The sequence below is a fragment of the Catharus ustulatus genome, chromosome 2 (assembly GCF_009819885.2).
Source record: "Catharus ustulatus isolate bCatUst1 chromosome 2, bCatUst1.pri.v2, whole genome shotgun sequence".
Classification (NCBI taxonomy): Eukaryota; Metazoa; Chordata; class Aves; order Passeriformes; family Turdidae; genus Catharus; species Catharus ustulatus.
This window is the reverse complement of record NC_046222.1, coordinates 107,469,204-107,540,870: the sequence shown is the minus strand read 5'-3', so window position 1 is coordinate 107,540,870 and position 71,667 is coordinate 107,469,204. Positions and strand designations below refer to the sequence as shown.

General features: G+C 40.6%; 2 protein-coding genes across 7 annotated transcripts; one reads left to right on the top strand and one right to left on the bottom strand.

Annotated features, from left to right (window-relative positions):
* The first annotated feature begins 21,408 nt into the window (after positions 1-21,408).
* AP1S2 (adaptor related protein complex 1 subunit sigma 2) lies at positions 21,409-51,955 on the top strand. 6 transcript variants are annotated; one of them, XR_004417034.1, is made up of 7 exons: positions 21,409-21,541; positions 22,519-22,697; positions 29,880-29,988; positions 30,883-31,020; positions 38,422-38,515; positions 49,153-49,161; positions 50,004-50,086. XR_004417034.1 is itself a non-coding variant. In XM_033051923.2 (6 exons), exons 2-5 carry the CDS (start codon positions 22,519-22,521, stop codon positions 38,464-38,466), a joined length of 471 nt encoding a protein of 156 aa, XP_032907814.1. In that variant the 5' UTR covers positions 21,409-21,541; the 3' UTR covers positions 38,467-38,515; positions 39,017-43,867. The 6 variants fall into 6 exon arrangements, 5 of the variants coding, with proteins under 5 accessions (XP_032907814.1, XP_032907813.1, XP_032907816.1 ...); XM_033051923.2 differs by lacking the exons at positions 49,153-49,161; positions 50,004-50,086 and adding an exon at positions 39,017-43,867; XM_033051921.1 differs by lacking the exon at positions 38,422-38,515 and having other exon boundaries at positions 21,411-21,541; positions 50,004-51,955.
* Positions 51,956-52,017: 62 nt separating this feature from the next.
* Positions 52,018-70,836, bottom strand: ZRSR2 (zinc finger CCCH-type, RNA binding motif and serine/arginine rich 2). The gene is made up of 11 exons (XM_042779022.1): positions 70,758-70,836; positions 68,877-68,956; positions 68,635-68,731; positions 68,236-68,344; positions 67,837-67,923; positions 65,586-65,624; positions 63,378-63,493; positions 60,296-60,509; positions 57,972-58,027; positions 57,684-57,793; positions 52,018-57,069 (listed from the first exon to the last, which is right to left on the bottom strand). The coding sequence occupies exons 1-11, from the start codon at positions 70,802-70,804 to the stop codon at positions 56,582-56,584; spliced, it is 1,443 nt and encodes a 480-aa protein (XP_042634956.1). The 5' UTR covers positions 70,805-70,836; the 3' UTR covers positions 52,018-56,581.
* Between the last annotated feature and the right edge of the window lie 831 nt (positions 70,837-71,667).

Here is a 71,667-nt window from a genome sequence, read left to right as displayed (position 1 = left end):
TGCTAGAAGCTTCTTAAGTCACTTAATAGGGCTCATGCAAGTTTTCATATGTCATAGAATCACGGAATGGTTTGGGCTGGAAGGGACCTTTAGAGGTCATCTAATGCAACCCTCCTGCCCTTTGTAGGGACAACTTTCACTAGATCAGGTTGCTCCAAGCTCCATCCAGCATGGCCTTGAACACTCCATAGCTTTTCTGGGCAGCTTTTTCTAGTGCTTTACCACCTTCACAGTTAGGAATTTCTTCCTAATATCAATGTGTAAGTGTGAACTCATCATCAGTGACAGGACATTGGGATTCAGAGAAGCAGAAATTCAAACTTCAGCAGAAACATCTGAGGGGCTTAACCTGTTAGAGACCAGCAGGGACCAAGGCCTGCACTCTCAGCTCTGCATGATCAGCCAAGGAAGGACGGAAGATGTCACAGCATGAGAAGAACTCCAGGCCCAGCCTGGGGACAGCCACCCCGCTACAAGGAGAGTCTGTCTTTGGACAGACTTTGCACCCACTCTGTTGGTGATATGTCCATGTATCTGTGTCAACTGAGGGAACAGACTGCTTCTCACAAAAAGCAGTGAGTTGGAAAAGGGCTTGGTGAGGGATGAAAAATCATCATAGAAAGAAACGTCAGGCTAGGGGTGGAAGGTTATATTGGCTCTGTATGTGGCAATTTTAAGGCTGCTGCTAGAATAGTGTGCTGCTGAGGAGGATATTGGAGAGGGGAGATTCAAAGAAAGGACACAAAAAAAGGATCCAGAATGAGGAAAGGATTCTACAACTGAGTTATTCAGCTTGTTTGAGAAAGGGTAAGAGATCTTACAGTCCATTCAGATAGATATTTACTCGTAAAAAAGTGCTGGTTTGGGGGTTAATTTGACAGGCATGAATTAATGAAAAGGGACAAGGGAAACTTTAATAGGGTTGCAATCTACTATCAGCACTATCTGGGACTGCCCATCTGCTGTATTTAGTGATACAGGAGCAACATCCACACATTTCCCCTTCCTCACTGGGAAAATGGCACTGCTCCTCCAGCCTGGCAGACAGCAGGTTAGCAGGACTCAGTAGCTAGAAGCTGAACTCTGACAGATAAACTCAGACTTGAAATAGGACAGAATTTCCCTGAAATAAAGTAATTAAGAAGTGGAATGATTTGTCAGAGGAAATGTACAGGCTCCTAAAATGAAATTAAGTGTCCTTCAAAACAGGCTGTAATCCAGTTGGAGAGAACAGCTTTATGCTCTGTTTATGCAGAAGACCAAAGTGAAAAAATGCAGGGCTTCCTTTCACCTCTACAGTCTATGAAAAAATACACCTGATCTTTACAGACACTTCAGTTCCTGATCATGCTGACTTTGCAGTAGTGCAAAGTGCTCCCGAGCTGACTCGAGGCAGGATGTGGTGCTGCTCTATTTGCCACTTGTCAAATTTGACAGTTTTAGGGAGGAGGGGAATGGATTACTTGCAAAAACCTAAAAATGCATTTTCTTCACTTCTATTTTCTAATACCAATCAATGTAGCAGCTAGTTAAATGGAAAAAAAAAAAAAAAAAAAGAGCAGAGAGGAAAAAAAACAACATCCAGTACAAAATTTCATGTCTGTTTGGTAAAAGTTTCAGAATAAATGTGTGAATGTAGAGAAATTCTACAGAAGAAAGAGGTCAGTCAGATCTCAGTAACCCAGCTCTGGCATTTGCATTTCTTTTGGTTCCATCCCTTTCCATGTGGCATGTCTCAGCAAAGCCCAGAGTGCCGGTGGCTGTGCCTTGGCTGACATTGGTGAGGATGCACACAGGAGAAATGGAACTGCCATCGTGTCCTCCACTTTCTTCTCTGATCCTGATGCCTGCTGGCTATGAAATGGTGCTGTAGCACTTCTGTTTTACACATACACTGGCCAAGCCTTAATGTGCATTCAGAGCAAGCTGTTTTCCTTGGTCATGCCAGCTGCAATGCAGAGTAAAAGGAAAGGCAAACAGGCACTTAAATGGGCTTTGAAGCCCTCATTGCAATGCAGTGAGAATAAAAGCCTCTTTGCTGCCAAAAAAAAAAAAAAAATCAATTTGCAGCAGTATAGAGGCTCTTTCTTCACTGTATTCTCAGCTTACACTCACACTTTTACTTGTTATGTTCCTCCACAAATTGACACCATTTAAGATGTGGCAGCACGTGTTGTCTGGCGCTATTACATGGCTGGCCTGGGAGAGCATCCCACTCCTCCATTCTAACTCACCTTTATCGCTCACCTTCCAGCATGGTGGAGGTGGATATGGCATGAGAGTGGCAAGACCTTCCTGCATCCCTCTGCTCAGCAGGGGCATGAGGCCAGGTGCTGATTGGGTCAGGGGCACAAGCAGGAGCTGGCTGCAGGTTCCACTTTGTACGGGTGGGTTTTGGTCACAGCACTGCCAAAGGCTGTCTCGGCAGCTTTGGCCAGGCATTTCCATCCCTAAGCCTTTGCTTTTATCCACTCATCCTGCAAGCTTCTCAGGTCTAGGGTTTTTTTCCTGTGCAATGCACAGAATTACACCAAATAACAAATAAACAGTCTATAACAATCCATGTTGCTTTATTCTTCCCCTGGCTGCACACATAGCTTCCCTACTACTTGATGTTTATGCACCTAGTCAATCCAAGCAGGTTCCTGAGCACAGGACCACAGATGTCTACTCCAGTCTGTCCCAGCTCCCACTGTGGCTCACCAGAGCTGCTTCCAGGCACAGTCTGGCAGTGAAGGCAGCAGGGTGGCCCTGGCTAGCAAGCAGCGTGCCTACAGCCACCTCCATCTGCCAGCCAGATGGTGAACTGGCACAGACATGGGCTGTCCCACAGCAGGCAGTCCTGACTCCCAGAGAAGTTTCTGGGCATGCTTCAGTTTTGAGTAGAGACACATGTCCATGGTCAGCATGTCCCTCAGTCCATTTAGCCCCAGCACAGGCAGTGTCTGTCTGCAGACTGTGTGCAGCTGTACCCTGAGGGCAGGTCCAAAAGATGTAAATGCATTCTAGAACCAAGCTGGACTGAACTCGTAGTCCAAAAGGAGTGGGAGGTACAGCAGCATCATATCCATGTTATTGCTTTCATTCCTCGGCTGTTCCAGAGACTGGAGTTGTTTCTGACATAATTAGGGCTCTACTGCTCTGCCTACAGAGCTCGTGGTACAGTCCTTGTGAAGAAACCTTGATAGCAGTTATCCTCAATTGCTAGAGGATTTCTGCAATCATACCCTTGGCTTTTCCTTCATGTGTTGAAGAGGATGGAATAAGGATCTTTATATATCAGAGCACTGGGAGTAGCATCTCAAAAGCAATAGATTTTAACTTTATGAGCTATATTTGAATAACAAACTGGACAAAAATCTGTATTTAAGTAAGTGTTCCCAAAATGTATAAATTTCATATGCCAGGCAGACTTTGCTTTTTGGTATTCTTATTAGTCAGCTTTGTACCTGAGGTTGAAAAGCTAGGTGGAAAATAGGAGGTAGTCCTAATTGTTATTTATATCTTTCTAAATTATGGAAAACATAAGTTATCTCTTGAATAATGCTTGCACCACCTTTTTCCAAGCAGCTGCACAAAATCATTACACTTTCCAAAATTAATATGTTTGGTCAACTTTGGAAAAAAATAATTTACCCACATCTGCATTTTGTTTCAGTAACTTAAAAATTATTATCTCCAAATGTCCAATTCGACATGATAATTAATAGCAGTCATTTTTACCTCTAATTTTTACTGTAAAAGTCTGTAGGTCTCAGTGTAGGACTTGAGCTCATAATGAAATAAAAAAATGCAGGTTTACTTATTTTGCATTCTCAAGCTGTCAAGACAGTTGAGCTAGTTTATCAGAAAAGCAAGCTCAGGTTTGGGAGATGAAAATCCAACCACAAGATGGCATCTCGTTCTCACAGGAACACCCAGCAATGGGCAGGAATATTGCTGAAAACAAAATGAAGCAGTGACAGGCATTTCAGTAAAACCATTTTAGACAGGACATTTGCTCATAGTGTTGCCCAGAATAGAGCATGAGGATGAAGTAAAATGTGGAGCAACGAGCATATCTTCCTCTCACCCCACCCAAACTGTGGTTGTGATCTAATGTTTTTAATTGTTGCAACTGAAATAGAAAAAAAAGTCTGAATCCACCACGAACATAATGCAGGCACTTTGGGGCTGTTAAAGGGAAGATGGATCACTAAAGCTGGTCTGAGAACCTTTTGAATGTGAATTACTCCAGGAGACAGTCTGTGGCTGATGTTCTCAACGGGAAAATACTTCGTCACTCTCACGATGAGACAGCCCTTTCCTATAATTCTTCATTTCCAGTACACGCATAATATCTGTGGTATGTTTCCAGTTATCAAAGAGTGATGAGACACAAAATAAAACTATGGGGGTTCTGCTGAGAGTCACTTTAGTAATATTATCACAGGGAAAATGTGACTGGCTCTGGAATTGATACAGTATGAAAGCTAAATTTAAAAATACACACATTTTAGTTGACTCTGCAGTTTAAAACAGAAGGCTCTAGAACATAAATGTCTTTTATTTCTTATGTGTCCTATTAAGTAGAACCTTTGCAGTCTCCAAGCACTGTATTAATTTAGGACATCAGTGTGGATCCTTTCTGGCCTCAGACATTTGTTTTTCCCTGGGCAACACTACACTCCTCTGCACCAGAAGCAGTACCCCAGGGACCCCAGTGCAAGGTTCCCTCCAGACAGCCCTTTGCTTCATGGCAGCAGCAGCAGGACATTCACCACCATTTGGTTTCAGCTAGGGTTAAACAGGAGCCATGGGATGAGGGGCATGGTAGGGAAGAAGCAGTTTCGTGCTTAGCCAGAAGCTTCCTGAAATCTTCCTCTTGGCCTGGGTCATGCCTCTGTGTGCTGGTGGTTGGATGAGGTTACAGGCAGCCTCAAGAGCAGGGGAGTGGAGCCAAGCAGACAGAAAGCAGATGAGCTGAAAGGCAGATAGAGTGGTCTGTGATGTCCCCAAAAAGAGCAGCCTGTTTGGGCAGGAGAGTGTCATGTAAATCATGGTCCTTCCAAAGGCTGCTCCTCTAAGGGCGCACGTATACGAGACCTTGCTCAGGCACACTGCCCTACTCGCTGCTGCTGTTCTGCTTGCTCTGAAGTGAAATACCTTGTAAATGTCCTGTAAATCATCATCTAAGACAATACTGCATCTGGCTGAAACTACAGTAAGAATTTCAAGAGTCAGGCTGCTGCCATCTGTATTGGCTGGACAGTACTTCTTCACAAAATTTTACAGGGCCCTCTAATGACCATGAGAGGTCACGAACCCCCCACAATGGCTCATCAGGCAGACAGCACCATGCTCCCCAGTAAAATACTGAGACTTCAGCTCATCTGCTCAACCGTGAATATTGACTGCTGAAGCACCTTTGTCCTACTGAAGGTTTTCACTAATGTATTGGACAAGTATCCTGCTGCAATTAGCATCTGAAATCTAAGAAACAAAAGTGCAGCTCTCTTCAGCTGTGGCTTGGAGAAATGCCTTATCAAAGTTCTCCCAAGCTCTGCCCCTTTTGTAGCTGTGTAAGAGACAAAACACCAAGTGAATGATTGTGTATTATTCCCGTGTTTATTAATGGGAGGAAACACTTTCCAAAACTTTGCTTGCTCTTGAATAGAAAGAACCATGCAATAAAAGTAAAAAAAGAAAAGAAAACAAAACAATTATGACAAGAGTTCAGGAAATATCAGGGAAAATATAATTTAAATTGTCCTTTTTCCCCACATTGAATTCTGTGTCATTTTTATCCAGCCTGTTTAAAAATGGATCTGTTCTGTTTGCAGTGGGAAAACAATAGCGTAGACAATTTACTCAGAACAATCACTTATTTGAGATCTGTTACAGTCAGAGAGTTCCAACAAAACCTGTGTCATCACGGAAGCTCATGAATGCTATTACACATCTGCACACACAGAATGTGACATTCCTGACACTCCACAGCCATCTGAATGGAGAAAAAGATACTTTGGGACACACTTCAGAGCTGAGAGCATCTTGCAAGAGCTTCCGCAATTTAAAACCCTGAATTGAAGGGGTTTTTTTTAATTAATTATGAAAATTGCACTCAGAACTATTCATATTTTTGTTTCTAGTACTGTGGCTGAATTTCAGCTTTCTCCTTAGCACTGCTTTCACCCAGGAGAGCAGTGTTCTGTCTTACGCTGCACCAAACCCCTGACACTTGGAGAAAAGCCCACACTGAATGCCACTATGCTGGCAGAACTCCCCAGACCTGACTCTAGCTCAGCTAGACATAAATGCTTTGCCTACATACCATGAGTCTGAGCCTCCTTCCCAAGCCAGAAAGGAAGCAAAAATGAGCCAGATTTGAGATCTTTGCCATGGTCTTGCCAGCAGCTCCTCCATTTACTAACACTTGAGAGCTGGGATTTCACAATAAAACTGTTTAGCCCTGATGATAACCCCGGCTCCCACTTCTATTACCAGATCTGGGAGCACACTGGAGTTCTGGTGCCTGAACCAGAGCAAGCACCAACGATGAATTGGTGTCTCTCCTCCACTCTGGTTCCCACAGACAGAATGTTCCAATGAGAGCTGCAATGTACCTGCAGGTAAATACAGGTGCCACTTCAGCTTAAATAGCTTACATGGAATGTTTTCCCAAAGGTTCAGTAATATGAACCCATGTTCTAAAAGACATATCACATACATAGAATGCAGTACATGCAGGCTTCTCAGATTCCAAAATGAGTGGATCTTCGCTATGGTCATCCAAACAATTTAAAGAGATGGATTAAATAACAAATGCAACATTCCCTCACTTAGTATGTCTTCAAGTTTAAACTGGATCATCTAAGATATTCATACAAGTCCCATAGCTCCCTTTCTGACCATTATGCTTCTTTTGCCATTGAACATCAGCCTTCCTGACATGGTGAGTTCTGTGGTTAAAAGATTCAAAGTAACTCCTGCCAAAAGAGCCCTCCTGACTCTCCCTTTATCGCCAAACTCCTCATGTGGCTCCACATGCTGCAATCTTCTATAGAGCTGTGATGAACACTCAATCAACACTATGTACAATGGGAAGGGAAGGGAAGGGAAGGGAAGGGAAGGGAAGGGAAGGGAAGGGAAGGGAAGGGAAGGGAAGGGAAGGGAAGGGAAGGGAAGGGAAGGGAAGGGAAGGGAAGGGAAGGGAAGGGAAGGGAAGGGAAGGGAAGGGAAGGGAAGGGAAGGGAAGGGAAGGGAAGGGAAGGGAAGGGAAGGGAAGGGAAGGGAAGGGAAGGGAAGGGAAGGGAAAGGAAGGGAAGGGAAGGGAAGGGAAGGGAAGGGAAGGGAAGGGAAGGGAAGGGAAGGGAAGCCATGCAATGCACAGCACACCCTTGGTAATTCTGCCTTTGTAACTCCACATTTCATACTGGTATCACATCTGTACTGTTACATATTATAGTGAAAATCTCAGAAGCCACAGACCAGAAGGTCACCTTTCCTGCTCATGGCAGTAGCCTGTCAACATATACTTATTTAATGGGGCTTCAGCTTCTCACCTAAAAAGCCACCCTCCAGATATATTTTCCCTTATAGATGTTTTGTTCAGACACTTCTTCCTAGAGAGAGCTTGTATTTTTCCCTTCCTTATGCATCTGTTCATTTGTGGCACAAGACTTGAAAGATTTTAATATTTGTTCTGTTTTTACATGGTCCATAAGCACATTATTGTGACACAGAGTAAGTGTTTCAGTTCCAAATGTGTACAGCCTGGGGACAGATCATGGACACAGATGCATCTCAGAAATATACTAGAGACTGGCAACATTTACTGTGTGGTTAGCAAGAAAATTTTCTACTTACAGAAGATCCTTCCGAACTTGGCTGCAAAATTTATTAGAAGAATAGGATTTAGGAGATGGTACAAATGCTATTGTTATGATTAAAGAATGTCTTTAAGCCTTGAGGGGTTTGAGGATTGCTCTGGTTCCACAATGAGTGGATCTAATCAATTAGTAAAATCAGTAACATCTCTTCAAAAGGATGTAAGGAACCCTAATCAAATGAGTATTGGTGGTACTACAGATCAGTTGGCCTATAATCTTCTCTCTTCCCTATGGAACAGGAAAGGGAATACCACACTGCCAATAGCAGAAATATTAATCCAATGCTGAGACTGCTTTGCCATGTCCACACCACACAGTTAAGGAGAGAAAATTATGTCAAAAGACCACTGTAGATAGAACAGAAGAGAGCTTCTCTCTGTTCCACTTCCAGCTGCCACTCCTATGACTTCATTTCAGTTCAGAATGCAGTTTGCAATCCAAGGTGCAAGTGTTGCACCAAAGTGGTGGTGAGGATGTCCTGTATGATGCCCAAGGGATGGAAGCATGGACAGCTAACCATGTGCAGACTTCTGCATTCACAAAACCAGCCTGGGCCTGCCAAACACTACTGGATACAAAGGAAGAAGGAGACCGTGAAGCCCAGTGCTCTCATATCTGAAAGCAAAGTATGAATAAAACCCTTGTTTAGCCTGTAAAATTCCAGGTTGTATTTGCACGGTGCCTAACACACTAGGTTTTGGAAGGTCTAGGGACCAGAAAATAACACTACATTTTTCCTAAGTAGGATTTAAATAAATCCTTTAGCAAATATATTTATTCATTTATTTGTTTATTTACTCAGCATTAATGTGCTGGGTAGTTTCCTTGACTAAATTAAAATGACCTAATAAAAAAATCCAAATGTTTCAGATGACTCTGTGGGCCTTAAAAGAGGATTATCATGTGACCGTATTATTTAAGCATTTTTCAGGCACAATTAAGAAAACAGTGATTGGAAAAGTATCCCAATTGGAACAGATAATATTTATATGGTATGTGGGCTGATGGGAGATTTAAAAGTGCTATTTGTTACGCTACAGACAGTTATGAAACAAATGATCTGGCTATAACATAAACTGTTAAACTGAAAACATGCCAGGGGAAGACAGCTGCCAGTACATTAAAAAGTCATTTTCTCAGACAACAAAGACTTAAAGCAATCATTTTATAAACATATTTCTTTGTCCAACCAGATTTTGGTAATTCTAATGTTTTTTTTCTACTGCATGATGAAATAAAGTAAGCTTTTGCTCATATGATTTGTCAGGAATTTCCAATTTGGAAGAACAGATGGTGCTAAAAACTGAACAGGGATAACAGAATTATCAGGCTTTCAAGTACAAAATCCATTCTTTCTACACACATTTAAAATGGAAGTAATGCGTATCACAAACCTCTGACCGCAGCAAACCCACAATTTGCATTTACATGATAACAGTTCCCAGTGTTGAGAATCAAAGTTTGGAGTAATTTTCTCCAGATTTGTGACAAGGATTTTGGATTATAAATTAAAGACATAGTCTAACTTACTGTTGGTGCAAATTTGGACATCCCTATTAAATTGCAGGATGTAGTGATTTACACAACTTAAAGACTCAAAGCCACACTTTCCAAACAATCTATGCCATATTTCATGCTGACCCAAGTGACTGCTTGGACAAGTGTTAGGGAATTTGGGCATCCAGGTAAAGGTCAGAGCACTGTTTTTTCCCCAAAATTATTTAGTACTTTCATAGCATCACCCAAACAATTATTTCTGGATCCCACTTCAGATATCAGACAGTTAGGGAAACCAGAGACACCAAGTAAAGGTAGGACTTGACTGTAAAAATCTGAATTCCCAGCTCTCATTTCAGGAACCGCCCCCCCCCCCCCAAAAAAAAAAAACTCAACACCAAGGTGACCCATTACCTAGACTACTGTGAGGCCCAAGAATCATGAGCACTGAGAGGACAAGAAATCTCAGGTTCACTAATTCAAACCATGGAACTAATGAGGAGGAAATGTGGTGGCTCTACAACCCTGTTAATGTCAATAATTTGCTTGATAACATATATATATTCATATAATATATATTCATATATTTACCTTTCACATTTGTTCAGTGAGACACATTCTCACAGAACTACAGTCTCTGATTTTATGAGAAACTTATTATATCACGTACTTTTCTAAAAGGTACAGTTCCTGGCATTTTTCTACAGAAATTATTTTTCTTTTCTTATTTTTCTTGCTCGCTATTCTTCCCTTTCTCCCTTCCCTTCTCAACTTCTTACCTTCTCATCTTCTTCCCCTTCTTCCATCCTTTTTAAATTTTTTCGATCCTTTCTTCCCTCTTCTCCCCTTCCTTCCCTTCTTCCTGTAACCAAAATCTTAGCCTTAATGTGGAAAGAAAAACAAAAAATTGCCTATATGGATTATAAAGACCCAGAAGCCAAACCATAAGGCAAATCTCTTTTGTATTTATTTCTAAATTCCATAATTTGGGTCCAGGTTTCTGTGGGCTTTGAAAACATGGAACTGATAACAAGGTCACCACTAGGATTTAAACCCAGAGCTCTCTTTACAGCACGGTACTGAGAGTGGCAGGTGGCAGCCATGCACAGACTCAATCTATTAAAGCAATAGTAATGATCGCCACTTGGCATTCCTCTCTCTCCGGAAGTGGCAACCCTAGTGAAAATGTAATCTGATGTATTTTAAATACATCATTACCAGAAACTCCTAAGAAAGTCTAACAGCACAGGCTGCATCCACCAGCAGCAAGGCTCACAGCTACTTCTTCTTCCCAAGAAATGGCAAGGCACTGGCTCCACTCTGCAGCAAAGGGAGAAAAGGGCAACCACGTAAGTCTCCCATCCAGGAACCAAGAGTATCCCAAACCCCAAAATTCACCCTGAACCTCAGAGCTCACCCTGAGCCCCAGCCAGAGACAGCCCCTCAGCACAGCAGCATCCCTGGCATCCCTGCCCTGGCCAGGTGCTGCTCATCCCAGCTGAGCAGGATGATTCAGCACTCCACTTCAGAAGGTATGCAGAGATGCTGCCAAAGTCTCCAAAGCCTCGATGTCTACACTGGAGAGTTGTTCAGGGCTCCCAGCCAGTTTCCAGCCTGCACACATCCATCATCCCCTCCTCAGTCTGGCAATTTCAGTCTGGAGCTGCTTTAAGACCCAAAGCTATCGTGGTGCATGTCTGCTTCTAGGACTGGGTGGATCTGCAGTGAGGGTTCAGGCAAGTCAGTAGTCCTGCATCCCTGACCCCCAGCCCTGTCATTCCCAGGCACGCCAGGGCTCCCATGGGTGGCACAATGGCAGGTCCTGGCACACAGAGAGCTACTGGCTCAATGCTCCAGCACACACAAATGGGTACAGCAATAACGAGTCAATGGGAGCATCAGTCACGCTGTGACATGGAAATGTTCCCACGTTGGGCTAATGTGTAAGCTCAGAGCTCCTCAGCTCCGAGGGGGGCCTCAGCAAAGTGTACAGTGGGCAAGCATTGGATCTAAATATGCACCTCTTGGTCTTAAATGAAACTTGCTGTGGAATGTGCCAAGTGACACAGGAATGATCTTTTAAAGCACATCACTCCTAATTTAGGAGATTTTCTCATAAGTTTGTTTTCTCATAAAAGTTGTTCATATAAATAAAAGAAAATGAAAAAAACCCCTTTTATTCTCAGCATTTTATTAATTTCAGTCTAATCAACTAAATCAGCATAAACTACAACTATTTCTAGTTCAGATTCCATGTGGTTTGTATGAGGTTGCACATTGTCACTGCAGATAGAATCTCCCCAGGAAGGAGCAAGTGAGTGCAAATGTACAGTCAATAACACTTTCTCAGACACCGATGTGTGTGCACACTTTGAGCTCTTGCTGAGCATGGGTTCCTGACACCAGGCAGCCCCTGAGGCCAAGTCAGACAGTGAAATGATGGTGGTACACTCTACTCTGAGCCATCTGCAGCGACATTCTCCTTAACCAGCAACTACCCTTTTCCTTACCACTTTCTAGAAAAGAAACAGGAAAGTCAGCTTCACAATAGATGTTTACAAAGCAAGCAATCCTGTTTCCATTTTTAAAACACTGTTTACTCATACTGCCCATCCTTTTTATGGTGATAAAATTGATGTTTTCTTCTATCTACACTGGCATCACAAAGAGTTTCACTCAGCTGCCTATGAAGAGATAATCTCCTATAAATTAGGTACCTAAGAGAGAGTAGCCCAGCTCTCTGTTTCATTAGGAGGTATGGAAAACTGTATATTCTATATGATAACTCTAAATGCAATATGCAATACTCCTAGGTGTGAGGCCTTCTTGGGGGGAAATTAAGCTGAGACCCTCATTTTTCTCTCTTCAGACAGTATTTTTTAACCAATATATATTATAGAAACCCATTTGAGTCACCGCCTTCACCTGTCAGCCATCACCTCATCCAAGCTACCTTGGCTGTTGCATGAAAATAAGGGTAATGTGGGGAATGAGCAGACTAACTTAGCTCATCTGATAAATGTGCTCTCTTAAAAAGAAAGTGGTGGGGTAAATTATACCTAACTAGCACCTCAGGTAGTGTCTGCATCTGTAGTCTCTACAAGCCATAATAACCCAGGTGACACTGAGCACATAGGAGAGTGAGAAATCTGAAAACTGTTGTGCACAGAAGTATCTCTCAAAGCAGGCATCTGTGATGGGGAAACCACTGATCTCTAGCTTTGGACAACCATGCTGCTTTCCTGGTTTTGCACGATTTCCTTTTTCAGCTACTTAGCTGTGATGAATTGTAATGGGAGTCATTCTGGGTAAGGAAAGTGAGAGTGGGCTAAAGCAGGCGAGCTGCTACATAAATTGCGCTGTTTGTTACAGCTTTTAAGTTGCTTAAACAGCCACACTGATGAAATGTTGGTAACCATCTGCCACAAGCATTTGTAAATAAATATACACCAACTTAAATATTTCCTGGTTTGTTGCTCTGTTTCAGGCATAGGTCTCTTGTCTAAAGAATTTTTTTTAATTTACCTGCAGTTTATGCACAGGCTTAATTTTTTCAGACTGTTTAACTACCTGGGGTGATTTCACTACACTGTTTTTTTCATACCCTTCATGCAACTTACCCATGACTGAATGGAGAGGGAAGATGCATAATTCTGAAGCTGATGGTGATGATGATTATTATTGATATTATTTACTAGTGTCAAAGCAAACTTAAACTTTGAACTCTTCAAGGAAAACTGGTTAGAGAGATTAATTTAAAGCTTTTTTTACATCAATTTATTCTGCAAATCTGAGTAAGTGGGACAAACTTGATCTTCTTACAGAAGGAAGAGATTTAAAAGCATTTAGGAGCCCTATCCAAAGCTCAGCTGTGTTTGGCTCTACAGAAATAAGAAATGGAATTTTGAAAGTCTGAATCTTCAGTTTTGGCATTATGTCAGGGTCGACTGTTATACACAGCACTCCTCAATTCAATGCATCCTATTCAATGCTTCCTCTCTGGCTTGTGATCATATAATATCCCCTTTGTTTCCATAACAGATGCTTAATGGGAAAAATATTATTATGAAAACAGTACTAGAAATCAGCTAATGGATACTTCTTCAAGCATCTACCACAATAAATGTTACTTGTTGACTGCCACTATCATTTTGCACCAGACTGCCCCAAGGAAACAAATGCTGCTCACTCTCAGATCCATTTTCCTTTCTGACACCTTTGTCTCTGCAACAAAAACTGCCTCCAAGCTAAAAGTGCTTTAAGCAAAACCCACAACATGGGGAGAGTGTTTAAAATATTGTGATGAAAGGACTTCCTGAAAGCTAGATTTTCCTGTTAGAGTGTTACTTTCTGGCAAGGGGTAGTTAAGGTTTACAACATGATTTTACAACTCCTCCAACACACCAAGGACTGTGATCATTTAGACATCTTTTCTGTTTTATTGATGATCTACATTGAGTTATCTCTTATGTGAACAAGACTTTGAAATCAACTGCAATGTAGTAGAAATGTCTTTTAGTTAAAAAAAAAAGTTCAATTATTCTTTTTCCACTAGAAAACTAGATCAAATCTGAGCATAGCTGTATTATTTTGCACAAACCAGTGATCTTTTTATTTCTTTTCTTGCTTCCACATGATTGCAATGCTTCTGAAAGCTGCCAGGATGCATTAAAATCATTCATGAATTTGTAATAAGGGTCTTGGGTTCCACACGGCAAGTATTTTGCAGTAGAAAGGATACATTGCCAAAGGATTCATCCTTGTTAATAGCATGCTCTGTAGCTGTGGAACACTGGCCTTTCAGACTTGAGCAAATAATTGAATGTCCTTTTGGCTCTGTTCCACTAATGACCCTCTGGAATAGCACAGAATCCTGAAGTCAGAGAGTAAATGGGGTCCCTTCTTACTGGGACAGTCTTCTATTTGAAGTGTATTTGATATCCTGCTGTATTAAACAAATCCTGATTAAATAAAAAGTGAGGCTTGCACTTGAACAAAGTGTTCAGGGAGGTAGGAGGAGCTACTTGTTTCTTTTATAGTGATTTGAAAAAAAACATTAAGATTGCCATTAACTGAGTGAGAGTGTCTCTGTGTGTGTGTGAAAGTACCAGAAGAAGCAGTTAGATGTGCTAAAAAGTTGTGTAGACTTGAGAGGAAGAACACACTGACCTAAAGATAAGGTATCTTACAAGACCAAGGCCAAAAAATACGCACAGGCAACACAAATTAATGAAATTCATTGGTTTGTGAAGAGTGAAATAAAATAGTGAGATGAAGTATCCCAAACAACAATCTCTCCTAGAGGATATAAAAAGCAAGTTCAAGGTCAGTCCCCTTGCCAACCAAGATACCCAGAGACACAATGAGGAATTATAGACAGCCTCCTTATTCTCTGTGTGATCATACACATGATCTTGGCCAGACCAATTAAGCACACACATTTTTGTTATTTCCCAGTATGTGGGTGTAAAGGCATAAAAAGAAACAGTCAACAGTTTACAGAGATTTTGTTTATAAAATCACATTCCTATTCCATGAGACACTATGCTGAGTTTTATCACACTCATTCCATATGCACTCTAGTGCTTCAAAATCTGTCAAAACCTCAGGTTCCCAGGTAGATGATGCACAAATCCCCCTGGCAGAGGTGTTTGCTGTCATTGCTGTTCTGCAGCTCTGTGGAAGGCTGACGGTTGTACTGCAAAGGTTGGCTTCCCAAAGCCATGGCAATGAGATGGTCTAGACAGCTTGAACAAGAATTCACATGGATAAAACAAGTGGACACAGCCAGCACAATATCTATGCATTATTTAAATTCGTTGCGAGCCTTTAAAACTAGACAGTAAACAGATTACAGGCCTTGACTGCCCCAGTTTCATCATCTTAAAACACTGCAGCCAAAGAAAAAAGCAGCAGTAAATGAAGACCTTACAGATTGTGTGATCTGTTTATGGTAGCAGCAGAACACACAAAATATTTTCTTTAAAACAACAGAGGAAGTTATAGAGTCTTCCAGAATTATTTGAAAAGAAAGCTTAGCGCAATACTGTAGAATCACTGTGAAAGTTTGGAGATTTATGAGTTTGATTATCAAATGAAAAATTCTGGTTTCAGGTTGCCACCTCAGAGTCAGAGCAGTTTTCAAGTTTTCATGAAAAGTTTCTACTTACTATGAAAAGTTTCTGAAAATTAAGACACTTGCTTTGGAAGTCTGTACCTCCTGGCTACACAAAGCAATGTGCCAATCCAGGAAAGTCAGAAGTTGGAAACTGGATTATCTCCTTGGTGCAAAAGGCAATACCTCCTACAGTATGTTCGTTCAGTCTCCACACACAGATCAAGAGGCCTTAAGGATGACCAGTTTGGTCTGTCTCAAAGCAAGGACAGAAGTGGACATAGATGCCTAAATGAGGACTTCAGGGGATTCAGGATGACCAAACTGTGTACCAGAAAACCTGTTGCAGTAACTTCCGCTGAATGTGTCTGACTTCCCAGGTGTCCTACCCAAAGTCAAGCCCGGTATATTAAAGAAATTTCTTCATCCTGGGAAATATTGAATAGTTCTGCACAAGCCTGTCCAGATAGTCCTTCATATGAGGGGATGGACACAGCAAGCACATTAACCTGCAGCATCAGCCACTTCAGAAACCGCAGTGGCAGCAGCTGCTTTCTTAAGATTGCCAAAGGATGAGAAAGACATACGTGAGATGTGGTATTGAACAACTCTTTAAAGTATTGATGCAATCTCAGAAATCCAAGCCTCGTCTCCTTTCCTCTCTCCATTCCTCCCAGCCACTTCCTTGTGAGGCTAAAAATTCAGGTTTCCTCACACGCTTCCTTCAGAAACGGTTCAGTTCTTTGCTGCACTATGGCAAAGCTTGTAGCAGTGCAACAGGAAGAAGCATTAGCAGTCATAACAACTTCTTCATGAATGTCTGCAGTGCAGTTATTTTCTTCACTTCTCAGTGCCTCCGAGCACTACTCCAATATAAACATGGACAAGCAAAAGATAAGAACATGACCTAAGTAAGAGAGAAATCTGCTGCTCACTAGCCCAACACAGCCAATGCTGCCAGCTGGTTTGTGTGTGTCCTACTGAAATGGCTGCTGTGACTTGCACCTGGATGAGGCTAATAAATATGGCAGCTGAGAGGAAGCCCTCTCACTGACTGGCATCTACCATACTCCCTTGCCTCATTCCTACATATACAGATACTTTCAAAAGCATGTTTTTATTTTCCAAAGCAAAACATGTAGGGCATGGTTTAGACTGTAATTCTCATAACCAGGCTGCACACTTCAGCTTCAAACTATTTCTTCAGCTCTGAAAATTCAGCTTCAGGGATAAATCTCCATGATGATCGTTTTGGAGCTGTGCCCATCACACATGTGACCTGACATCTGTGTTCCTGAGAGCCATATGTGTCTGTTGAAAACCAACTGTGTTTAAGAGAAGACAGGCAAACCTGTGACCCCTACAAAGAAAAGAGAGAAGTAAGGACACCAGCCATGATCTGATGATTTAATAGCACCTAGCAATCAGGCTACTAGATTGCACTTAATAGTATTTAATCAAGAGGGATTGCTCCATGTAAAAAAAAAAAAAAAAAAAAAAAAAAAAAAAAAAAAAAAGCATGGCAATGAAAACTGTCATTTCTGTTCTCATTTATACTTCCATTGGTTCCACAGGGATTAGTGTTCTGTATGAATCATAATGGGACACTGATAGCTTGGCCAATGCTCAGACAGCACATCAGGGAAGGGAACTGCATACAGTAACGTCATGTCCTGATTGGAGGCTTAAGAGGCAAAAACCCAGCAGTAATCACTTCCAAGGGTAGTAACTCAGCTCTTATTGCCTTCATAATGACTTCACAGTTATTCAGTCAATGCAAATGTGGCCTGCTATTGAGCATCAAGAAGATAAATTAACAGTAAAATGAGTTGCACTTACACATCCATGTCCTACTTCAGCAGAGGACTGCAAAAACACAGCATGTACCCTAAAGTATGTTGCCCTCCCCTGTAGGGTGCTGAGATGGCTGAAAAGGAGGCAGGAGCAAACCCTTTCTTTACTAAATACTGTGTGAAGAAAAAAAGAAAAATGTTAAAATTTAGTAAGCAAATTTTCCGTTGGAATTAATGAATAGTTCATGTTATAAAGTTCATGTTACCTATCATTTTGGCTGAGAGTGAAAACACAACAAAATTATTTTATGAGCTTCAGATTTGGCAATAACAACATGCATGAAGTGCCAAATTCCAGGAGGATGGCCTTATTAGTTTTTGTATAAGACCTACTGTTCCAGACAAAACAACTATAGTCCAATTAACTAAAAGCAAGCAAACAAATAAACAAACCTATCAAAATTGGCATAAACCATAGCAGACAAACCCAAGCAAATCTAATCCTGCTTGATGTAAGCTTCCTTCCTGCCTCTCTCCCCAGCTCCAGGCAGTTCTCTTCTGTGTCTCAAGTCATGCTGGAAATAACTTACAAAGAAAACTCTTGGTTGAGGACCCCAAATGTCTTATGGTCAATGAACATATCCCCCGAAGACTTGCCTTATATCTAAAATGGAACACAAAGGATTCTACAACAATAGCAGCTAAAAAAATCCATCCAAAATAAATCAGGGGATTATCAAGCTGGATATAAGACAATGAACAAAAGCTAATGAACAGAAGACTCACTGTGTCATGTCTAAAATTAGACTGCATTGACATTTGCACTGCCACGGGTCTGTGGAATACTCAAAGACGTATTATTGTTGTAAGCATCATACATATCTTTATCAAATTGATAATTAGAGCTAGTTCAGTACATTGCTAGTTCAATGGGTGCCATGATAATTTCATAGGGGAACAAATGATGGAGTCATTATTAAGGCGGACAATTAGTGCAAATTCTAACACTGAAAAAAAAAATGTGAACAGCAAGTCCTCTGAAGTTCCTTTCAGGAGAAAGAAACAGCACGACCAGAAGGGACAGCATTACCTCTGTCACTGTCCCCTGACACAGGTACTCAGTCCTGAATCCAACTTCCTCAGTCCCTTGTACAGCCAAAACCAGCCTTGTTGGCAATACAAGACACAGCAAAGTGCCAGCACAGGGAAAGAGACAGGAACATAGGGGTGGGAATGGAAGGAGAGGGTGGGACAAGTTGGTGTTTCAAATAATCTGAAACTGACATGGAATCACGCCTTTAACTGCTTAAAATAAGCAGGGTCATTTTGAGAGAAATGAGTTAAGGAATCAACAAGTGGCAATCCCAGCAGGCTTGAGAACATTGCAGCCTCTGTCTGAAATAGGGATGAGGCGGCAGGACAGGGAGACAGAAAGCTTCTGCCAAGCTGGACCTGGCTAGAGTTTCCACCAATGCTTCCACTGGTCTCACAGTGCTATCACAAGCCTTATCACAGCACCTGAAACTGCATATAGCAGAGTGATTCTGCCCAGGAGATGTAATGAAGAAACCCCAGGTTACAGTCGGAAGAAATCCAGCCAAGTGAGAAGGGAGAAAAGTAGTGGAAAGTGGTGCCCTTGTATCACTGCATGAAATTATACACTGTAAAGGAGCAGTAAAATCTGCCAAAAAAAAAAAAAAAAAAAAAGTACAGGATTGAAAAAAGAAGACAAGAATCTGAAGCTGAAGCTTCGGGACGTTATGCCACCAAAACACAGACATTTCTTGAACCATCTGGGTAGTTTGATTTCAATCAACTGTGTGTTTGCAAAATGTGTTTGATCCATATGCAGAAATATTCACTGAGCTGGGAAGTGATAAATCATAACACAGGTCTGGTGTAACTCCTCCAGAAATTCATTTTGGAGCTCCCATTACCATAACGATGCTAATAAACTGGAGGTTGCACAGATGAAGAGAAATTAAAGTTAGTTGCTAGCTTAAATTACGGTTTAGAAGCTCTCAGAGAAGTGTGCATGCACTCAGAGAATCACCAAACACATGATGCTGAATTCAAAGATGAGCGAAGAAAGGATTAGGAAAGAAATTGTTTATAAAAGCTTCCTGAAAAACGGAGTATTTTAGACCATGGAATAATCTCACAGGAAAGAAGCAGAACTGCAAAGCCTGGCAACAGCTGAGGGCAAAGTAACACCCTGGTGTAAGGGCAGACTCGGAGGTAACAGATCCTGAACGCACACCCGTTCCTGTGCTTGATGAAAGGCCAGTTAACATAAGAACAGGACAGCTGCTCACCGAACATTAAATGTGACAGGAACAAGCCCCTACATCAGCAGGTCTCATTTTCAACACGACCTCTAATACTGCAATTGCCTGATCCATTCAGCTTGGTTTCACATACACCTCCTTGTCCTCATGCCATTTCACTCTTACAATTATAACCTCTTCTATAAAATCAGGAATATATCTGCAGTTTTCCTCAAGTACAATTGACTATAGCATTCCTTGAAACGCCAGAAAATTGGCTTTCCTTTCAGACCGGGCACATTTTTACACAAAAGCATTTCCAGCCCCAGTTTCTGCTGCCATAGCCGTTTCGCAGCCAGAAGATTGGGCACTTATTTAAAGTGTCAATAATAGAAAGCAATACGAGCGTGACACATCCCGAGGCGCTGTGAGCTGCTCCTGCCGGAGCTGCTTTGGGAGCACGACCCTTGGCCGGGTTCTGTCGGTCACTGTCACACCATTATCGGATCAGCCCGGTCAGGGCAGCTCTGCTGCTCATTTAGTGCTGCGGGTGGTGGTGAGCAGCCACGACGCTGAGAGCTTTAGGTGTTTGAAATTTTTTTGACAATAAGGTTCTCCGCGTTCGGCTTGCGGAGACACCGCTCTGTTTCTTTCAATTAACTAATGTGTTTTTAGCCCGCCTCCATTAGAATTTTAACACCAGACCAATCCACAACAAAACCAAAACTAGCCGACGAATCAAATCCCCGAACTGCGCTGTTTCAGCACGCAAAGCCCCTGCAGATACACATGAATGATGATTTTAAAACCAAGCAATAATGAAACACAACACCGCTAAGTCCGTGGCGGCGGCTGGTCCTGCCAATCTAACTGCAGCTCGCAATCAAGGTGACTTTATGGGAAAAAACTTCCCCTTGCAGGGAAAATCCCCTCACAGGGTCGGTCCCCTCAGCACAATCCCCTCACAGACTCAGTCCCCTCAGCACAATCCCCTCACAGACTCAGTCCCCTCAGCACAATCCCCTCACAGGGTCAGTCCCCTCAGCACAATCCCCTCACAGACTAAGTCCCCTCAGCACAATCCCCTCACAGACTCGGTCCCCTCAGCACAATCCCCTCACAGACTCAGGCCCCTCAGAAGGACAATTCCCTCACAGGGTCGGTACCCACAGAAGGACAATCCCCTCACAGGGTCGGGCCCTCAGAAGGGCAACCCCCTCACTGCCTCAGACCCCTCACAGGCAGCCCCGCCCCTCCCGCCGGGCGCGCGCCCCCTCAGCCTCCGCCCCCCTCCCTCCCCGCCTCCCGGGCGCGCACGTGCTGGAAGCAAACACGGCACGGCGCATGCGCGGCTCGGCCGCCCCTCCCTTACTCCCCCCGCTGGGGGCTGGCGGGGCCGGGGGCGGAGCCTCAGTCTCCGGGCGTCTGATTGACTGATGTCATTTCCCCGGCTCCGTGCCACGCCCGCCAATTGGCTGCTCGCGGACCGCTATCTGCACCGCGCCGCCTGATTGGCTGTTGCCGCGCCGGCCGCTGCCCTATCGCAATTCGGGCCACGCGGATTAAGGCACCTAAACCCCGCCTCTTGCTCCAGCCCCTCCTGCCGCCAACACCAGCTCCGCCTTCCCCGCCTTTTCCTGTCTCCCATTGGTCCAGAACAGCGTCGCTCCTCCCCCCCGCAGGCGCGCTGAGCTCTCCGATTGGCTGACGGCCGAGCTCGCTGCGGTCCCCCTCAGCCGCAGCTGATAAAGTTTTGTTCGGAGGCGCTCGGACCACGCCCCCTCATCCCGGCCCCGCCCCCCGGGTCCCGGCCCCGCCCCTGACCTGCCCGAGGGGGGCGGCCGTTGAGGCGCGCGCGCGCTCGCGGCGGCGGCACCTCCCGGCACCTCCCGTCCCCTCCCTCAGTCCCGCTCGGCGGCCGCGGCGGCAACACCGGGGGTGCTGGTCTGGGCAGAGGTGCCTCCTTCTCCGCTTCAGCTCCGCTATCCCCCGGGCACGGTGAGCACAGCTGCGCGGAGCCGGGCTCGCCTCCCGCTCCGCACCGGGGAAGCCGGGGCGGTGCTGGGGCCGGGGGGAGGCGAGGCGGGATGTTGGGAGGCTGCGGGGGCTGCGGGGCTCTGCCCCCGCCCTGGCACCGCGGAGCCGCTGCGGACGCGGCCGCCGCTCGGCGCGGCTGGCGCTGGTCACGCTTGTCACCCGGGACCAGGCTGGGCTTTAGCATCGTATTTCACGTCTGTCGTATTGCCTGGGAAACTTCCCCAGCCCGATACAACTTGGAGCAAAAAAGCAAAAGAAAGAAGCCCGAGCCAATTTCATTTAACGTTACAGCTGCTGGAAAACACAGCCCGGCAAGTTCCTCTTAAAATATAATTGCAACATCACTCCTTTAGAGGAAGCGAGACCTGGAACATAGGACCGCAGGGAGAGCACTTAATCTCTCCTTTTGTGTAACGTGGGTAAAGACTGGGCTTTTCTGTGCCGTCGGACTCTCCGCTGGGAGGTTTGATGTCTTTTAAAGTATTCCGATGTTTTGCTGAAAGATTTTAAGTGCAAATTGCTCCTGTAGGGCTCTAATCCGGTGAATTGGAAATGAGGTTGGGTATTGGAAGAGTCTGCTGTGCTGTTTTTCTGTCGTTTTGGGTAGAAAACGCAGATGAAACCGCACAGGTGCTGTACGTGGCTGGTCCGAAATTGGGGTATGTTCGCTCACCAGCCCGTGGTTCTGACACCCCTTTCTGAAACTTGTGTGCGCTTTCTTCTGCCTTTGGCTCGGCTGACCTTGCTCAGCAGAATCCTTTGTATCGTTGCTATTTCCAAATCTTGTGTGACATCTGCCAGTGCTATAGAAATACTTAATGTAGTTAGGGTTTTGGATGTCCGTCTTGCTTCCGTTTGGTTTTTCTCAGAGAGATCTTTTTGAAAATCGAAGACTGAGATTAATGTTTTTCTTTTTTCCCCTCCTTCCAATTCAACAGATGCAGTTTATGTTGCTTTTTAGTCGCCAGGGGAAACTGAGACTCCAGAAGTGGTATGTCCCATTATCTGACAAAGAAAAGAAGAAAATCACAAGGGAACTTGTTCAAACAGTATTAGCCCGCAAACCGAAAATGTGCAGCTTCCTGGAATGGAGAGACCTGAAGATTGTCTACAAAAGGTGGTTCTGTCTCACTAACCTCGTAATTGCCATGCCTTACAAACTCTGTGTTAAGTAGCAAGAAAATAATGAAGGTTGTTTCTGTTTTGTTGTTTTTTTGTTTTTTTTCCTTCCCTCTGCTGGTTGCAGAGAAGACTGACTTCTCCCTTGAATCTAATTTGATAACCAAGCAGGAGCCATTCATGTGTGGAAAATCACTCATGCATTTAGAAATGTACTGAAGAGATGAGCTTTCTTCCTACTTTCATAAGGAGTGGCAATTATTCTTGGTACTCTGTTTAGGTTCACACAATACATGCATGCTTCGTATTTGTAGGCATTTCAGATCTAATAAGTGATAAAAATTTTATAAATACTTACCTCAATTAGTGGCTTCGTAAATCATCTGAATATGTAATTTGCTTTTAACGGCTCACAGAAATAATTTTTCAAAGTACTTGGTTTGGGTTTTTTGTAGTTTTTTTGTCTGTGGTTTTTTGTTTTCTTTGTTTTGTGCTTGTTTGGTTTTTTTTTCTTGTAAGTACAAAAAGGGATTTTTCAGAATTGAAAAAATCATGGCTAGCTTTCTTTTGGTGGAAGTATTGTGTAATTTTCTTCACAATAATTTCATTTTTCAGTTGTTCCCTAACCTTTTTAGGAGTGTTAGTGAGCATTTTTTAGCTTTGTGCTGATGTTTTGAATGTATCACAGTGTAGTGGAATGACCATAATTCTTCTTTAGAAAGAGCAGTAATCCTCCTCCTGATGTATAGGCTGCATCTCTTCTAGCTAAAGGTGGTGCTACAAAGCCTTGAGTTGTTTCTGTTCTCTAGTTAGTTTTAAACTTGAGAAGGTTTATGCATTCCTATTTACTCTTGGAGATGGTAGATAGTTTGTGCCCCACAGTAAATATTGTGGTATTCCCTGTAGATAGGACAGAAAGGACTGGACCAGAAATGAGGAGTTTGTTACTCTTTTGCAGGATAACACATGGGTAGTATCAAATATGTTCAGATGTTTTTAGTGCTGCTCTCATACATACCTTGGTTTGTGTAAAGACATGCATGTGAGTATTGCTGGTCTGCCTAATCATGTAGTTCCTCAGCATGAGGAGGAAAGAGGATAAACAATGTGTGAAGCTGTGCTGATAGCTGATCCACAGTTTCTTCTGCCTCTTGATTTCCTCACAAAGCTCCTTGAACATGTCTGTAGACAAGCATGCTCAAACACTTGCTGTGCTTCCTTCTGTATTAATGCCTGCAAGTGCCTTTTCAGCTGGGCATTCATGGGACTAAATCAGAAAAAGGAAGCATTAGTAGGCCAGTCTGTTTCTTTCCTTACAAAATCTTGAGCAGCAGTAGCTGTTCTGGGGATGATGCCACACAGCTGCTTCCCCCCTGTTTGTTGCTGTCAACAACTACTTGCCATGTCCTTTTGTGTCTAGGGAGCTGGTGGAAAATTAGGGTAGGACTGTTTGAGTTGCCGAATGTTGTGGTGTTTTTGCATCACAGTGATGTGTTGTGGGTCCTGTGGTCAAGGAGAATGAAGAAATTTTGTGGGAGAGGTCTATGTCTGGCTAAAAATGGTCTAAGCTGCAGTCTGTCTGCTGGACTGCTGGTGTGCACAGCTGACTGCAGTAGCTTATTTCACTCTCTGCAGACCAGTCTGGCACAGAGAGCCTATGAAACTGCTAAAGATGAGCTTGTACCAAGCTAATGAACATCTCATTGGTTTTTTGGACTGAAACATCACCAGAAGGATAGGTATAAGAGGTGATAGTTTAAATGTCTGTATCTGGAAACACTAACAGCTGTTAGGTTTGTGGGACTTTTTCCCATCATTGCACCATAATTAAAGATGATGAGCACCAACTAGTATGATTTCTTTGTAAAGGGTGACTTTTTTGTAGCTGAAAAGGTCTGGCTAATAGAAGAATGCACCAGAAGGAACTCTGGCTTGTGAAATTGCAAAAGGTGCTCCCAGTTCCTCTTGACTATGTCTAGAGAATCTCTGCTCAGATTTGTTCTTGTCTGATCTGTTGCTGGGAAGAATCTGAACCTACTGGTGCAATTGTTTTTCAATATAAGTTATAAAAGTATGTGCCTATTGCTATTTTGAGTCTTCAATTATTGAAATTTCAGTGCTGTTTTTGTTTTTAGAGTGTGTTTTTTGTTCACATGTGGGAGAATTGAACATAGATATTGCAGCTCAAAGAGTGATTGGCAGTATCAAATTACATTCAAGGATCTCATCATACCTTTTTGCAGGAACAAAATGAGCTCAAACGCAGTAGTTGGCAAGACAGTAGCTTTAGTTTCTTTATGACACCTAACATTTATTAAGACTGCTGGACTGCTATGATTAGCTGCCTTAGCTCTGTAGCACTTCATCTTTATAGGATGTTTTCTGAATCTTCAAGGAAATCTTAAAATTCATCTAAATGTACATGATGTACCTTTTATTTCCCTCTGATTTCATACATGTAGCATTTATAATGGTTGCAACATAGGTTCAGTCATTGCCTCCTTAAGATTTTTTCCTTCACCACTACAAAACACAGACAGAAAGGTGCCCAGCTTTTGTCATGGTGCATGAATTTGCTTATATGTATTCTGTAGCTGGTTTGGAAGATAGTTTTTCAGGCTGATAGACACCAGAAGATTAAAAAGAGGATGTGAGCTTCTAACTTCAAGAAGCGTAGAGATTTGAAGTGACTTGCTGGGAAAATAAAAAATTAAATATGGGAAGCCAGCAACAATTATGCTTTATGAAAATAGAGGGGGAGTCATCTGCAGACAGCTGATTAGAAACTTAACAAACACAGCTGATATGTTTGCTCTTCACATTTTTGTCATTTAAAAAGTAACAGTGCTTTTGGAGCATATAGGGTAGAAGTTCATGCAGCTTTCTCCCTGTGGCAGAAAAAATGTGTTAAATGTTAAAATTTCTAATTTTGCTAAAGAAGGAACTTAGGATGTGATTTTTTTTTTTTCTTTGAAGACTTCTTCTGTTCACCGTTTTAGCTTCTGGCAATGTGAGTTATTTTCATTGTGTAGTATACTACAGTCAAAATCAGAGCTTGGAGAAAAACATATAATTTTATTTTGTTAGCATTTGGTTAACTGCATTCATGGGACTTAGTTATTGTTGATTAGTTATTTGATTAGGGATTGTGGTTTTGCTTTTATGTGTCAGTTTGGAGCTGTATTTGGAATATGATATTATGAAACTACCATAGCTTTTGCTGCTCTTGATGTGGTAGTTGTCTTTTACTTTTGCACAACATAACTGTAATCAGAGGTTACATTAAAGCCTTACATCAGAATAAGTTTTAAAACTTAACTTGCTACCCTCCCTTCACTGAAAGAAGCAATGAAAGAGCCCATTGTGCAGGTATTGTGCCTCTAAAGTATTGTGAACTGAGGGTACAGCCATGTGGCCAGTGGGATGTGCCAGTTGGCATGATCCCTCTTTTTCCTTATGTATAACTTAGCCAGTTGTACCTCTTAAAAGTATTACTGTGGTGTTGATTAGGTAGCTTTGTAAAACTGGCTGAGTGCAATGATTATAGTGAATTAGATACTTGGGATTGATAATTTTAATTAGATCAGGTCTTCTTTGTATAGGTTTCTAGTTTGTGTGGCACTAGGAGGACCTCAGTATCAAAAAGCAGCAGCTTTTTCTTAGAGAATTAGCAGTATCAAATTCTTGTTCATTTTGAAACTGCTGGGGGCTATAGCCTTGCTGAAATAAGAAACTGGAAAAAGTGCTTTACTTTGGTAGACTGTCCTGGAGCCTCGGAAGTTCATGTTTTATTAAAGAAATGTGTAAAGTTGTGGAACAAGAAAAAAAGACTTTAGTCAAGCACAGCTTATTAGTGGTCCCAATTTTCATTGGGTCAACTATCAGCGCACCACAGATTCTTGGGCACATTAAGCACTTGTCTGCCTCCTGGTTATCAGTTAGAATTCAGCTCTGTTTGTACCAAACTTTGTAAGCTTTAAACTTCCTCAGTTAGGATCTATGTGCAAAGTGACTTAGATGCTGACAGACTTACGGCTGGTTTGCAGGCATACCTGGTGACAAACTTCAAGCAGGTGTTCTCTCATCTAGGAGAACACCTCTGAGTTGGTAGGATTTGCAAGTTGTGCTCTGCCCCTGGTGACCTGATCTTTCAGCAGAGTTACTGGACATGGCTGTGAGAGCAGAACAGGAGAACTTTGCAGAAACATTGCCTGCCTGTTTTGAGGCTTCCCACTGCTGAATTATTGTAACTCTTGAGGGGAAGATGCATTGATTTGTTTCCTATTAAAAAAAAAATAAATCCTGAGACCGTCTATCTGAAGGCAGGAATTCGCATGAATATTATACTCACTGTTTTACCTTTTTGTTCTTTAATCCTGCATTGCATTTTCAGGTGATTTTGTCCAAACAGTTTTTGGTTTCTCTGGTTTTGGTCCTCTTTCTGATAAGTGGAGGATATTTATTGTAAAATATTTTCCTAAATGAGGGTAAGCAGTTGAGTTGAGTCTGAAAATGATTTTATTAATATTTAGAGAGATAAAAAAGACCAGAACTGCAATAGGAATAAAAAAGGCAGAATGTTTCTTACAGGCTTTATTTACTTTTGGGTATGTACTTATCTATCAGGATTTGCCTTTTCGTTGGGTGCATATGAAAGGTTTCTGCCAGGCTCATTAGGAAGAAGCTGTTTCTGCAGAGCAGAAATCTTTTTGAGCCCAAGTAATCTGCTTGTTTTTGTGTGAATACTGTCCATGTAAACTTCTACACTCAGCAGAACTTCCAGTGTCTGCTGTGGATTATAAGTGAACAATTTTTCTGAAACCCTTCCTGCAGGGAAAAATATTGAAATAATGCTTCTGAGAATCTGGATCTGAAGCATTCCTTTGTAGTATGCTCATGCCCTTCAGTATGACTTGTTTATACTCTTCTGCCATTTACCATTCAGACTTATTAAATCTGCATTTGTTTTCTTTTGTTGAGTAGTGATCCATTAGTCATGGTTCCTACTTAAAAAATAAATACCAAAATATTCTCTGCATAGAATAATAGATACCCAGACCTCCATTTTGTGTTGATAGCCACTTAGTAGTTTTTGTTTCTTGGTCTTATTTCTCCAGAACTGCAGTTGGCAGAGCTTGAATGTGCAGTCTGCTCGCTAGCTGCCAAATACGGTCTTTTGAAAGTATGTTACTTTCCTCTTTTAAATGAGGACATTGAGAGCAGACCATTTTCTGAGAAAGTGTTTTATGTTGGTCTCACTCTCTCCTCTCCCCTCTTCTTGTTCCATAAAATAGTTCTATGCATCAAGAGAGACCCTTAAGTACTAGGGGAGCAGAGAGGGACTGTCCCATGTCGATAAAGTTAAAATATTTGAATTGAATTTGATTTGATAAGGTCTGCTGCTATGTAGTTCAACTTGTGTTTAAGCAGTGTAAGGAAACAGTTTAACAGCACTTCATCATAATCAGTGCTACTCATCTGAAGGTGATGAAAAGCTTTGTTTAGATGGATTTGGCCTGAGTGTTGGTGATTAGTGTAAATGTCAAATAATATGTCAATGTTCTTTTTTGCTACAATGAAATATGATAACATGGAGCTTGGCTTACAAATTCCTCAATAGGTTTGAAAGCATGCTTTTTCTTCATAATATTTCTTTCCCATACATTTTAAAATAGTTTAAGTTCCTTATCCAGACTAAATACTGCAACCTACTACAATGACTATAAATGTCCTTGGGAAATTAGTGAGGCATAAACATAACAATGTAAAATCAAAAGAACTGTGCTCAGATAGGACTTCTGATGAGCTGATGAATCCCTGTGGTGAAGAGATGAAAGAGAGAGGGAATGAAGGTGTCCTTCAATGAAGGTATTTCTCTCTTCCACCATCATAGGATAGGTAGGATAGGCAATAATATTTTATAGTAGTTTATAAAGATTTTATATAGAAGCTATTCTGATTAATCTTTCATGTTGAAGCAGTAGCAGTTTGATTTGGAGCAGAGTGGGAGAAGGGAGGAGATTTTCAAATCATAAATGGTACTGGATAGGTGTCTAGGGGACAAATTTCAACATAGCTGAAAATAAAGCAGGGTTTTTTCAGAACTTCTAACCAGAAAGTCTGACAAGTCCCAGCTGATAAAATACATGTAATGATTAAAAGATGCATGGATTTCTCTGTATGGGAAACAACTACCCACCTTAAACTAGGTAGTCACATTTGAATGACTTCATTTTCAGTAGGGCTGGATGCTCAGGGGTGCTTAATGTGGCCAGTTGTCCCCTCTAAAGAGGCAGACAAAAGCTGTTTCTGGTTAATGAAAATTAGCAGTTACAACAGATGATACTTGAAATCTAGTTTGTGCCATATGAGACTGAAAGGCATATGGTTTTGGCATGTTAGAAAAGACTGAATAGGATTTTCAGCATTCATTCCTGCTTTGGGTTCTTTTTGTTTGTTTTTTTAATCAACTTTCTTTAAACATGATTTAAACAAATGCATGGTAGAGCACAGTAGAATTGGATGGCCTTTTTGTTAAGGTGAAACTTGATCATATCTCAAGTTATGACTTCCCTGTCTTCCACCATATAAGTAGATTGCTAGAGACTATTTGATGGCCTCTCATCAGTCTGATGTCAGGGCCCTTAGTAGGGATTGAGTTGTTGACTTAGTAATGATTGGGGTGGATGACATTGGTGTTGGTTTTGGAGTTTTTCTAATTTTTGTAATTCTCTATAAAGACCAAACCCTAATTGCTAATTCAGTTTAATGTTCCTGAGGCATTTACTGTGGTTTTTAGTAACTGTGTGTAGCTTACATGATGAAAGTTTAACAATGAATTAGTTGATTAATATGCTGGTTTATGGATGCTACAGAAGGAAAAGAAAGTATGGCATCTCAGAACTTTCCCATGATGCCACAAAATCAAATGTATTTAGCTTTCCAACCACCTCTGGCTGTTTTAGTTGTCAGCTGAAGGGTGGTAAAGAGTGAAGTCTCCCTTGTACATGTGTGTGTCTTCTGGTCTTTCAGCCCTTCTTCTATAGGACTTGCTTGGTTGTGATTTGGAGTACCGGTATGCTGAACTTGAGTAAGAGACTGCTGAGAATGTGATACTTCTCAAGTGCATTCATTTTGCTTATGCTTGTATGCTAACAACAGGATTATTTTGTTATTACAGATATGCAAGTCTCTATTTCTGCTGTGCTATTGAAGATCAGGACAATGAACTAATAACTCTGGAAATAATTCATCGCTATGTAGAACTTCTTGACAAGTATTTTGGCAGTGTGAGTTAGTCTCTTTATGTTTTGTCATTTTGTTTTATGCCCACAGCACTTTTACAAGAACATAACCAACTAGTAATTGAAAAGGTGCATTTAATACATTTTTTGTGGCTTGCTTGGCCAAACTAAACCGATGGTTGCCTTTATTAAAATACGAAGTTAAATTATTGATTTTGAGAAGAACTGTTATTAATCTGGTGTTAATTGCCTGTATTTATTTCATTTCATAGTAATTTCAGTTTGGGTCAGATAAAAATCTTACTTTTAGCAGGAAGCTTTTCTTCTCCCTGGCACTGCTCTAATGTGAGCACTTCTTGCATCTGCTTCCAAAGGAGACGGTTGTGAAGTGGCAGGAGTGGAAGGGAAGACGAGGGAGACATCTGCTTACCCAGACTGCAAACACAAACAGCTGTAATAATGTATATGAACACTCCTAGAAAAACTGGTGCTCAATTCTGCCTTCCTTTATAGTCCTTCTGACTATGAAATGCGCAGACTCAACAAGAAATTTGAGATTGTTTGTTTTCATATCTTTCCGCAAGATTGCGTGAGCTGCCTTTACATACTGCAAGCAACAAGAGAACTTTTATAGAGAATATTCTCTTGTGTCTTGAAGAGCTGTGTCTTAGAGACTGCTGTGAATTGAAGCTTTTTTAACAGTGAAAGCTTTTTTCAGAGATTGCTGTAGCTGTTTATAAGTCAAGCAAAAAATATGATGGTGGGGTTTTTTTTCCTCCAAGGTGTCATTTTTATTGTTGCCCCAGTCCTTACAGCCTTAGGCTAACATCTTGATTTGGTAAAGTTTGGTGAAACTGTGAACAAGTTAAGTTTTGTGAGAGGATATACTCAAGTGAAAGTATCCTCCCACTTTGCAATAATGCTTGATGTTCTTTTTAGGTCTGTGAACTTGATATCATCTTCAATTTTGAAAAAGCCTATTTCATTCTGGATGAGTTCCTTTTAGGAGGGGAAGTTCAGGAGACATCCAAGAAAAATGTTCTTAAAGCCATTGAACAAGCAGATCTTTTACAGGAGGTAAGCAAATCCAACTTCTCTGGCTAAAGTGTCAGCATGGTAGGCTGTGACTCAAAAGCCTCCTGTTACTCTAAGCTTCTAGAAGGTATTTTTTAGCATGCTTAGCATGTAGTTTTAGCTAGTTGTCCTAAGTGTGCACTAGGATGATGTTAGCTTCTCTTTTTGTTTGGTTTGGCACGTGTACGTTGTAACCTACTGTGACTTGGTGTTCTGCTAGTAAATGCAAGTGGCTGTTTTGTGTTTATACCTAGACAATTGTAGGTTATGGTAATTTAACTTAGTGTTGTTCATGTGTCTTCCATTCCTTCTTTTTATTTATTGACCATTAGTTTTCTTGTCATACCTGATGCATGTTCACTTCTTTACTGTTTCATTGCTGAAATCCAGAAGCTAGATTCTCTTTGAGACTCATTCAGGTATAGTTCTAATTAGTTCTTAGACCTGCTTTTCTGCTGTAGGCTGCTTATTGTGGAGCATTTCTGAGCTGACAAAGCAGTAATAGTAGTGCTGTAGAAACATACAGAATAAAGTATAAGAACATTGTTTTTTCACTTTGAATGCTTTTGTTATTTGCTGTTATTGTTGAAGAACAGCGGGTTGCATGTCTACCATTTTTTTTTAAATTTCATATGGAGGGGTTCAATGGTTTAGTACAACTTAATATAATTTCTCCATATTTTTCCATACTATACTGGTTACTTTGAATTTATTTGATTTCATTTGGTTTTCCTTCTGACTGAAATGTACACCATTAAGGTCTTTGAATGACTAAATGGGAACCAAAAATTCTGGTGTGCTGGGGGAATCATCAATCTTGTCTGCAAGTCAGTGGAACATATGGTTTAACAGGGATGGTTCACCCTTATATTTTAGAGTGGGCTGAGGTTTACTGCCTAGATTCTATATAGATCCAATCTGCTCTATTTTCCCCCTATGCAAGCCTTCAGTTTGTTATTTTCTCCTATTAATTAATTGCTTAATTCTTCTACAAGCCTTCTGTGTTCCACTTGATAGCCTTTTGTTGGACATAATATTAGTAGGATGGGGAAAACACATGGTGCTCTTTGCCCTGGTAGCTGTGTTTATAATCCCTTCAGAGTATAGGCAGGTCCACTGCACATTTAAAGCTCTTGTTATGAGCAAGGTCAGCCATTACACACAGATCTGCTACCCTATTTTTCTAGAAAGGAAATATGTGCACTTATGTACTATTTATGTTCTTATTCAATTTAAGTCCTTCTTTACTCTTTGTAGGCATTATCTTAACCAGAAGTTCTGTTGCAGCTTACAAAGAGGGGAGAAAATTAATCTGTTTATATTCTTAAAATCTTTTGCTCTTTATATGAAAACAGATACAACAGATTAGTTATATATTTCAGTTTGTCGCCTGCAAATGCAGTTAATTGTGCATAAAGTAGAATAACTATTCTTTCTCATTGTTACTGTTTTTGATCTTTATTTTCACTATTTTTGCAGGGCAGTTTTAAAGAAAAAAATGTATTCTATTTCTTTCTTTCCAGGCAATGAACATTCTCTTTTTAGAGAGAATATAATTTCATATATTAATATAACTTTAAAACCTTACACAAAGGGAAAACTCACTTTTGAAATGTGAGACTTTTCTCTAGCCCTGGTGGCTTTACTCTGATCACCCTTCCTTTCCCCATCTTTAGGAGATTTTCAAGTGTCAGTGTTTATTAAATAATTCTGATTAACTTGTAATGTAGCAGTTTATCACAGCACCTCTCAAGTCCTATGTTGGGCTTCTGTGGTTATTTTTCTTAGTTGTATTGACTGTTGATCAAGTATAAAACTACTCCCTGTATCTGCATTTTAGTTTTATACCCTGTAAAAGTCTGGGTTCATGTTTAAACTGAGTTTCCAATAAATTCGGACTCTTTTCTGTAGAAGTTTGGTTTTGTATCAACTGCTGCTGTGTAAATGCTGCGTTTGATGAAGAGAGTTGTTAAAATAACAGTTTCTCACATAAGGAGAATTTTTGGTACTTTGAGTTAATATCTGCTTCCCAGAATAGTTCAGAACTACGAGACTGAAACACGGTGTGATTCCAAATGCAAAACATATTTCTAGCAGGGTTGACATGTGTTTGTTTTTGACCATGACACATTTTAGTTATGTGCGACAAAGTAATTTTTATTTGGCCCTGAATATTCATATAGCCAAATATATATGTACATATATACATACACACACATATATATATACACATACAGATATAGAGTTGAATACACAATATTAATTGCATACACAACATTATTTAATAATGCTACATGCATTGATGTATGAAGTACCTTAAAGATGAAGAGCTGTATGGAGTGCTTATACAAAAGAAAATCATTACAGGTACATTAAGTGACTACTTGTGTAATGTTAAGAGGAAATATGCTAAGGCACAATTTGCTGAGTAGTGAATTAGTTCTTAATAGCCTTACCTACTTGTATTTGCTGTGGAAGTTTTCCAGGATGTACTTCTGTGTCTGAGAGTTTGTCTAAAAGTCTTTGCTGCTGTGAGGTCCCTTTACTAACTGCTGCAGTTTATGTGATTGAAACACTAACTTGTTAAATCCCTCTCACCTTCACATTCTTGTTAGTTCTTCAGGAGTGTACTTAGTTCAAGTATTCATTCCCTACCCCCTCCCCCATATTTATTACCACCTGATAACTTATCAACAGTCAGTCATCAATACTGGCAGTGGTACCCTGATGAAGGATAGTAAAAGGTCATTAACTCCAGTGCTTGCATTCTTCCTTGACACTCTATTGTAGAAATGCTTCTGTTCAAAAGAATGCTGTTAAATGTTGCTGATCATTTTGTATCTTGTTTGCTAGAGAGATTTTAATACTTAACTAGTGATTACAAAGGCATGCACTGCTGAAAAGGTGGTTTTTGCTTGTGTGAACAACTTAGTTATACTCAAAGAAATGGGTAGATGGAGTGTGTTGTTGCTGAATTAAAATATATACATGTGACATGTGGAAAGCTAAAAGATAAGCCTTCTTAAGTTGTGACACTAGAGTTTTTTTAAGGCATGAAACTCAGATGATAGATGTTCTATACAAAAGAAGATTTGATTCTCTCAAAAGTCTAATTGCTCTGGTTTTATTTACTGGCTTGAGTAATTCAGCATGGTGCTTGGATGTTTGTGGTCATTAACTGTGCAAATTGATAAAATCAAGGAGTTAATAATTCTAATATTTAAACCGAGCAGTCATTTGAAAGCAATTCTGTACAGACTTTCATCTTCATCTGAAGAAGGAAAAAATTCCTAAACATTGGCTATGAATGAAAATGGTTTTTGTTGATTATCCTATGTAAATTCTAGAAAAGTATTTTGGAAATAATCCCCATTTTGTCCACCACTATTCTTTTGTAGGATTTTTGTGTGGTTTTTTAGTATTTGATTGCAGAACATCTAAATACTTAAATATATATTTTAAGAGCTATCTAAATAAAAAGGCCAGTGAGTCTGTCCATAAATAGCACTTCCTTGTTTGTGTCACTACTTGAGTAACGATCAAAAACCTAAAAGCTATGTGAATGTGGTTTTTTTTCTTGGGCTCTTGCAGTTTGGCCTCAGGCAGTATTTACTAGTCCTCCCACATGAAGAATAAGAGATAAGCTATCAATTAACCTTATTTTCTTTGCTGTTTCAAACCCTTGCCTCATCCTTTATTCAGAAGGGTGCTGACAGTGTTCATGTTGACTGACTTGCCTTAGATGCTTAGGGTTGCTGCATGGATTTAAGCTTTTGGTTTTAGAATGAGCATCTTTGGAAATGAAACTCTGGTGAATTTCCTGCATATGCCATGAGAATTTTCTTCTTGGAGATGAAATGTGCTTATTGGAAACCATAGGTTTGAAGGCATGCATAATAGCAGGTATTAGGTTGTTCTTGAGATATGCCAAAACTCCTTCATTTTGTCATTAGCACTGGCAAAAGAAAATTAAGCCTCCAGTGGGTAGGAGTATAAGTGATTTTGTCTGGTTTAGGAAACAGCCTTTGTAAGCACTTGTTTATTACTGTTTGCCTGAGAAACCACAATGAATGCAATTAGTTCAGTCTTCACTTAATGTTCTTTCTTAAATATGGACTATTGAAATAGACTGCCTTCCTAAGTTGGCAGTGGCATTATTTGCCTTGGCTGTACCTGTGTTCCCCTGAATATGAAACAAGAAGGAATAATGGAAACTTTATTATCACGAAGATCCAACTGCCCTGAATGCTATCTGCTCTTCATCTGTAACTTCCATCTCAGTATCAGGTAGTCAGCTTTGTTGGTCTCTTGGTCACTGCAATTTTAAGACGTGTATCTGCTTGATTTAAGGCACAGATAATAATCTGCAATTACATTTTAAAAGATATATATATAGAGACCTATGAGAATTACTGTGAATGAGAAATGATAGATAGCTCATTATTTAGGGATTAGGAAATAGCTATGATTTTTATGGATTTAGACACAGAAGAACAAGTTTGTAGTGTTTTGGTAGCTGATGCTTTTGTAAAATGGGTTTCAGAACTCGGTCTCTGGAGAGGTGTTTCTAGAAGAAAAGGGTTATAGTGCTGTTAGAGGGTTTGCCACTCTCCATCATACTCAAAAAGTCATGGCAGTCATGTAGTCCCAGGTGACTGGGAAGATGGAAGCTTTCAGTGGTGTTCCTCAGGGGTCAGTAATGGGACCAGTGCTGTTTAGTGTCTTGGTTAATGGCATAGAGGGATTGAGTGCACCCTCAGTAAATTTGAAGGTGACACCAAGCTGAATGGTGCAGTTGACACATCTGAGGGATGGAGTGCCATCCAGAGGGACCCAGACATAGCTGGAGAAGTGGGCCCATAGGAGTCTCACAAAATTCCACAAGATCAAGTACAAGATGCTGCACCTGCTCAAGGCAATCCCTGGTATCTGTACAGGCTGGAGGGTGAACAGGTAAAGAGCAGCTGTGAAGGACTTGGGCATGCTGGTGGATGAGGGGCTGTACATGACCTGGCAGTGCGTGTTTGCAGCCCAGAAAGCCAACTCTGCCACGGCTACATCAGTAAGAGTGTCCCAGCAGGTCATGGGAGGGAATTCTGCCCTTCTACCCTGCTCTGTGAGTCCCCAGCTGGAGTGCTGCATGCAGCTCTTAGAAATGAACCTCTAAATAATGTGAATTTAATTGTAGCAGACAGCTCTGTAAACCTTAGTGTTTCTGTATTTTAATAGATAATTTAAAACAGTCCTTCTTGTGCTGCAGAGTAGGCTTTCCTGGAAATACTTACCAAATCATACTCTCGTATTTAAAGCAATAGGAAGTATTCCACAGAGTGAATAGTAGAACCTGCATCTCTTTTTCCCAAGTAGTAATGGGGGAAGAGGAGGTTATCACTTCCAGATTTAAGTATCTTCTTGAAAAAGTGGCATTGAGTATCCAGGAAGTTAGCATATCATGCTTAGACCTCTTCCCATGCTCAGTCTGATTTTTTTGTTGTTGTTGTTTCTTTGAGTGCGTATGCATGTAAAATGTGACTAATTCTATTACATCAAAGAAATCAAAATTAGAAGGTCTTAAGACTCAACAAGTTGACGGAGGAGTCTTTCATAAAAGTGTTAAATATGCATTCATCAAGCTTTGCAAATTGAAACATCAGAAAGTTTCAAGTAAAAGTAAGACAAATTAGCATAAGCAGTCCTTACGTTCTCATAACTATTCAGTACCCTCTCTGATACTGTGAATTCCAATACTGATCAGTTTGCAGCTTGTGAACTTTATAATTTATTGAGTTAAGCAATTCTTTTTGAACTGTTGAGGGTATTTTAACAATACCCTGAGCTCTTTGTAGATTTTAATTCTAATAAGGGTGTATTTATTCTGAACATTGAACTGATAGATTGTTTTCCAGAGACATTCTCCTGTCCTCAGCAATAGAAGCACCATGTCAGGGTGATGCAGTGAAAATTTTAGCACTGCTGAATGTGCCACAGCTGTTTTCAGGAGTTTAGTCATGTGCTGCTTGTTGATTAACATAGTAAATTCAATAAACAATTGCAGAAGGCTGCTTGAGAGTAAGGAGTATCTTATCTTCAAAATCAGGTGCTCTTTCTGAACACTCACATTAATCTGGATTTTAATAGAGCTAGTTCATTGGATGTGGCAGAATGTTGAAAAGAGCAGTGTTAATATTTGGATCTTGAGATTATGAGGAGAAAATTCCATTTTTACTCTGCTGTCTGAGATGATGTGTCATGTTGCAGTGCTACGACCCTTTCCTTGAATTTTCACTACCTGTGAGATGGTCTTAGAGTGCCAGAGAATATTAGGTGAAAAGAATACAAATGTCCCCAGGAGGCATCCTGTTGTGTTTTGTTTTAGATTCTCATTTCTTTGTGGTGTTCTCTGTGTGTTGTTGGGGCACATTGCTGATATGTGTCTTAGGGTTTTATTTATTTATTTTTAAGGGAGAAACTGTATTTTTTGTTGTCCAGCTTTCTAGCAATGGTGTTAATTCTGATGATATCAAGATACAATAAAAGTGTGTATATTAAATTTTGTAAAGGCTAAATATTTGATATTAAAAAGCAAAAAAAAAGGTCTGAGAAGACCTGTTGTTCACAATTCTTTGAGAATTCTAAGTTTGATTAAGAGATGGCTTGATTAAAGTGAAAATGTTGAATTTTTTGCACTAAGCAATACAACATCAAAGTGACTACTCAGCAAGTAACAATGGTGACTTCATAAATATGAATTTTCAATTAAATTGTTTAAATTACTTCAAGGATGATAGGTTGAATGAAACTTATTTTTCTTCATGAAGCAAGTCTTACTTTAATATTAATGTTGGCAATAATGCTGTGTGACAGTTAATCACTGAATGAAATATATGTAAATTTGGTATCATCCTATTCTGTTGTGCTCTCAATCTGTTCTAATAATGAACAACTGCTTTTAAGTTTCTTGAAAAAAAATAAAAACTTTGAATTAACATTCCTTCATGCACAACTGAAGTTTTCTAAAGAGCTCTCCACAACTTACTCTTTTAAGGTTCCAATATCTTTTACCTGGTTAAGAAATGAAAAGTAAACTTTAGAGGTTTTTTTAATGCATCTGCTTGAAGTCTTTGAACAGATGTTTTCTTCTGATGTATTTCTATTTGCTTTCTTAACAGTGAACTTTTAGGAAAACCTATTAAAATTGTATTAACCTAAAGAATAACTATAGTTGAAACAGATTTAAGTGAAATAACTGAATTTATTTTTGTATATAATTTAGAATATTTTGAAGTCTTGTTTTAAATGTAAATAAGCTGTACATGATTGGGTGGATGTTGGGTTTTTATTTGCTTTTCTTTTTAATTTAGTAGTTGATATTATATTTTCACTGCTGCTTGATTTTGTTTGTAGAGCCAGAATGAAGACTGGGGAGGTTTGTCTGAGGATATCTTATGATTAAGAGCAATCTAAGGCATTAGCCCTTTTGACCCCATCTAAATGATTGGTAACTACCAAGTTTACCATTTTGGTGGCATGGATTAAATGGGTGCTATGCAAAGAGTGCTGCACGTGTAATTAAGTCCTTGCAAGGGTAAACAGAAAATGGGTGATGGGCTTAACTTTCTGCAACACTTGCATGATGGTCTTTGAAGAGTGCTTTGAGTGTTTCCTTTTATTTTCCTTTTATGTACTAACCGCATCAACTTGAAATCTGACTTCTACTGGCTTTCTTTGGTGTTGATAATTAAGTGGGATAATGCAAGTTAGAGAAATGGATACCAAAGCTAATAACTAAACAGATGTTTGGCTTTGTTTACTTACAATCAGCCCATATAAACATGTATTTATTGGAAAATGAGCTGTTTACATCTGCTATGCAAAGGAAATGGGCCCTAAAAAGACTGGGTGCTGCTGCAATTGACTGTGTATCAAAATGCCGGATGCTGCATGACAGAACAAAGCTTATTTGCATATATAGTGCATTGCAACATATTTTTGTCCAAAGCATAAGTGGAATACGTTGTGGCAGTCCTACTAATAAAGGTAAGATTTTAATTTGCATAAAGCAAGTTTAAAACACACATGAAAATGATTTGCTGGAGAAAACCTCATTAGTCTGCTACTTACTTGATATAATGATAAATAAGTAGTTCAGTAAACAAATTGGCTTTTGTAATATGGAACTGTGGTAATAGATGTAATTTCATATGCAGCTTTATAAATATCAGGATTTAGTTTCCAGATAAAAGAAAATAATTATAGTAGACTAAAGTATTTATAACATGTTCAAAACCAAATTCACAGTTGGTGTATGGGTATTTTTACCATTTAAGAGTTTCCTAGTATATGATGGAGCCATTGATCTGTGTCGGGAAGAGGGGAGCAACCAATAATCTACTCGCATAATAGACCTGAAGAATGAGGGCAGCCAACAAGTCATTTGTTGAAAACAATTTCTTTATGAGCTTGGACATACTCTAAAACAGCTGTAAGAAAAACCCAAGAGCTCAAGCTTGATACTTTCCATATTTTCCCCCCAATTTTATTGCTTTTTCAATGCTCTTCATGATAACAAGTTCATGTACAAAGAGTGTGATTCTCATGGTGAAGTTAAAATTGAAACTGGCACCTATGCTATGAAGACAGCTTAGAAGTACTAATCTTTTTTTTTTTTTTTGTTTTGTCTCAGATGGCTACAGAGACCAATTCTGGCACATACAAGCTCAGGCTTAGATAATTCTGTGTGATTCCAATTTACTTCATTACATTATGTCCCTGGGTGAATTCTGTGTATGAGCATAGTTTTAGCTGAAGAAATGTGCTTTGTCCCCATTAAGTTAAACACAGTGGCATTGTTTGATGCCCAGGGAATGCTACTTGGCCTGTACTGTTCCCTGGAAGGAGTGAAGGAATAGTTGCTGCATTCAGACCCTAATTTACAAGGCTGTCATGGTTCCTCAGAATATGGAGAAATAGAAATGGCATCTGCTGGGCTGACTGGACAGAGACAGATGGTTGCACATAATAAGAGATGGGAAATAGTTCTTCTGCAGTAAGGAGCTGCAGCTTGTAAATGGGAATGAAGATCATCTGGGTTAAAGAAAGATCTCCTGAGGTCAAGGAGGTTGCCTTCGGGCAAGGGGAGGAGTTTGATTCATGGCTCTGGTGTTTGGATTAACCCGATGTTCAACTAATTGGTTATACAACTTTAAATTACGTTAATCCTTGTTCCTCTTTGAGGCATAACCAAGCCCAGAATAAATAGAACTTGGTTTTATTGTTGACTGTTTTAGCGAGATTTTCTTGTAAATGAGGGTGAGTGTTGAGTACTGCGTGTTCCATGTGGCAACTGTAATAAACCACATATTCACAAGTAGTCGGTTCCATAGAGAATGTGGTGAAATTTATGGTAAGCCTTGCATAATATTGAAAAGCTGGGTGAAATCTTGATATACATTCACATTGTTCTGTGTGGAAATTCTGCTTTCTACTGAGAGCATTTTACAGTGATAAAAGTCATGGTGAGGATGTGAGGATGCAGTTTGCTCATCACCCAAACCCATGCTGACAGACCTTTTTGAAAAAGCCAGATCCATTCCTACTGCCACCTTTGTGTTGATCCATCTGCCCTGTGGTTCTGGGGCTCCTAGCTTGTTAGCCAAAACTTGAACTTCGGCAGAGGGAGCAGGAGGGAAGTGCCAGGAGGAAGAAAGCAGTGGTGTTGGAAAGGGAAGTAAAAAGCAGCTGCTTTTTGGCAAGCCAGGACTTTCACTGAAGTTGATAGTACATCTTAAGCTACGTCCTATTTTTAACAAAATCACAGTCTCTAAGTGCTTTAAAAAGCCAGTGTTCCACACATCTTGTCCTGACTCACTGTCTGCTGTGAACCCCCAAGTCAGCTTGCATAGGTAGGGTCTAATTTACTTGTCATATGCTGCTCCCCTGCTGTTGGCCTGAGTCATGGGAGTGCAGCAAAGAGTTTCAGCAGCAGTATTGACTTTTGGGGTTTTCAGCTGTCCTTTTTCTCTGTCTTTCCTTTATGCCAGAAAAACTATACAACCGTTCTAGAACTGGATTTCAGATCCATTTAAACGGATCCAATGCAAATTGCTCATTTTTAAAAACATATAGTCAGCAGCTTTTCTGTGTATACAACTTGTACTTACAAACATTTGTCCAAACAGTGGTGAGAATGCAAAGTGCTGCAGGACCAGGGAAGAAGGGGAATGCTTAAATGCCATTGCCATGGAAGCTGAACAGTATTGGTTGTGACTTGGCTTGTTGCAGCAGTATATTCTGGTCAGCCCTTCAAAGATAACAGCCCTGCAGTTTAAGAAATGCTTCCTTAAGCAAAGGAGAATAAGCGATGCAAACCTGTATCTGCAGTGCTGGAAGAAAACATTATTGAATCCTTACCTGCATAGTTGGGCAGTCTGCCAAACATACAAACACTGTCGGATTATCAGATGGAGAGCTCACTGATTTTTAATGATTTTGGTTCTAACTTTACAATATAAAATATTCAGCTATATTATGCACTTAAAAGCATTTGTGTGTTTGTGGTGACAATCCTGATGGATTCTTAGAACTATCCTTGCTGCTAAAGGCTGGGCTCTGGATTGTTCCTGGCTCGCTGCATAGCAACTGATTGGCACATGTGAAGCAGAGCCTCCCAGAGCGATTATCACCTCTGAGCTGGCAGATCAGAGCAGCAGCTAAGAGGCAGGAAGCACCTACTATTCTCGGGTTATAGTACACAAAGCTTCTGCTGATCTTTGTACTGCTTTTGGGAGAGAGGCAGGCAGCCGCTGCTGTCGTGCCCTTCTGCTCTGGTCTGTTCAGGCGATGTTTTAGAGCAGAAGTCCGTGCATATGCTTGGATGTTTTGCTGAATAACGTTTGCAGGAGAGCTTGCTGTTTCATACTCTAGTTGAGAATTTTGTTGACTGGTTTGCATCGATCTTGAAGTTTTTTGTTTCCTCTGTACAGAAAGCTGCAGACAAGGTTTTGACTAGGAACTGGCATTGATGGTGCATTCTTTTTATTTGTGTGCTTATGTTTTTTTGGCTTTTTTTTTGTAAGACCATTATAATTAATACTTTTCTTTGAAGATGTTCAAGACCTTATAAGTGTTTCTAGTTTTTCTCTGAGAAAACATTTCTCTCTTCTTTGAAAGTACAAATAGAATTTCATAATAAAAATGCCCTGGTGGGAAATATCAACACCAGGCTTGAAGGGCCCTGAGCAACCTGGCCTTTTGGAGGGTGTCTCTGCCCATGGCACAAGGGTTGGAAGTAAACGATCTGATCCCTTCCAGCCCAAACTCATCTATCTAATAGAAATTTCTGTACAGTTAGCTAACCAAAGATTGGGAAACAGTTACTCTCCTGTTTTGAAATCCTTGAAAAGGCAAGTGAACAGCAGCAATTTCCTAAATCGGCTGTTCATTAGAACCATTTCCTAATAGCAGTTCAAAAGTAGAGTGTAAAAGTAATTGCTTTTGAATCATTCCTAAGGAAGTGCTTTTTAAATGTGAATCTCTTCCTACTGCAAAAACTTCATGTTTCTAAACAGAAACCCTCATCCTCTGCTCTTGATTTCCCCACAGCCTGCTCCTGAAGAATTCTTCCCAAACTTCATACACTCCATGAACCCACATCTTGTCTTTTTCAAGCCAGGGTTTTGTTAGATGCTGAGTGAGGAAAAAAGCCAAGTTTTATCGGAAGGTGGTGGTTGTAACTTTGTGTGCAGTTTAACATGGCTTGCCTTCACAGGCTTTGTGCTGGTTTTGATGGGAAAGAAGTTAAAATAATAACCTAAGCAGATTTTCCCTGAAAAAAGTTGTGCCAAGCATTGATGAAGTCCATGTCACTGCCATGAGATGTCATCAGTAAAATGGCAGCCCTGCAACATGCTGAATGTGAGACAGTTTGGCATAGACATAAACAATTTTTTCTCTCTCTTGCCTGAGGAAATAACAGTTTTCTTGTCTATTACAGACATAAAATACCTTAAATTGCAGCAAGAAAATAATTCAAGGTAGATGTTAGGCAAATTTTCCAGTGGAGGTGATAATGTAGCATTTAAGTAGATTGCCTGGAGCACAATAAAAAGGTATCACTGGATGCCTTTAATAGATGAAATATCTCTCAGGAAAGTTATAGATGTGCTGCTTGGGGGATTGGATTAAATTAAGTCCCTTCTAATTTTATTTTTAGTTACGATTTTTAATTAGTTTGGGTCATGACAGAGTTGGCTGAGAAAATGTTAGTTGGGTTGGAATGGCTAAATAGTTCTGTTTACTTAGATCAACTCTACCATTTTTCTAATTTAAAAAATCTCCAGTGACTCAGGCTGACAATTTCAGAAAGTATTATTAGCTTTTTAAAATGAGTTGTAAACACAGATGTCATTTTGAAAAAGTTTAATTCTAGTAATTTTAAAATATTGCAATTCCACAATGTGCAACTTGTGTTGTAGAGCTATTACTTTTCTGGCAGTACTAGGATCCAAGACCTGTGTGTTAAAGTCAGATAAACAGTTTACAACCAAAGTTTTGAGTGATGATTTTTCAGAGGTGGTATTTCATGGTGGTTTGCCCTTACATTGTGCTGTAAGGATACCATTGCTTCTTCCCTAGCTTCTAGATCAACTAATTTATAAATTCATTAGATCTAGATTGTTATCTTAGACAATATCTGATCCTGTGAAATATGTTCTTGAGGTCTGCACATTCCCACCAAAAGCAAGGTAGTGTAGATATTGATCGTGGAATTGGACAGCTGTCCCTTCCCCATATTGTCCTTTCTGGTGTTCAGACCAACAGGTCAGCAGCTCTGGAGACAGTGTAGGGGGGGGGGGAAACAAAAAAAAAAAGTCAGTCACAGTTCAAACTTGACTTGAGATGCTGTGGTTGTTACAGCAAACAATTTGTCAAAACTTCATTTTCCTTAGAGTTGTCTGTTGGGCAGCTCACAGTGCCAGGCCCTCTGTGTGGGATGGTCCTGGATGTCCTTGGTGGAGTACAGAGGCCTCACTTGAACACCAGTTTTCCTTCTCAATGTTGCTGTGTTATACTTTGTATCTCCATTACTGTTGTCTTCCATTTAATCCTTTAGTTTCACCTCTGTAAGGTCAGTTCATTGCTAGTCTAGTTGCAGGTGGTGGTTACATGTTCTGTAAACTGAAAAGCCACCAGGAGTGAAACAACCACTTTCTTCCTCTTGTTACCTGACAATCAATCAGTAAACTGTAAATGTCTGTGAAGATGAGGCACCAATCCCACACCAGTATGCCAGTCAATCATCTTATTTTGTGTACCATGATTTTAACATCAAACACGGTGAATTCCTCAAGATATAAACCATTGAAAATACAAACAGGATGGGGAATACCCCAAGGGACTGTGCAAGCTGGGAAAATGCCTAACATGAGCACTTCCATGTCCTTATTTGTTAATGTTTACAGTTATGTAAAAGGGGACATGGTCAGTATTTCCAGGCTAAAGAGAGTGCTTAAGAATGTATACACACATAATCCTTGAATACAGCAACAGTGAGTTGCAATAAGCTTCATAAGACTGCCAGAAAATGAGCTACTCTCATTCTTCTTTCTGTTCAGAGAGGTAATGTAAAATTAAGGAGAAAGCTGTTAGGAGATTTGACAGGCATTTCAGTGAACTTTGATGACTTCATATTTTCAATGGTGAACACTGGAACATGAGTTTTTTTGAAGGAAGAGGGGAATCATGTGAATGCATGTATTTCCCAGATAAAAATTGGGCATTTTGGATTATTACGGTCTACCTGTTCTTCAGTTGTCTTCTTGAACAGCCAGTGTAAGTAAAGCAGAAGTTTTCCCTAGGGACCTTTCTGAGAATATTTGTCTGTGGAGGCTCCAGGAATTCTAAAGTTAGTACTTTCTTCTTTAGACAAAACTTCTACTCCCTAATAACATACGCTGCTATCACACAATGCCTTTTCCAGTTAGGAATATGCCACAGCATTTTGTTTTTAATGTAGACTGTAACCTTTTTACTTATGCCATGTGAGAGGTGTTAAGTGTTGAAATTCACATTTGCATTTCTTTTATTATATACCAGATTATTTTGAATCTAAAAATTGTAACATGCACCATGTAATTGATTTATAACTGTCACAGAGTTATGTAGGTGCTACTATTTTGTGAACTACTGGATTTGTAATTAGCTGGTCAGAATAATTCAAACTACTCTGACATGATCTTCAAATTATTGATACTGCAAAACAATATTAAAACTGTACAGCTTCTAGAATATTTTTGTTGTGCTTTTTTCGTAATATGAGAATAAAATTTAAAAACATGCAAACTTGGACATGTGAATAAATGAGATGGCACAGAGGAGACAATTTTAGAAGTCCATGAGAACTCTCAGTTCTGTTGTAAAACTTCTGTCATTCTGGCAAGTGGGATACTAAAATAGATTGAAGATTGTAACTGGTACAGGATCAAAGTGATCTGACATGCAGAGAGTTGAGTTTTGTGTGTTTTCACCCCAGAAAAAGTTTAATCGGCATATGTGGGGCTGATGCTCCTAAATTGCTGTTACTCTGTTATTAAAATTGAGTATTGCTTTCTTTCTAGCTCATTTTCCAGCAAATTGAATACTAACGTTCATGCCAATCATACAAGAATGTATTGAGTTCAGCAGCATAATCCAAAAGCAAAGAAAACTTTGCCTGCTTTGAGAAGTGTGTCAGAGGCCTCATTTTTCTAAACAGACCTTCTTTCTACAAGATGTAATTTTTGTCACCAGTAATGCCAGCACTGTACTACCCTGGTACAGTGTGCTCACAGCCGTGTTCTGGAGGCCTGGTACCTCTAAATATGTATTTTATTAGAGCAGATGTTGATGGGTGATGTCAGATGCCACTTAGCTCAGTGCCTGTCTCTGATAGAAGCCAACCATCGATGCCTGATGCAGAGACAGGTAATAGTGTTCCATCTCTGGAGCCTCAAACTTCTTTTGGCTAAGCTGCAACTCTGAGCTTGTGTAATGAAGTATTTGTGATGTGAACTTATGTCTGTTGTTGGACACAGCATGCAAGTATGGAGGGGTAAAATGATGATTCTCCCCACTACCTTCACCCCCTGGAAATCTAGAGTAGTCAAAAATACAATATTGTATTTCTGTATCAAATGTCCTTTTAATGTCAGAGATACAATAGCAAGATAATATTTGTTTTCTTGCATATCTGTCCACCTTTCTATTATGTATAAGAATCTGTACATTTCTTTTGTAGCCACGCCATGAATACTTTAATGTACCAGTGTACTAAATGGCTTCATTCATCATGCATGCAGAATTTCAGAGGAGATAGACCTGTGACTTACTCATGACAGAACATTACCATCAGCTTGCTGAATCCAGTCATCCTGAATCTAATAGAATGCCACAACCATTCTCTGCTGTTGTACTTTCCTCTTCCCCCTCTGTTTTACAGTGTTGTCTCTTCACATGTCTTGTTTCAACAAAACTTGTGCTTGTTGGCATATGGTTTAACTTTTTTAATGTGTATAACCTTGAAGTCTTATGCTTAAAAGTTCTGTAGCATTTTCTGAGCTAAACATCTATATACTGCAACACCTATTCTGTAACATTACTCAAACCACGTTTATCTTTTAAATAGGTTGTGGTATTTAAACATATGCTTAAAGTCTGTAGCTGAAGTTAAGACTTACAGAGAAAGTAGTGAAGGAGAAGTATCATGTGAAATGTGTGTATGCACAAGTATTAAATGATGCTGAATGAAATTCTGTGTAGACCATGCATCTTAATTCAAGGTGCAAATAACACTACCCCTTTCTGAAGACTGGCACAATGGTGTGACTGACCTTACAAAAAAAGAGGGATGCAGAATTGATTAGGTCAAAGAGAATGATGGGTAAATCTGAAATTAAAACACTTGTATTTAAATGTGCAGAATGCTCTTGTGAGTAATTTAACAGTTTCTGCCACTGAGAGCAATATCATTGCTTTACAAATGAATAATGGAATCACAGAATCATTAAGGTTGGAAAAGACCTCTAAGCTTATTGAGTCCAGCCATTAATGGTTAGGGTTGGAAAGATACAAGTCCATTAACAGTATGCTTGCAATATGCCTTCTTAAACTGGCATTTCCAGTTCTAAATGCAGGCTGCCTTGTGTATTGAAGAACTGCCACGAGGGTGAAAAAGTGCTTTCAGTTGAAAAGTGGACAGAGTGAGAGGGCATGTAATGCATCCTGTTTGTAACCTAAAACCGGTGCTGATTCTGAACCTTGTTTCCATGAATTATCAAGGAGGCAGTTACTAAAACAAACCACGAACAAGCTAGTTCCATGTACTATATGTGGTAATGCACTACCTTCCAAATGTTAAACTGACATAGAAATGGGAGATTTAGGGGATTAGACAAAAGATTTGGATTGGATTGGATTTGCAGCATTCTGAAATCTTAGAAAACAAGATCATAGGAGTGGTTTTCCATTTCCAAGTTTGCCTTTTTTCTGTAAGCCATTAACAATGTGTTTGGATGTCTGGGTAATGCTGCTTTAGCCTGCATTATTTCATGCCTGTTGGCTTAAAATGCTGTGCATTGAGCTGTAATGAGATGCTGTTTTTCTTGTTATCTGTATACAGCTGCTTGCTTCTAAATGACTAGGTAATAAATTAGCTTTTCTGGCATGTTTGAAATAAAGTATTGCATGCACTTTTGTCTCATGTGAATGACTTTTTTCCTCATCTGTGTTCTGATATTTCAAATTTGTTTTGTTTGCCTTGGGTGATTCTGAGCTGCAGGTAGTATGTAACACTGCAGAATGTTTTACATAAGAATTGGATAAAATGTTTGACACTTAGTAAAACAAATAATGTGAGCAAAACAATTCATTCTACTTGTTTCTTAAAAGTAATAATTAAGTTATTCCTCTAGCAAAAGACATTAGCCTCTAGGTGTTCCTTGAGATTATATTGCTGATGAGCACATAAGGCACATCTGTCTCAAGGTTACTGCTGTTGCTGCTTTAGTGATTAAAAAAAAAATGAAAATATGTCTGAGTCCCGTGGGTGACGTATCTGTGGGCAAGTAGCTAACGTCCTTGAACTAGGGTTGCTTTTAATGGTTAGCCAGTGACCTTGATTTACTTGAAGAAATTTAGTGTTTAGGTATATATATGTCTGCTGAAAATAATTTCAGACTTTGAACTGGCAGTGAAAACAACAGTACTAAAACAACACTGAAAACAGTGGCACCACTGCTCTGTTTCTTCATAGCTATAAACTTTAATTTCAGGTAACTTTGTAAATATTTGCTGCAATTCTGAGTAACTCTTAAGTGCCCACTGCTGTCTAATCAATTTAAAAATAGAAAGTGAATTTATTTCAAATATTTTGAAGACCTTGCAATGCTTGAGAAGTTGTATTCTTGTCAAATGCTTTTGAATTCTGGTGCCATAGTTAGTTAACAGTATAGGATTTCTTGAGTAAAAGGCTTTACCTTGGTGGATAGGGGAGGTGTGTGTCTTCTAAAATGAATGCAACAGAGTAATCTGGGAATATAATAAAAAAGTTTTATTTAAAATGCTACATAGCCATTTCTTCAGCCTCCTTTTTGGGATTTGTTAAAATACACATGTAAATCTTTAATTTTGCCATTCTATCTGGCTTTGCCAAGGTCATTGCAGTTCTAAGAATATTTAAATGTTGCATCAGTGAGGGGAAGAAAACAGGCCAACACTACATCTTTAATACACTAAGTATCTTGTTTTCAGATTTAAGTTGCCTTTATATTGCAATTTTTTATTTATTTCTGGATTTTGGAAACCATCTCAAAGTGCTGAGAGATGGCCTGTTCCAAGCTCTGATTTTTGAATAAAATTGCCTTAACTTGTTCCTTCACTGCTGAATCACCTTATACATGAGCTGAATGATGATAGTAAAGTCAAGGTTGATAGAGGCAATATTCTGGTGTTATTTGCAGGGTTTGAGGTGTTTAATTTTGTATTTTACTGACATTATTTTTTCCTAATAAATATTTGCAAAGCAGTTGAAAAATAATTTGTTGGCTGCCTTAACTGTTATCTGCCTTTTTTTTTTCTGCTGCATGACATGTCTTGTTTTAGGATGCTAAAGTAAGTTTATTTATACTCTTGATATTAAAGCTTTTGTTTCAATATGGACACAGTATCCCCTTTTATTTATGATGGTATTGTTAATAGTTATGGAAAAGCTCAGCCTAATGTTTCTAGTTTAAACCTTTTCAGATGTTACGGAAGTAATGAATATAAAACTGATGATAATTCTTTGGAATTTGGTATTAACTTTCTCTGAATCTAAAGAAAGCTTTCTAAGATTAGAATTAACCTAAAACTTTATGCCTGATGTGGAATAATAAAATTCCTGTCCTAAAAACTCTTCCCTCTTTGAAAGGGATCAGTGTGACACCAGCCATACCAAGGTACCTTGACCTGGTTTTATGAATTAAGCATGGGATCATTGTATAAAAAAACTAACCAAAATTTTTTTATAAAGATCTTATGGGATACTGTATCTTAATTGCATCAGTAGTTTAATTCACCCATTTGTTTGTTATTCCTGAACAGATTTTTTTGAGTCCCTTGAAACAATTCACCACAAAATTCACCGACTCCATTGCAAGATCCTTCCCCACCCCTCCCCAGTTCTTATCTGTTACTTAGTTGTGATTTGTTCCCTGCTGGTACCTCCGAGTTGTTTTATTTTTATTATTCTTAAGGGCAATAAAATCTACTAGCTATTCCTGTGAACCTTGGCAATCTAATTAACAGCTCTGTGAAAAATGCAGCTAATCCCATGTTTGCAAACTGCAGTGCTTCCATGTTTTCATGTCTTTCCAGCTTTCTTTTTAAATTCAACATCTTCCATACTAACTCATGTACAGCGCCACTCAGTACAAAGTGTTCATTTACTACTGTCTCAAATTTTCCCTCCGTAGGAAGCAGAGACCCCACGTAGTGTACTTGAAGAAATTGGATTGACATAAATCTTCTCTTCAGCTGATGCCATCTCAGTGTTTCATACTGTAAATGTTCACTGCCTTCATTGTAATGTTTAGCTAATGGTGTAAGATGCTGTTTGTCAGTATTACTGTTTTGCTAAGCTGCTTCATTCAGGCCTACAAGAAAAATACTTTTTTTTGAAAAGGGAACAAGAAACCTAAGTTCAAAATTTATAAATGAAAGGGAATTAAATTGACTCAGTATTTCCCTTCACTGCATTTATAGGAAAATTGCATTTGACTTCAATAAGTACTGTTTTTTATAAGCAAACTTGACTTCAGGAACTAAATGTATTATTATGACATAAGCATAGCCTACCTAAATGAAAAGAAACTACACAGACAACTCCAAATATGAAATGTTATGGTGTAGAAATTGTGTTTATGCAACCAAAGAATTTGTTCATCTACATTTTAGTCACCACTTGTGATTATTCAGCTTATTTAAGTTGTTGCATAAAGATTGGAAATATCTGTTTACTACTGAATTTGTCATTATACCAAAGAATCCTGCCAGGATCTGCATATCAAACTGGTAAAAAACTGTTAAGGTGATAACTGCTTTTTTAAGAAAACTGATCAACTCACTAGATATGAAGATGTATTTTAGTGTAGCTACCTTGAGCAAAACTGTGCAAGTTACTATACTCCAAAGGGAATGCATATAGGAGAAAAGGAAAAACAACCCAGACTGAATAAGGAAACTGTTTTTAGGTCTGATATTAGCTTGCTTTGACCATGAACACAAGAAAGGAGGTCAGCTTTCTAACTGAATAGAGAGATGCATAGTGAAAACTGAATACTTTCAAAGATGGGAAAGAAGGTTTACGGAAGGGACCTTTTATTATTTTCTTTCAAATTCTACCAATTAATTTGTAATTATTGGTGTTTTATAGTTATGCTTTATTGGGTGTATAGGTATCTTTAGGACAAAGTGTCAAAGTAATTTAACTGCTTTTCTTGATCAACACGTTGAACATGTGACTTATCCTTTTACAGTACTCCTGTGTGATATACAGTTGAACCAACTAATTTGCAGTGAGAGCTCTTAAACATTAGATTTGTATAGTATGTTCACTACACATCATGTAAACTGCTGTCTAGTAATATTTTGACACTTGGAGCAGACTCTCAGTAATTATGAACTGAGCCTGTTTCACTTGTGGAAATGTGATCTATGTGTGGTTTTGAGGAGACAGTGGGAGTCTACACCAGGGAGTAGCCATGTTCTGTTGCCTGTCCCCATGGAGGGGGGTTGTCCCCTCTCTCTCCACCCAGACACCTTTCCCTAGCAGTTTTGGCTTGTTCTCCTGAGTAGTGCCATGTTTTCACAAAGCTTGGCTCAGGCAGTGCTGCTGGCAGCAGCACTTCTGTAGCCAGCTGGAGAGTGCGTTCAGTAGTACCCAGCCAAAGGAAAAGTGTGGTGGTGTCACTTCTAAGGCCCCTGATCCAGACCCCAGCATCAATACTTGAGGCAGTAGAGTGGCCAGCCAGGGCTGGGCTGTGTGTGCCACTCCTGTGGCAGTACCAGGGTGCTGCCTGTGGACTCAAGCCATTAGAACTTGTCTTCAGATGCCCGTTCTAGGATTCACACACAGATTCCAAATGACCAGTGACTGTTTCTTTCCCAGGGCATTTCCCTAGTGCACAGCAGGCAGAGTGAGATGAGGGTAGAGGGGTAGCAAAAGGACCCTGGGTGCGAGATTGAAGTGGTAAAATGGATTTAAGTCAAAGCAGAAGCAATTTTATATGTATTAAATATGTTTTTAAAGTTTTACACTGTCACTTGTATGTGCTTGGCTGGATTAAGCTTCGTTGTGATTGTGACAAACTGTTTGACCTCTGTCTGTCACATGGTTTAGTTGTAATAAATGTCCATTTTTACACCATTGCTGTGTTTATATGTAATTAGCGTCTGTATTCACAGAGGAAAGAAGAGACCACTCAGTGCTGGCTTAAAAAAAGGGGAAATTTTATTACAGTGCTTAACCTGTTCTTGAGCACTTCATTAAAAAATGTTGAGGATACTGTGTCCGAGTTTAGTTATTTACATCCATTTAAATTGTAGAGAAAGCAATAAATTAGCAAGTTTTTGGAAAGCTTGCCACATTAAACACAAAGTTTATTTAAGTGGATGTTAAATTGATGGGGTAGTACCACTTCACTTGAAAATTAAACCACATGTTGAGATTCTGGATAATACAGACTGAGTATTCCATTCTTTTAATAGAATTCTGATCAAGTCAATGCTTACAATCCTGGTCTCAACCAAAAATATGTCAGATGAATGTGTTCTCCACCTTTCTGAAAGAACTGAACTGCTTGATGTTATCAGCGAAAGCATGAGGAGAAATTAACATATTTGGGCATTTCTGAAATTAATTTGAAATTAAATTCTGATTTTTGAATTTCCTGTCTGGTGGAGAAGGGAGCTAAACAATAAGTAGGAATTTCTGGATTGTTCAGGCAAGTTGATTGTTGTCCTGAGTGTCTTCAACTTCACTGACTTAAGTGTTTAACTCGAAGAGGCCTTCCTAGACATTGGCTGTTCCTTTTGGGGTGAGGCCACAGTGATGGTCGCACTGTGGCTGTCTCTGTCAGGTTCCCTCGTACCATGGATTAGGCTTGTCCAGCTTGCTTTGCAGTCTGTCCCATGGCTCAACAAAGTGTTACCTGTTCATGTCACATCAGTTACAGTTTTCAACCACAGATACTCAATTCACCTGATCCATCAGTGCTGAGCAGGAGTTTATGTGGAACAGATGGGGGGTTTTTTAAGCTTACAGCAAAATGAGCTGCACTCTTTGGATAATGTAAGAAAGTAAATTGAGCTTTTAGGTTATTAACTATCATAAACTTCCATCTTTCATGTTTTGTAAGAAGTGCTGATCCAGGACAGGAAGCAGTAACATTTTTTAGCAGGCTCTTGCATGTCTTTAGAAAACAACCAAGTTACTTAGCGCACAGGAATGTCACTGGTAAACCGCGGGGCAGTTTCCGATACGCTGAACGTGCTAATGTAAAACTGGATGCAAAACAGCCATGCTGCCATCACAAGGCGTAAGAGTGGGAGAGGAGTCACTTGGGATGCATTTTGGACAATGTGCCCTGTACACAAGGGCTGGGGCCAGAGAGGGAAGGCTTGGTGAGTGTCCCTAAGAAATGCCTTGCATTGAATACAGACACATGCCACCCCTTCTGAACCCAACAGGCGTTTGCTATTCTGGACAGGCAGACAGGGAATGAAGTCCCACAGAAGTGGCCACCAGCCACAGTTGGAGGGAAGGCACTCTGCTGCGAGGGGCAAGCCCAGTTCCCTGATGCCTTAATTCTGCTGGGCAGCAGCAGTGCCTGTGCCTGCAGGGGTTCCCACTGCACTGTCACTGTTCCCCTTGCGCTGCTGAACAAGGCAGCGCCGCTGCCCGGCTGGGCTGTTCCTCTGCTGAAGGGCAGGAGCAGCACCTGCTCCCCATCCTGACTGAAGCAGCTGGTCTGGCACTGCCACCCTGAACCTCTGTGTAAATACCAGAATTACTCCAAAGCACCTCTGTGATCCCTGCTGAATGCACAACTGAAAAAAAGTATTTTGAAAGCTGCTGCTTTCAAGTAGTCATTAAAGACAAAACAAAAGTTGGCCCATATTAATTCATTTTATAAGGTCCTTTTCTGTGGAATATGTGGAATAACAGGCAAAAGGAATAGGCTGTTCCTTACAAATTTAAATCTCTTCTGGGTTCTTCTGGGGCCTTTTCCCTTTGGGAAAGAAAGAAATTGAGCTTAACATTAAAAAAAAACTTCTAGTCTGTTTGTCTCTCCAGAATAAAATAGCTCACTCAGACAATAATAAGGAAACACAAAACCATGCATATAACACTACTCAAGGTTATGAAGCAGAGAAACAATACTGAAAAATACGAACTCCGATGTTAGAAAACTGGTGGAATCCCAGGTTTCATGCTAACAAATGCAAGCAAAATGTCAGATCTACAGCACTCAGAGTCTGTGTAATAAACAGACAGTGTGTGAAAGTGCGGGGCAATCACAGCTACCAGTCCTACATTGCACAGGTACAGCCAGCACGTCTGGGTCCAGACCTCAAGAAAGACAAGCTGAAGCTTCAGCCGTTGTAATAGCAGAAATAAAGTATATTTTAATTTTTACATGCATTTCTGAGCAAGTTTGGTTTTTTTTTCTTTTGTTTTTTTTTCTTTTTTTTTTTTTTTAAATACAGCCGCTCAGCTTCCCAAATCGTTTTACAAAACTGCGGGGACAAGGAACCTAATCACCCATGGAATTTTCACATGATTTTAGTGGGCACTTAGTTTCTAATCCCATGGAGGCCTGGTTTGCTTATTTCACCTGATTGGTCACAGGTTCCCACCACCCACTCCACCACTTTTACTTGAGCTGGACAGCTGATTGTGCTGGGATTATGCTCTGGGACATCTGGCCGTGTGACACAGGGTGCACAGGGACAAGCCAGCTTTCCCACGAGAGCTGTGAGAAGAAGGGCAGCCAGGGAAAGGAGGATGGAACCAGCCTGCTGGTGACCAACTCAACCAGAGTTTGTCACACATGGTGCAAGCGACCCAGGGAGACAATTGAGCATCTATAAAAAAATAGAAACCTCAGGGACAATTTGTCTCTAAGGTGTGGTGAGAAAAAGGTACATTATAAGAAACTGGCAGTAACAAATTTCTCAAATGGAATTAAAAACTTAGTGCTGTCTATCCTTTGAAATATGCCTTTTAAAAAAGTGATTTCAAAAGTTATGCTAATTAATTACAATTCCTACATCTGTTAAAAACTAAAACATTTAATCAAATTAACTAAGCTACAGCTCTGCCACAGTTATGACACAATATAGTGAAAGTCGGGTTTGAACTGAACACCACTTTTGTTGTATTACTCTATATCGGACAAGTTACACATGAAGAAGGAAGGAAAAATGTATAATCAGCATGCTAGGTGCACTATGCATTTTAAAAAGCAAAAAAAAAATATATATATTATGTCCAGAAGCAATGTTCACTTGATCTTAAATAACCTGGGGAACAATGTCCTTGCTGTGAGGAGTACTGTTGGTAAAGTTCAGATACTCAGATTTTCTAAGGGAGTTTTATGTTGCATTGCTGGGAGTTGTAACGAATTACTTTTTGGGAGCACTTCATGCCTGCTTTAGGCGTCCAACTCAGGGGGTCTGATCAGTTGTCTGAAGGCAGGAGCCCAGTTGTTTGGAGAGGCTAAAGACAGGGAGGTCTCTCTACACACCGTTAGGGCACCTTGCACCTTTGGTGCCACAAGCTCTCTCCAAGTGCCTGAGGACACTGAGCTGCCCAAGTTACAACCTGAAGATAAGCCCTGTGAAATACAATACATCTAAAAGCATAAATCTTTTATTTAAAAGTTAAAAAATACTGGTAAGGATTTATCTAACTGCAGGTACTTCACTAATGTAGTTATCATTTCAAGAAGGTTTTGTCCCAATACTTTCATTTTTATGTACCCTACTCTTCACCTTGGCTGGAGGAAAGCAAGGCAGTAGGGTGCCTTAAACTATTTGTAAAATAAACCTAAAAAGGCTGTAAGTCAAGTCCTCCTCTCCCAAAACCATAAAATATTCTTTCATGTATAAACCCTTCAGTTTCTTCATCCACTCTGCAGCCATCATGACCGAGCCTTCACAATTGTCTTTGGTTCCCAGATGGACACTTTCCACCCCTCCAGCACAAGTTAGGCAGGTTGTTTTCACCTACAAAGGGGTTGCAACCAAGAGGTATGCAAAGTATGTCTAGCCTCACTCGAGGATTACAGTTGCATGGTCTCCATTCTTACTTGGGGACTAAGGTACTGAATAAACTGATTGTTTCTCTGTGTACTTGCTACTTGGTTTAGTCTACTGCAATCCCTACAAGCAATCAGCTCAGCAGCTCAGTCAGGGCAGAGAAAAATCCAACACTCATGACCAAAAAGCTCCTACTGAGCAAGTACTGTACAGTCAAACAGTGGTGTCTTTAAGATCCCTTTTCTCCAACTCATAAAATGATTATATTTTCGTTGTCTAGAAAGCAATTTCCTATAAACAGGTGAAAAATACAAATGGCAGTCATGTACACAGACCTGGATCTGTAGGGTGCTGGGGCGTGAATATACTGCACACTGGCTGTTCTGTACTAACTCCTTACAGGAACAGTAAACACTTAACATTCACATAACAGAAATAAGCATATACCAAAGAGGCTTCACTTCTCTATTTGTACTTAGTGTGCATCCAAGTGTTGCAGCAGTTCAGAGGGACAAAGTAGCTGGAGTACTTGACATTCACACCTTCTAGAGGACTTAAAACTTTTAATTTTCTCAAGCTTCGCACACAGTAAACTACGTTCCTTTATTAGGAAGAAACATTTTAATGTGCAAGAACACTTTATTTGAAATTCAAATATATCTGGTGCCCTATTGGGAAGATTTCTTTGTCAGCTCTATTTTTATCAATTAGTGATTTCTGAAAGTAATCCTCACTTTGTTTTGGGAGTTTCGCTATTTTTTCCTCTGCTGCTCGATCTCTTTTTACCCCTGCTCCTGGATCGAGAGGAACTCCTGCTTCTGCTCCTGCTCCTGCTGCGTGTCCGACTGTGACTGCGGCTGCGACTGCGGCCTCTCCTCTTCCTGCCCCTGCTGTGAGATCTCCTCCTCTCTCGACTCCTGGACCTGCCCGACCGGCGCCGCCTCTTGTTTTTGCGGCGACTCTTTTTTCTCTCCGATTCTCCGTTCCTGCGGTAGGAATGGTCTGGGCTCGGGCTGCCCCTTCTCCTGGACCGGCTGTAATAGTCGTCACGATGGCTCGATCTGTTCCTCCTCTCAGAGTTTTTAGACAACTGATGAGTCCGTTCAGGAGAAATACGTATGTCTCTATTGGCCTCCCAAAACTCGTTGTTTGGATTTTTGAATACGTGAAGAAAGTTGCAGTGTTTCCCTCTTGGACACTTCTGCCTTTCAAATAAGCCTGCAACAGATTAGGGTTTGCTTTTTTATGAAGCAGACCTGTTGAATCTCTTTCTTCATTAGGTTCTAACTGGAAGCAACGTAATAAACTGAACTTTGCTTCTCCAAACATGCATCTGATCACCTATCAATTTAACTCACACAAGATTTATTTTCACTGTACTTTTCTTGGAATTAGCTTTTTAACAGCTATGAAGATTTGGTTTTAGCGTAGAACAAACTTAACTTTTCATTTAATTTTATTAAACTTTATTTACCTTAATGTAAGAAGGTATATCTAGATAAGTTACATGTTATATTTACTGCTCAGAACTGTTGACAGTCAGAAACTGCTGTTGCTTCTCAAGAGGTAAATTAGTACTTCCGGAGTTTCACCTTAAGATTATTATTTCCAAGGCTAGACCATGGTAAATCCACTAGAACCATTCAGGCATTTACATGACATGGTGACATACTCCCTTTGTTTCCTGATCTACACAAGCAAGTTAGCACATTTGTCTTCCAAACAGAAATGAATACAACATTAGGAAGATCTGAAAGCTACAGCCTAATCCCTCTTTTTCACTTTCATGAGCGAGTACTCTCCAGTAACACAGTCTCTTTTCCAAGACTCACCACATATGGCAGTTTTCCACCTTGTCACAGGACAGAATTCACAATGAAGCTGTCTGCCTGCATACCATCGTCCACTGAACAGAGCCAGAGCTGCCTGACAGTCCTTCTCCCTTTAAAGTAAAAATAACAGATGGCATTATCATCACACAATCACTTCAGACATCCCTTACCAATTCTGGGCTCCCACTACAGCATGAAAATGAACTGCATAGATGATACAAACACTTCTTGTTCATTACTCAACTCTGGAATTTAATTCTAACACTTGGTAAAACTGTGAGTACTTACGACTGGTACTGGACGTACACATTTCCTCGCAGGTGAGGCTCATAATTGCAACTGACCTGAGGGGATGGAAACATGAGGTTAGGGCAGTGGAAGGTTTATGCTGTACAGCAGCTCACACATTCTGAGATGGGCAATTCTCATTTATGACAGTTCATCCATATCAAATTAGAGATGATGTTTTTCTGAACACTTAGGGTTAACCAAGAAAAACCCAACCAAACAAAACCAAAAAAAACCAAACCCTCCATAAAACCCTTTCTGGCTAATGTGTAACTGTTTCCAGCATTATGCTTTGATTAACTCTAGGATCTTGGCTTCACTTAGTCCACAAGAAAGCTTATACTCCATTGTCATTGTAGGGGCCAACCCTATTGTGCAACAGCCAAATCCTGCTCTGACAACAAGTAGTAGTATCCTCAAGTGGAAATGAGGGACTCATTACAGTAAGAGACTCTAGAGCAATGTATCTCCACAGCATCCCTGTGAAATGGTTTCAAAAAGCTGAAGACACCAACTTTCACTGTACAATTGTGAAATACCTTTTTTTGTAATGATTTAGCATTCAAAGGGTATCTAAAGCTCTCAAAAATACACAAATTACCTTTGAAAAAGCTTGCTCCTAGTTACAAAAGATTCTGACATAGGCAGGTCCAAGCAGGTGGAACCCAGTTCTCCAGGGCAAACTGTGATTCCAGCCTCTGTTGCCCACAGACCTCTTCCAATATCTGCAGCAAACAAGGTTAGCGGCTCCTTTCATCCCTGAATCATGACTGACCCTCAGGGAGTACCTCTTTGTATGCTTGATTAGCAAAGGGTTTCAGCCACAATAACAAGCACTTGTATAATTATTACAGGAACAGGAGTCATCTATATTTTCAGATAAACAGTGTCAGTACAAGAACAAGTGAGAATGATTTTGCCATAGACATTTTTGGGTAGGAAAGAACCCTAGTGTTCTAGGGTAAGTGTTTTATCAGGACCTTCCAGATTCTGGAGCAGCTTCCCAGAAAAAGTCAGAATAAAACCTTGGGCTACAATAGAAAAGGCACTCAGCTGAAAGAGGGGTGTGTATAGTCTGATTGGAAATGGTCACAGATTCTCAGCTCACTCATAGTTAAGATCCCTGCAGCCAACATGTCATTCCGAAGCATCTCTAATGTAGCAAAAATGTGCATGAGAATCATCTTGCTGTTGCACAATTGCCTCAGAAGCCAAGGAATGCCACACTAACAGTCACAGGGACCCAAGCAGGTTAGCTTAGCACACCTGCACAGAACAATGGTACAAAGCCAAGGGCCTGACTGAGCTGATAAGGCTTTTCAATCCACGCTCCATAGGGAATCTGCATCCTGTCTTCTAGAAGAGGACAACTGGCTATTATTCCTTGAGTCAAAATATGGAGAGGATGCTCCACTCCTCCAAACAAGTAAAGGTTTCTTACCTATAAAGTTCATTATACAACTAAAGAAAATTCACTCTTTCTACTTTCCTCTTGCTTGAAATGCTAATGCCATCTCAGTCCTGAGGCAGCTGTCAGTAGATGAACACAAAAGAAGAAAAGGCACTATGTGCCTCCTGGTGACTGCAGGAAAACACTCAGGAATGGCAAGCAGAAAGGGATGCTGCAATAGATTCTCATACAAGGAGACTGCACCATCCAAGCTGCGTATTTTTGGGCAACATGGGACTGTTAACATACATCATTCAACTCAGGTCTCCATTTACAGATCCCTCTTTATCCCCGTAAGAAATAACAATACATAAATGGGAAAAAGTCAGTACAAAACACTGAGCAAACCAAATGCACAGACACTAAGGATGGATGACGAATCTCAAGACCATTTATATAACTTACCTTTCTACAATTCTTCCTACTGAAATACCTGCTATATTTTCAGTTCATTGTAATCTGATTTTGTTTTATTCAGCCAGCCCTAAAATGACATTGTTTGGGTGTACACTCCAAATACATTTCATGGCCCCACTATTTCATTCCTTAGGCGCAAATACAGTAGGTCAGATGTGTTTATACTGTCTAACAGTCTTAATGGACCCTCTTGGGGCTTAGCACAGGGTAAGAAAAGAAAGGACTATGAGATAAGTGGACTGTTGAGCAGTGTGAATAACTTGCAATATAGAAGCACAAACTTTTGTAACGCTTCAAGGGAATGGGGGAGGAGATTCACCCAGAGTAAGATGGTGCTCTGTAAGAGCAGTAACAAGTTTACAGGTGACATGAGAGATGCACAATTTGCTGAAAGAATACTGCATAGTTCGCTAGTGCACACAGACTTAAGGCTCATAAACCTCACTTAGCTGCATACCTTGAATTGAACCACCTTCCCCACATTCTGAAATTCAGGGAGTACATCCTCATAGAACTCCAGGAACTGCTGGTAGGTCTCCTCGTCACTGTACTCCAGACTGGCATCAGTGTCGTAGTCGTCTCTCCGGCACTGCTCCATGCCAAAAGTGATGAACATCCCTCGCACGAGCAGTGTCTTGCTGGACGTGGGGTAGTTATGCTTGCGAGAACACCTGGACGGGTGTAGTGAAGAAAGGAAAGGGGAAAGATTGGCACTTTCAGCAGAAAATACACTTGTTGAAGCTTCAAACATTTGCCATTTTGAGTTACTGTTATTATAAAAGAAAATCAATTAGTGGAAGATCAAGATATTTCAATTACAAAACCAAATCTTTCGGAGTGAGTTTGTACATAACCTTAATGCTTCCTTAATGCCTTTAACAAACACATTCTTGCTTAAGAAAGCAGAACTACAAAAGCTATAGATACCAGTGTTACAATGAGAGCTGAAGTAATTTCTTTTAGGCTACTAGGGTTAATGTGTTCCCATTTTCTGAAGGGCTTAAAAGATTGTCAGGAGTCTTTCTATAAAGATATTTAAAAGTAAGTCCTGGCTCATCTTTTTGCGAATTGAACAACTTTTACTAAAGTTGTTCTCATGATATGGGGATGGAAAGCAGGAATGAGAGAAGAACAGCACATTTAGACCTGCACCTGGATGAGTACAACACTGGTGTTTTTCCACTTCTAACAAAAAAATACCAAACCAAAACAGACAAACAAACCCCCAAGAAACCCTAAAAAACCAAAAAAACCCCACCCCACCAGCAAAAAAGATGCTTCTAAATCAGCTGAATTGTAATCTACATCTTCTCAGCAGCCATAGAAGTATTATATTTCCTTCACCATCCATCATATTCAGGCTACTTTGCTAAGATGCTGAAATACAGTTCTCCTCTAGACACCTTTAGATTCAGTAAGGACAGAGATGTTCTCCATCTTTATTTCACTGTGCTTTATGATTCCCGTTCAATATGTCCCCAAGCAACTGGGTCATGCACTCTTCAACACATTTCTCCTTTTCAAATGGCATGATGAGAAAAAACATCCAGACTAGTCTAGTCTCTTTGTGTCACTGGACAGCACAGAGAAACTGCAGGGAGGTCAGGTCTCAAAATGGACAATTACAACCCAGGCTTTAGCTAGGAAGTTTTTCTGTACTCAGTCAGTCAGAAATGGACTCTCACATTCTGGCTGATCCCCTAGACTTCAAAACGCAAGCAACAGAAAAATCCAATCTTCAAATCCAAAACTAAACTGTGAGATAATTAATTTGATAATTATATTTTTTTACATTTTAGAAATTGCCTCCTTTTGCTATTTAATTTCAGTAATAGCAAACAAAATATTAAACCCACCTAATATCATCTGTACACAAAATGATTATTCACATGACAGAACAAAAGGAACCCCAAGGAAAAGGAATGACCCAAGAATCCCATATTACTGCAAACTGTTAGGGTTTGAATTACTGGGGAAACTGGTAGTAGCAAACTCAGCCAGTTTTAGCCTCTTCAAGACATAGTGATCTTTGACAAGATTCAACAGTTATTTGTTGATAACACTGGCTCTTAGTTTTTCACAACTCCTTCCAACTCATCCTTCCAGTCCTACCCTAGCTGTACCAGTCCTTCTACTTACAGACAGCACCAGATGTTGAAATGACCAGATTATGAAGGAAGCAGATATGTGAGGAAAAAGAAGGAAGATGAAAGAGAGGTAGCTGACATCAACAAGGGTGAAAGAGGAAGGGCAGAATATGATGTTTCTCAGTATTTATTTTCCAAGGATTATTCATAGTTCAAATGCAAAGTTCAAAGCAAAACTGAATTATATGCAATCCATAAATAATCCAGGAGGTTATCTCCATTAAAGACCACTGAAACAAAAATACTGCTAAGATTACAAAGACACATTTGAAAAAAATGCTGACTGAAGTGGCATAGCTGCTGAAATTTTTATTATGGAATTCAACACTTATTTCAGAATAGGAAAAAAAAGATGTGAACTTGAAGCTTCCATATAGTTGAATTATCTTATAATTATCCACAGTATACATCACACTGGAACAAATTACTCCTAGCACAAAGAAAACTGCAATAGCTAGACCACATGTTTCAGTGATACAAGTTAGTAAAATAACCTCCTAAGTTTTTGCTGAAGATTTATGTAATAAATATCAGAGTCCTTCCCTGCTAAGCTGTTGTTTCTCCTTAGTACAAAAAAATAATCCGGAATTTTCAAGCCAGAAGCTGCATTTGGGTCATCACTGTTTGTGGTCACCAGTGAACATAAACTCATTTCTACTTCTGGCTTCCTCTACATCCTCTGGGAACAAGTTTGCCATTTGTTTCATATGAGAAAGTCTTTTCTTTTTCCAAAGCTGGCAAACATTCTGAGACACCTGACTAAACTGCAAATAATCATTCCAGCCCTACTCCCGAGTTTGCTGCTCATCTACCACAGTTGTCTTCCATCTCCCTCTTTGAAAGCAGAGTCTGGACTTGACACCCACTTCTACAGAGGTGTTGAGCTTCTCTTTTTGCCTTTTACTAACTTCCCTCCTGAGACAGGAGCACCCTGTCAGTGTACCAGAATCACAAGTAAATGTATCACACATTTAAATAGTCAGAACTCTGGAAGCTACCTGACAACTTTCCAATTGTGCAGATTTACCTTAATTTACTTTAGTCCATTTGGAATTTGAACATATGCAAATTAGAAAATATAAAATAGCATCTGACATACCAGACCTGTATTAATAGCAGACCATACACATTCTGTCAGAATGTATTTGTGCATGAGTCTAGGCTGAGGAAAAGTCAAGTCTGACCAATGTAACCAGAATGCATCATCAATAATATGTCATAACAATAAAGAACTCAATTCCAGCCAGGCAATGTTCTGCTCTCAATCCACATCCAAATACACAGAAGTATTTTATGCAGCAATTTTTCCTCAGTTTGCTTATGACCTAATTAAGTTGCCTCCATTTTATCTCCCCAACACACTTCTATCCTGGTAAATATTCAATGCATTACCTGTCTCCGAATCGGCAGGAGCCTGTTTTAATATAAAATGGGCAATTTGCTCTATCCTTCTCTGTTCCCAGGTTCTCTGGGGGTTCTGGGTTATGCCAACTCACACCATTCTCCAGCTGTGGAAGAAACATTAAAATAGACAAAAGTTAGAAAACAGTCAAAAAACAGAGTGTCAAAAATAAAACTTAACAACTGAATTCACATGCAGTTATGAGCACTATGTTTCTACAAGGCAAGCTGAACCTATTGAAAGCATTGTTTTTCAAAGTTGCCCTGTGCCTTGGGTCTCACTTTATACACCTGTGCCGTGGTTTAACCCCAGCCATCAGCCAAGCCCCACAGAGCCACTTGCACACAGCCCCAGCAAGCAAGATAAGGGAGAGAATGGAAGGGTGAAAGATACAAAATTCATGTATCTAAATAAAGACACTTTAAGAGGGAAAGCAAAAGCCAGGCACACAACCAGAAATTCATTCACTGCTTCCCATGGGCAGGCAGGTGTTCAGCCATCTCCAGGAAGGCAAGACCCCACCATGGGTAATGGTGACTTGGGAAGACAAACTATCACTCCAAATGTTCCCCCCACCTCCTTCTTCTTCCCCTGCACTTTATATACTGAGCATGATATCAGATGGTCTGGAATACTCCTTTGGTCAGCTGGGATCACCTGTCCCAGCTGTGTCTCCTCTTGACAAACCATGCACCCTCTGCCTCTTCGCCAGTGTGGCAGTATCAGAAGCAGAAAAGGCCTTGGGTCTGTGTAAGCCCTGCTCAGCAGTAACAAAAGCATCTCCACATTTTCAACCCTATTTTAAGTGTAAACGCAAAATGAAGGCCCGTACCAGCCACCATGAAAAAAAATAATGCTACCCCAGCCAAAAACACTACAACCTGGTAGAGAGAAAGCTAGGACTATTTACTTATTTTCCTCTGCAACAGCCCAAAGCTCAGCAAGCTCATCATTATCACTGTTATGTGCATCTAGAAAAGGCTAAAATAAAAAGTAACTTGCCAAAGGCCAGAATTTAAGAAAATTAAATTTATAGTTAGCCCTGGAAGTAAAAGCATCTGTACTGATCATCTTGGGTCATTAAGATTTCTATAATTCAAAATGGCCTCACCAAGTTGCAAGCCTTGAATGACTACAATCAAGACACATATTTAAAAAGGAATTTTCATTCTAACCAAACAATCTGTAAAGCTGACTGGCCTAAGTTCTCATTTTAAATCAACTGAAAATTCTTTTTAGTCACAAGCAGCATTTGACCCAGCTACCAATTCTGTTCATGACTTGCAGCCATAATTTTCTATCACCAGAACAGCCCTGTTATGTCAGCAGTAACTGAACCCTGAAGTGATACTCTAATGCAGTCCCTACCACACCATGTTTCTGATTATTCCTTTGCAGACATGACTGCTAATGCATCTTGAGCTCTGGGCAGGCAGCAGTTAAAAGCATTTCCTACCCATCTTATGAAACAGATTTCCTACCCAAAGAAATGTTGAAATATGATTTGGAATCAAATGTAACTCCAATGTAGCTATGGCAGTCAATATACAGTGGATAACTAGGTTAAAACTGATTTTTCAAATTCATGCAATGGTTTAGACAGAGCAAGAATCTTCACAAGTTTAACCATGTGACAGAGATAAAAAGCAAAATTATTCTCTAAGATTCAAATGCAAACTGCAGTTTTCTTTTCTACACACTACCAGCTTGAGATCTATGCTCTTTCAGGCATCCAAGCAGTGAAGCTTCTCCCTCCCCCACCTTTTCTTCTTTTCCTTAAGGATCTGTGCCCTCCTCCACCACTGAATCCTCTTATTTAGAGCCTGACATCTGCTTAAAAAGACAAGTTTATCTTGCCACCCAGGACTGACAGACTTATTTAGAATTACAATTCATAAATAAACCATCACTCATAGTGTTTTTTAACAGCACACAGCAGTATTTCCAGGTTCATTTTCACTCAGACCTCCTGAACAGTGATCAGCATGCACAACTGCACTGCCACCAACCAGCCAGAAATATGCTTAATTATGTTCCACCCAGTAAATAATTGTTTACAGCTCATGGAAGCCACTATATATTAAATTTATTCAGGCCATTAGGTTCTCGAGAGCAGATGGACAGCATGCTAGAAGGCAAATACCGGATGGAAATTAAATTACTTTTCAGTTCTTTTTTCAGAAAGTCTCTGAGCATACCTGGCTTTCAGCTTGATCCAGCATCCTCTGCACAGCTGCCTATAAATGGTGCAAACACAGGACTAGTGAAAACCCCGAGGACACGCAAAACATCTGGTTTCTTTAGTTAAGAATCTAATTTACAATGCTTAGTGATTATGCATAATGAAAGTGTGATGAGGTTTGCTTTAAAAACAGGAGATTTACTTTAGCTCTGTAGCAATTCATGTACTACAAAGCTGTTAAAGGATACACCAGACAAGACCCTCACATAGATGATTTTCTAAACTAAATTACAGATAACACAAAAGTTTAATTTCCTTTTTTAAAACTGTTATTGAACTACTGATGCTTAAATTCTATCTCCTGCTCTAGTACACAGCCTGGTTACAGGTAAGTCCATAATAATTTAGTTGACAAAATGTTTTAACTTACACATTTTATGGAACACACAGAAAAATGCAATACTTAGTGAGCCTCTGTTAAAGCAAGAGATGTAACTGGTAAGAAACTTAAATGTCGTAAGTTAACCATATCTAGCCTTCCAAATACAGGAAAGCAATGAGGGTATTCTTTCCCTTCCTTTTTCTAAGTGGGCTGAGCAAAACAATATCACTCTCCAAAACTAGCTGGACACTATTTCTAATAAATTGTTCTATAAAAAAGACATTTAAACATAATCAATACAAGAAAATATGGTAGGATCAGTTTAATTTGGAAAAAAAATTAATTAAATTAAAAAGAACAAATAAAAGTTTAAAAATGCAATTCAAGATGAGGATCCAGACAGCATTTGGTACTGATCACCAAAGACTGTCAGATATAAAGAAAACAAAGAAAAACGAAACAGAAAAAACAAACAAAACTCCCAAAACCACACAAACAAAAAAAGCCACAAAGTCACACTTTCCAAAAAAGCCTCAAACCACCACCACCACCCATCAAACTAGAAAATCTATTTCTTCATTTTAGGGAGGGAAATTAGAGGCTTTTTTTGTGTCACTGTTTAATTTTAATAAAATGCTCTTTCAAGACACAGGCAAAACCAATTAAAAAACTTTCTGCTGCTAAAATGGGTGGCTCTGCTCCTAGCTGGGTAATCAGTTTCCCTCTGGGTGCCTATCATTGCCCTCTGTGAGCCAATTTAACTCACTATCCCCATAAATAACAACCCAGAAAAACACAAAGCAAAGAATCCAACAACCAAACAAAAAAGAAAGCTGCTTCCATCTAGTTGAGGGACACATTATCCCACTGAGGGCTTAGGCAAACCCAGACACAAGGACAGAGGGGAGGAATAAAATCCTGCTGTTATCATGGTTCAACTCTCTCCAAACTCTCTCTCAACCCTAAATAAAGTTTTCTCTCCCTACTCTACAAAGAAAGAAATAGACACTTGAACAACTTGAGGAAGTTAGACAGGAAATACAATAACTGCTGTTCTTTGGCATTCCTCATTCGAGTGTTACACAATCAGTGGCACAACCAACAATTAACTGCAGAGAGCCAGAACTGTGTGCTCAGGGCTCTTCTCTGCTGTGGCTATCAGACACAGCTGCAAGACACCTCCCAGTGAAATGACTGGAAACTTTGTGGAGAATCTAAAACGACCAGATCCTAGAAAGCTGCAGTCACTCTTCAGTGGCAATAAGAGGCCACTCCTCACACTGGATTACTCTACAGGACATTTTACATCTACATCACTGAACTTCTAAAACTTAGGAAGAATGCATCATTAACAGAAATGTAATCAATGACTTGTATCTTCAATATCATTTTTTATTCCACCCAAGGAGCTCTGAAAAAAGATACGTCCTGTTGGATGAGTCAGATAAAGAAAAGCAGTAACACATCTTTTGATTAAGAACTGCGTTAAGGAACAGCAGCAATGTACTTCCATATTCCATATCCTCTTTGGGCATTTTCTCCAGCACTGACTGTGTTCAACTAGGACATTAAGGAAGGATTATCTTTAATATATGATGCAGAAAGTGCACTTATCAGAACCAGCATTGCCACAGTACCTTCTTATTTACCTGATATAAACAATTACACACTGTGAACGACCAGATGCATTAACAAGAGTTACACTTCAGTATATAAATCCCCGGATGCTCTTTAACACTGAGTAATGGTTTAGGAACTTAGACAAAATGGGTTAACTAATGCATTTGCTAATTATAACAAAATCCCTCTTCAATGTGCATAACTGTTGCATCTGATCATGTCACAGGATATAGAACATGTATATCCTCCCACCACCAAGAATTACCTCTCTCTCTCTCTTCTCCTGTTGTTTTTGCTGTGCCACTTCTCTCTCTTTTCTTTGCTGCTCTTCCCATTCTTCTTTGATCTTCCTCTTTACAATAAAAAAAAATAAATTAAGGAAAAATGCTTTACAAACAAAGTCAACACTACTACCATGTTGCATTACAACTCCCTGACCATTAAATTTTCATCCAGTCAGTAGCAATTAAATCTCTGAAAAAAACACTTTTAAGAGTTGTTGTCTTCTCTTTTCAGTTTTGCTTTTCTATACAAAAGAGTGGAGAATCTATGCTTTCAAACACATCAGTATCAAGAAAAATGGGTCCATCACAAAATAATAGAAGTTATTACACTAAGTCTACCTTTTTGCCAAGCACAACTGTAAGGTTTTAGATCTTTATACCTCTTCCTCTTCTTGACGCTTTCTTGCAGCCTCTTCTTTTTCCTTCTTTAGCTTAAACTCTTCTTGGGCCTTTTCTTCTCTCAGCAACCACTGCTCATGTAGTTTTTGTCTACCAAAGAAACCAGACACCACTTAAATCACCAGCTTAAGGACTACCCGTGACTGATACAACTGTCATAAATACAATTCAAATTTATTACTACAGCAACAACTGCAACTTATCTAATCTTACTTAAAAGAGTGATTCCATAGGAATCACTCAGTCTTTAGAGGAAAGGACTGTGCAGCCTGACATCTTCAATAAAGATTGCGTTTCACAAAATATATTCAAACTTTTCAAAATATTAAATTGATTACAAAAGTATTTACTGCATATATGCCATTTTCTAGATTTCTCACCTTTCTGCCTCAAGTTTTTTTTCTTCCTCTTCTTCCTCCTCTTCTTCCACTTCTTCCTCTTCCTCCTCAGACACAGATTCATCTTTTTCTGCAGCTTCTGAGAAAAAACCACAATTCAATGCATCTGCACAACTTCATGCTACAGCCAATATGGATACACAAAATTATATCTTTAAAAAAAAGTCAAAAACAAACCCAAATCACTTCTAGTTCCACTGACAGTACCAAATTACTGCAGTTACCTGAGTCTCTTAGTTTGGCAAGTGCCTGCCGCTTTTTTTTCCTCTTCTCCTTCTTCAGAATAGCTCTGTACTTTTGATGGCTGAAGATGAGAGAACATTACTTATGTTAAAACTGCCAAACAAATAATTTTTACTGTCAAACAAATACTAATCTACTGTACTGTAAATTATACATGCACTTAATTTCCTTCAGCAATACAAAATCCCACAAACTGCAAAATTAACGGGCAGTTATATGAAACAGTAACTCCACAGCAGCACCTGATATAACAATGAAATCTGTAAATCTGTGGCAATGATGTTCAGACTTGCTGGGCAGCAGCAGCAAGAAGACACCACACACAGGGGTCTCATCTTTTTTGAGCTCTGCAGTATTTGACATCATTACCAACTCCACGAAATCTCCTTAGGCTCCTAAAACTTGACCACTAGATAAGATATGGGAGAAAAACTTAGGGATCTCCTACCTTATAATTTTGGTACACCTTTCAGCACAATCTAGTCTTTTTTTTTACAGGACATGAAATTGCAGATCCTTTCTTTTGTCCTTTGATATTCTCCACAGGCCACAGTCTCAATGCACAGCTAACAAAACACAATCACAGCCCCCACAGACAATGCTCAGCACTACTCTTCTGCTACACAAGCTTGGCCAGACTCTTCCTTGCTTGTCCGACAGCTTTGAACAGCTGCCTACAAGCAGCACCATGTTTTCATTATGGTTAAAATGCCTCTAATGTGTAAAAGTCTTTTCACATCAAGCTCTTTTCTGTCAAGTTTCATTCTTTCTTCTTCCTAGCCAGGTTATAATAGAGAAAGAGGAAGGAAGGATGATCTTCATCTCTTGCTGTGCTACACCAAATGCTGCTGGGAGATCAAAACCTTCCCCTTTTGGAGTGTGTAATTTTAAAATATTCCACAAGCTCAACTCAGCCAGCCAGAACTTCACCCACATCTCCAGTCCTGTTCAGGATTGCTCACATCCTCACCACCTGCACACCTGTGTGTGCCAAGGTGACACCACAGTGCTTGTCCCGGCAGCAGTGCCTGCCCGCACAGACCAGTGTCTCCACCTGGACCCTCTGCCTCTGACCCGGCCAGCCTGGCCGCTTCTCACCTCGAGTTCCTGCCTGAAATAGATCGCATCCTTCAGCAGGTGTCTGGGGCTGACAAGCGAGAAGCTCCTTCCCAGTTCCCTGAGAACTTCTCTTTCTTGACACCCAAGGAAGGAAGGGATGGAAGAACTCCCCTTACTCCCAGGCCAGCACACGAGGTGGGCTCACAGGTGATGCGCAAGCAGCAGCGGCGCCGAGCCGCTCCAGGGCTGAGGCTCACCTCTCCCTCCAGCCGCCGACACCAGAGCACGGCCTTGGCAAGCACCTGGAGACCCCGACCGGGGAATCCCGCTGTGAGCATGGCTGCCCTGGCCCACAGGCTCCGCGGCGGGGCAGGACGGGGCTCAGCCCGGGCACGCACATACCCACACCGCTGCCTCCCCGCGCCGCGGCCTCCGCTGCTGCTCACACCACCCCGAGCCGCCGCTTTCCCCGGCGCGGGACGCTGACCGGCCCCGCCACAGCTCGGGCGGGCGGGCACGGCGACCTCGCTCCCCCCGCCGCCTCCGGGCCCGGTCGCCGTCCTCAGCGCGGCCGCGCTCCCGTCCTGCGAACCACCGAGCCCAGGTCCCCCCCGTCTCGTCCCGTCCCTCCACGGCCGCGCGGAGCTGCGCCACTGCCGGGCCCGGCCACGGGGCGGCCTCAGCCGCAGCCGTCGTGCGCTCGGGCGGTCCCAACCGGGACAGGGCCGCGACTCTCCGCAGGGACCCGCGGGCCCTTCCCCTTGTCCCAGGGGGTCCCGGCCCCGACCCGGCCGCAGCCTCACCTCGGCTTCCCCAGGGGGGGCTCGGGCACCAATATGGGCGCCGCCATCTTGGGTACCGACGGGACGTCACGTGACCCCGCGGCGGAAGGGCGCGCAATCGGTTCCGGCGGGTGCGCGCGGGGCCGGGCGCGCGCGGGGCTCCCGTGGCTGAGGGGCGGCGGGGATCGTGCGGCACGGAGAGCCAGCCCTTGGGGAGCCCGATTCACCAAACTCGCCCAAAGGCCACAAGCGAGGGAGCGCCCAGAACGTTCCGTTGTCACAGAGTCACGGAACGGGTCAGGTTGGGAGGGACCACAGTGGATCACTGCTCCAACCTCCCTGCTCAGAGAGGGCCATCACAGGGCGCAGGGCTGTGTCCGGACTGTTCCTGAACATCTCCAATGAGGGAGACTCCACACCCTCTCTGGGCCGTCTCTTCCGGTGCTTGGTCAGACACAGTAAAGAAGTTCTTGCTCATGTTCAGGTGGAATTTGCTGTGCGTTAATTTCTGCCGTTGCCTCTTGTCCTATTGCTCGGCACCACCACGAATATGATCCACTGCTGGATCCACTCTGACATCTCCTTTTGATGTTACTATGTGTTGATGAGGTCTCCTCTCAGCTGTCTCCCCCAGGCTGAGCAGGCCCAGTTCCCTCAGCCTTTCCTGCCTGTGTAAAGTGCTCAGCCCCGCTGGTGCCCGTGCAGTGGTGTCTGAGCTTGCCTGGGTGTTGCTGCCCATGGCAGCACCCGAGTGAGGCTCCGGGCAGTGGCTGTGCCCACAGCCTGTGCTCTGTGTCTGAGCTGCCTTGGTTGTGTTGGGAACTGTGTGTGGGACCGCGGTGTTGGTGCCTGCCATGAGGTGGACTTGCAGTGTGTTCCTTGGCTGCTGGGAGCTTGGCTGCCCTGCCCTACAGGCTCTCAGAGCTGGGGG

What these genes read in the sequence shown, in the direction of transcription:
- AP1S2 (XM_033051921.1), top strand. Translation starts at nt 22,519, where the DNA reads ATGCAGTTTATGTTGCTTTTTAGTCGCCAGGGGAAACTGAGACTCCAG. An exon ending in CTGAAGATTGTCTACAAAAG is followed by an intron (nt 22,698 to 29,879) that starts GTGGTTCTGTCT and finishes TTGTTATTACAG; the next exon opens with ATATGCAAGTCTCTATTTCT. An exon ending in TTGACAAGTATTTTGGCAGT is followed by an intron (nt 29,989 to 30,882) that starts GTGAGTTAGTCT and finishes TGTTCTTTTTAG; the next exon opens with GTCTGTGAACTTGATATCAT.
- ZRSR2 (XM_042779022.1), bottom strand. Translation starts at nt 70,804, where the DNA reads ATGGCGGCGCCCATATTGGTGCCCGAGCCCCCCCTGGGGAAGCCGAG. An exon ending in TGGATCAAGCTGAAAGCCAG is followed by an intron (nt 63,494 to 65,585) that starts GTATGCTCAGAG and finishes TTTCTTCCACAG; the next exon opens with CTGGAGAATGGTGTGAGTTG. An exon ending in GTGTACGTCCAGTACCAGTC is followed by an intron (nt 57,794 to 57,971) that starts GTAAGTACTCAC and finishes TTTACTTTAAAG; the next exon opens with GGAGAAGGACTGTCAGGCAG.